Source organism: Suncus etruscus, chromosome 11 (assembly GCF_024139225.1).
Source record: "Suncus etruscus isolate mSunEtr1 chromosome 11, mSunEtr1.pri.cur, whole genome shotgun sequence".
Classification (NCBI taxonomy): domain Eukaryota; kingdom Metazoa; phylum Chordata; class Mammalia; order Eulipotyphla; family Soricidae; genus Suncus; species Suncus etruscus.
This window is the reverse complement of record NC_064858.1, coordinates 75,236,839-75,307,176: the sequence shown is the minus strand read 5'-3', so window position 1 is coordinate 75,307,176 and position 70,338 is coordinate 75,236,839. Positions and strand designations below refer to the sequence as shown.

Sequence of the window (70,338 nt, the reverse complement as noted above, 5' to 3'; positions counted from 1 at the left end):
TAGAGCCTGGAGCTGGAGAGAGAACATGGAGGTAAGGCGTTTGCCTTTCATGCAGAAGGAGGTGGTTCGAATCCCAGCATCCCATATGGTCCCACCAAGCCTGCCAGGAGCGATTTCTTTTTTTTTTTTTTTTTATTCGAACCGATGATTCTGAGCATAGAGCCAGGAGTAACACCTGAGCGCTGCCTGGTGTGACCAAAACAAAAGTAGAGCCTGAGCCAATACAATCCATTTTGTTTTGGGGCCACACCCAGTGGTGCTTAAGAGTTACTCCTGAGTCTGGAGTTCAAGAGTCCTGGAGTCCTGGGTTCAAGAGACTATATATGGTGCCAGGGATCAAAACGGGGTTGGTCACATACAAAGCAAGTGCCTTCCCCACTGTACTATCTCTCTGGCCCCTGCAGTCCAAGATATTTCATAATGATGATCTCACCTACCAAAAGTTATTAAGGAAACACCTTCATTATAGGGCCCCATTGTTACAAAACAAAATATCTTCTGAAGGAATATAAATCTCGGATATTTCATAGCTTGTTAAAAAAGTCATGATACTTCTTCAAAGTGTCCCTGTACTGATGGAAAAAGGTTTTGTGCCTGAATATTCCTCACAAAAACAAAAGAGGTAGATTAATAAGTCCATGAGAATGGAGAGATAGTAAAGAGTATGGCACTAATCTTGCATGTGGTAACCTAGATTCAATCCCCAGCACCACATATGGTCTCTAGAGCCTATCAGAAGTTATTGCTGATATAGAGCATAGAGTCAAGCTGTATGTTAAACAGCACTGCTGGGTCGAGAAAACAAAAGTACATCATAAATATAGACAGCCTTCAGAAATGACAGGGGAGTCTCATGTATATACACACACACACACACAAACAGACACACACACATATTGTCTTATACCTGGCAGCACTCGGGTTACTCCTGGCTGGGTTACTCCTGGCTCTACGTTCAGAAATTGCTCCTGGCAGATTTGGAGGACTATATGGGATGCTGGGATTCAAACCACCGTCTTTCTGCATACAATGCCTTACCTCCATGCTATCTCTCTACCCCAGTTTTGGGTTGGGTTTTTTTTTTGTTGTTGTTGGGTTTTTTTTTTTTGGGGGGGGGGTCATACCCAGCAGTGCTCAGGAGTTACTCCTGCTTCTATGCTCAGAAATTGCTTCTGGCAGGCTTGGGGGACCATATGGGATGCTGGGATTTGAACCACAGTCCTTCTGCATGCAAGGCAAACACCTTACCTCCATGCTATCTCTCCGGCCCCGGTTTTGGTGAGTTTTTTTTTTTTTGGTTTTTTGGGCCACACCCGTTTGATGCTCAGGGGTTACTCCTGGCAATGCGCTCAGAAATCACCCCTGGCTTGGGGGGACCATATGGGATACCAAGGAATAGAACCTCTGTCCATCCTAGGCTAGCTCTTTCGAGGTAGACACCTTATCTCTAGCGCCACCTCTCCAGCCCCCAGAGATCTATTTTGTTATGTATGTATATATATTGCTTAGTGGAGCAATTCATGTCCACTCAACTTTTGACTATTCAAGCAGTGATTAGTCTCTTTAAGAGGACATTGGGGTCCCCAGAGAGATAACATAGTGGTAGGGTGTTTGCCTTGCAAGTGTACAGCCCAGGACCAACGGTGGTTTGAATTCTGGCATCCCATATGGTCCACTGTGCCTGCCAGGAGCAATTTCTGAGTGCAGAGCCAGGAGTAACCCTCAGTTTTGCTGGTGTGGCCCAAAAACAAAAAAAGGACATTGAACAAATATTTCAAAATGTACTCTGTATGTATATGTGTTTGTGTACTGTTGTGCTGTGTCAGATAGAACTCAGAACTTCATGCATGCAAAGCATGTTCTACCACTGAGTTACATCCCCAGCCCTCAAAAAAGTATTTATGGGAACCAGACACATAGTGCAGTGGTTACAGTACTTGCCATGAATGTAGCTGACCATGGTTTAATCCCTGGGACTACATATGACCTTCCTAAGAAGTTCCATAGGTCACTCCTGAACACTGGTAGGTATGGCCCAATCCCTTCTATATATTTTTGGCATCTATTACAAATGCTTTCTCTATATTTCTTTTAAAGTCTTTTTTTTTTTTTTTTTTTTTTTTTTGTGGTTTTTGGGTCACACCCGGCAGCGCTCAGGGGTTATTCCTGGCTCCATGCTCAGAAATTCTCCTGGCAGGCACGGGGGACCATATGGGACACCGGGATTCGAACTGATGACCTCCTGCATGAAAGGCAAACACCTTACCTCCATGCTATCTCTCCGGGCCCAACTTTCTCTATATTTCATGTACATATTCCATATATAAATTTCAATAAAATGAGGTGATTAGAGGTCAGAGAGATAGCACAGTGGTAAGGCATTTGCCTTGTATGCAGCCAACCCAGGACAGACCTGGTTCGATTTCTGACATCTCATATAGTCCCTGAGCTTGCCAGGAGCGCTTTCTGAGTGCAGAGCCAGGAGTAACTCCTGAGTATTGCCAGGTGTGGCCCAAAAACCAATAAATAAATGAACTGCTTTAAAAAAAAAAAAAACTGTGATTATTGCCAACTTTGAAATAATAGCAATTTGGGGCAAAGGGCATACTCAGTAGTGCTCAGAGGTTACTCCTGGCTCTGTTCTCAGGAATTATTGGGGGAACCATATGGAATGTTAGGGATGGAACCTGGGTGGACTGTGTGCAAGGAAAATGCTTTATGCTGTACTCTCGCTGGCCCAATTTCAAATTTTTTAGAATTGGTCTATTGGTAGAAAAGAATTCTGTAGGCTGGAGCACTAGTACAGAGGGTAGGGTGTTGATTTAAATATAAATCATGGCTCACACATGGCTGTTGATTTAAATATAAAATATAGGGCTGGAGAGATAGCACAGTGGTAGGTCATTTGCCTTGCATGCAGCTGATCTAGGGCAGACAGTGGTTCGAATCCGGGCATAACACATGTTCCCAAATCTACCAGGAGTGATTTCTGAGCACAGAGCCAGGAGTAACCCCTGAGCGTTATCAGGTGTGACCCAAAAAACAAAAATAAAAAATATAAGGGGCCAGAGAGATAGCATGGAGGTGGTGCATTTGCCTTGCATGCAGAAGGATGATAGTATGAATCCTGGCATCCCATATGGTCCCTCGAGCCTACCAGGAGTAACCCCTGAGCACTGCTGGGTTTGACCCAAAAACCAAAAATAAATAAGTATAAAATATAAAGCATAAAGTCCAAATGTTGGGTGAGGCCGTCCCAGGGCACAGTGCCTGTAGCCCCTTCTGCCAGCTAGTCTGAAGACGCAGGATAATAACAGAGAAATAATTCACAAACAGTTAAAGTCTCATCAGAGTCAGCTTGCTTTTATTCCAAGGCCCTGTCCACCATATGCAGCCTCTGTGCATGTCTGCCTAACTCATGTCTTTCTCTCTGGAGCTCTGTCTGTCTCCCTTCCTGCTGCTTCTTCCCTATATTTCTCCCAGGCACTCTTTAATACTTTATTCAGAATAGCTTGCTCCATCCCAGGTGTGGGCAGGTCTGATTCTCCAGGTGGGATTAACATCTCGAAAGGAAGTTTAAGGTAAGTGCATTGGGGGAAGGAATACTCCACATATGGCCAACTCAGATTCAATCCTCTGCATCCATATAGTCCTCAGAATCTACCAGGAATGAACCTTGAATGCAGAGCCAGGATTAAGCCCTGTGGCACTGCCAGTTGTGAGCACACACACCCCTTTAAAAAAAAAAAAAAAGAGGGCCAGAGCAATAGCACACCAGTAGGGCATTTGCCTTGCATGTAGGCCCACCCAGTACAGACCCGGGTTCAATTCCCAACATTCTATATGGCCCCACAAGCCTGCCAGGAGTGACCTCTGAGTGGAGAGCCAGTAGTAACCCCTGAGCGCTGCAAGGTGTTGCCCAAAACCAAACAACAAAAAGGTAAGAAAATATTGTCGGATGGAGCCGGAGAGATAGCATGGACTTAAGGCATTTGCCTTTCATGCAGAAGGTCAGTTGTTCAAGACCCGGCACCCCATATGAGCCTGCCAGGAGCGATTTCTGAGCATAAAGCCAGGAGTAACCACTGAGCACTGCCAGGTGAGAACCAAAAACAAACAAAGAAAATATTGTCTTAAAAATATATACATATCGTCGTAAATAACAAATAATATGTCTTTTTTTTTTTTTAAGAAAACACACAAAAAATATTAGGGTTACTACTAAGAATTACAAAACAAGATCATATTTGGATCTTGCTTGGACTTACCGCTCCAGTGTTTTGCCTTGCAAGCGGCAGACCCGGATTCTATCTCAGGCATTCCATGTGGTCTCATGAGGCTGCCAGGAGTAATTTCTGAGCTCAGAACCAGGAGTAAGACCTGAGTGTTTCTTTTTTTTTTTTTTTTTTTTTTTGGTTTTTGGGCCACACCCGGTAATGCTCAGGGGTTACTCCTGGCTATGTGCTCAGAAGTTGCTCCTGGCTTGAGGGACCATATGGGACACTGGGGGATCGAACCGAGGTCCATCCAAGGCTAGCCCAGGCAAGGCAGGCACCTTACCTTTAGCGCCACCGCCCGGCCCCTGACCTGAGTGTTTCAAGGTGTAGCCCAAATCAAAACAAAAAAGATCACTTTGAAAAAAGGGGGGCCCCGGCAAGGTGGCACTAGAGATAAGGTGTCTGCCTTGCAAGCGCTAACCAAGGAAGGACCGCAGTTCAATCCTCCGGCATCCCATATGGTCCCCCCAAGCCAGGGGCAATTTCTGAGCGCTTAACCAGGAGTAACCCCAGAGTGTCACTGGGTGTGGCTGAAAAACAACAACAACAACAAAAAAAGATCACTTTGAAATAACAATAGATGTCTTAGGAGAGTTTTAAGACGGGGGGGGGGGGGTTTATAGGGGGGGTGGACCTGTGTGTCACATGTTGGGTCACATCTTGGCATTAGTTCTTAGTGTGGAGGATGCAGCACACCCTCACCATCACTGCAGGATTTTTACCCTCACTCAAAATGGCAAAATGCAGTATGTGTTTAATATATTATTGTTAAAATTAGATGCTTCTGTGTGAGTGTTTGTCTGTTTTGGCAGGTGACTGCGTGGTGTGGCTCTCTGACTCTCACAGTTTAAAATTTTGGCTCTTTGTGTCGAACTTGTTCACCACCCCTGCTTTAAGATAATTATTTTTTAAATCATGGTCCAGAGGCAAAACTAAAACTAAATAGAAAGCTTGGGGCCAGAGAGATAGCATGGAGGTAAGGCATTTGCCTTGCATGCAGAAGGTGGTTGGTTTGAATCCCAGCATCCCATATGGTTCCCCCCAGCCTGCTGGGGGCAATTTCTGAGTGTAGAGCCAGAAATAACCCCTGGGCACTGCCAGGTGTGACCCAAAAACAAACAAAAAATACTGATGAAGCAGGCAATAATTCTGTAGAATTCGAGAAAGATTTCTAGAGATGGATTTAATCACAAGACCTGATTTGGGACAAGCCTTATAGTGAATCTAAAATAAGTAAAGATCAGGAGCAAGAGAGATAATATAGCAGGTAAGTCATTTACCTTGCATGCAGCTGACCTGGGTTCAACCCCTGGTATCACATATAATTGATTCCCTGAGCTCACCAGGAATAATTCCTGAGCTCCAAAATCAAAACCAACTAAATAAAAGAAGTTTAAGATCTGTACTAGCTGGGAGAAAAAAAGATAAATAATAAAGAAGTGACATCAGTAAAGGCAAGAATAAAGAAATACACCGATGGAAAAGAATTAGTTTGATGGGGGGTGGTTCTAAATTTTTTGTTTGTGTTTTTGTTTTGTGTCTGTGTGTTTGTGTGTTAGTGGTGTAACATGTACTATCTCTCCAGACACTGGATCTGCATTTTTTGTTGTTGTTTTTGGGTCACATCTGGCGGTGCTCAGATGTTACTTCTGGCTCTGCGCTCAGAAATTGCTCCTGATGGGCCGGAGAGATAGCATGGAGGTAAGGCGTTTGCCTTTCATGCAGGAGGTCATCGGTTCGAATCCCGGCACCCCATATGGTCCCCGTGCCTGCCAGGAGCAATTTCTGAGCCTGGAGCCAGGAATAACCCCTGAGCACTGCCGGGTGTGACCCAAAAACCAAAAAAAAAAAAGAAAAAGAAATTGCTCCTGGCAGGCTGGAGAGGTGGGAACCATATGGGATGCTGGGATTCAAACCACTGTCTTTCTGCCTGCAAGGCAAGCACCCTACCTCCATGCTATCTCCCCAGCTCCATTTTTCAAAAAAAATTTTTTTTGGTGGGGGAGGAAAGGAGTCATTTTCACTGGTGCTGGGACCATGTAGTGTTGGATTGAGACAGGGACTTCTCTGTACAAAGCATGAACTCCAGCCTATTGAACAATCTCCTCAGTTCCAAAATGACCAATTGCTTAAGAAAAATGGATTGTTAAGGTGAAGTAATATTATAGCAGGTAGGGCGCTTGCCTTGAATGTGGCCAACCTGGATTTGATGCTAAACACCCCCCATAAGGTCCCCTGAACACTGACAAGAGTGATGATCCCTGAATGCAGAATCAGGAGTAAGCCCTGAGCATCCCCGGGTATGGCCCCTAAACAAAACCAAGAAAAGTCAACTGCTAAGAGACAATCAATTCCCAGTCACTGAATATAAAAATAATGTGGCATGCCTGGACCAGATTGAGCATTTATTTGCTTTCCAACCCAACCAACCACAGAAAACAGCAGTAGATTTATAATCTCTGCTGTGACCTCCATCCAGGATGACCAGAGAGGATAGGAAGAAAGACCATGTGTTTGGGACAAGGAAGATAATGCAAGGGTTAAGATGCATGCCTTGTATTCATCAACCCTGAATCAATTCTTGGCACCATATGGTCCCCATGCATGATCATGTGTTGCCTGGGGAGCCCTCAGCACTATAGGACCCTTGCAGCATTGTATCTTGGAGCCCTTATGTTGAGTCACACAACACAGTTGGCCTAGACTTTGCCTGATTCTCTCTCCCTCCCTCTCTCTCCCTCTCTTCCTCTCTCCCTCCCCTCTTCCTTCTCTCTTCCCTCCTTTCCTCTCTCCCTCTTTCTCCCCTCTTCCCTCTCTCTCTCCTCTCTTCCCTCCTTTCCTCTCTCCCTCTTTCTCCCCTCTTCCCTCTCTCTCTCCTCTCTTCTCTCCTCTCTCCCTCTCTTCTCTCTCCCCTCTCCTTTTCCCTCCCTCCCCTCTTACCTCTCTCTCCTCTCTCCCTCTCCCTCCTCCCTCTCCCTCTCTCTCCTCTCTACCCCATCTCTCTCCCCCCCTTCTCAGGGGGCTGGCATCCCACTTTGCCTCTCCCTTAATTAAACCCTGTTTCTAACCCTCTCTCATTGGGGTTTTGATTGGCCTAGACACCCTGTATCATTCACATTCTTTGCCGATAATTAATTCATCTGAACAGTGCCTAAAGAGAGATGTCCTTGTAAGAGGCTGCTACAGGCTAACTGCCTGCTCAAGAGAAGATGTTCCTATAAATTTTCTCCATCAGAAATGGGACTAAGGTTTATACAGACTGGGTTAAAAAAAAGTATACAGAACACTGACAGTTCTTTTGAAATTTATGAGTGATATTTACATCCCTAAAAGTTCACCATCTAGATTAAAATTCACTTACAAGCAAACTGACAATGGGTGTGTGAGAGGTAGGAAGAAAAAGAATTGTAAAAAAGGGGCCAAAGCAATAGCACAGTGGTAGGGCGTTTGCCTTGCATGCAGCAGACCTGGGTACTATTTCTGGCACCCCATATAGTACCGTGAGCCTGCCTATCAGGAGCAATTTCTGAGCACAGAGTCAGAAGTAACCCCTGTGCATCGCATCACCAAGTGTGCTCCTCCCCTCCAAAGAGGAAAAGAAATAGGGGAGCGGTACAATGGGTAGGGTACTTGCCTTGCACTCAGCCAACCTGGGTGTGATCAACATCTCATATGGTACCCCAAGTTCACTAGTGTAGACCAAGAACAACAAAGAAGAGAGAGAGAAAAGAAAGAGAGAGAGAAAGAAAGAAAGAAAGAAAGAAAGAAAGAAAGAAAGAAAGAAAGAAAGAAAGAAAGAAAGAAAGAAAGAAAGAAAGAAAGAAAGAAAGGAGAGAGAGAGAAAGAAAGAGAAAGAAAGAAAGAGAGAGAGAAAGAAAGAAAGAAAGAAAGAAAGAAAGAAAGAAAGAAAGAAAGAAAGAAAGAAAGAAAGAAAGAAAGAAAGAAAGAAAGAAAAGAAAGAAAGAAAGAAAGAAAGAAAGAAAGGAGAGAGAGAGAAAGAAAGAGAAAGAAAGAGAGAGAAAGAAAGAAAGAAAGAAAGAAAGAAAGAAAGAAGGAAGGAAGGAAGGAAGGAAGGAAGGAAGGAAGGAAGGAAGGAAGGAAGGAAGGAAGGGCCCGGAGAGATAGCACAGCGGCGTTTGCCTTGCAAGCAGCCGATCCAGGACCAAAGGTGGTTGGTTCGAATCCCGGTGTCCCATATGGTCCCCCGTGCCTGCCAGGAGCTATTTCTGAGCAGACAGCCAGGAGTAACCCCTGAGCACGCCGGGTGTGACCCAAAAACCAAAAAAAAAAAAAAAAAAAAAAAAAAAAAGAAATAAAGAAAGGAAGGAAGGAAGGAAGGAAGGAAGGAAGGAAGGAAGGAAGGAAGGAAAGAAAAAAGAAAGAAAAAAGAAAGAAAAAAGAAAGAAAGAAAGAAAGAAAGAAAGAAAGGAAGGAAGGAAGGAAGGAAGGAAGGAAGGAAGGAAGGAAGGAAGGAAGGAAGGAAGGAAGAAAGGGAAAGGAAAGGAAAGGAAAAGGAAAGGAAAGGAAAGGAAAGGAAAGGAAAGGAAAGGAAAGGAAAGAAAAGGAAAGAAGAAAGGGGGCCGGAGAGATAGCATGGAGGTAAGGCATTTGCCTTTCATGCAGGTCATCAGTTCGAATCCCGGCATCCCATAAGGTCTCCCTAGCCTGCCAGGAGCAATTTCTGAGCCTGGAGCCAGGAGTAACCCCTGAGCACTGCCGGGTGTGACCCAAAAACCACCAAAAAAAAGAAAGGAGCAGCCAGAACGATAGGATAGCTCAGCGGGTAGGATGTTTGTCTTGCACACAGCATTGTTCAACCTTTGGAATCCCATTTGGTCCCCCTATCCTGCCAGGAGTAAAATTTTGTTTGGTTCGGTTTTGGTTTTGGGCCACACCTGGAGGTGCTCAAGAAGATGCTAGGGGTTGAACCCAGGTTGGCCAGGTGCAACGTACCCTACCCATTGTTCTAACATTACAGCCCTTGTTTGTTTATATCCAGGAATAATTTCTGAGCACAGAGCCAGGAGTAACCCCCCCCCCGAGTGCCACTGGGTGTAACACAAAAATAAAAACAACCCCCCTAAAAAGAAAGTTACACTCCCTCGCAGACACTAAGAGATGAATAAAATTAAAAATCATCTGAGGGTAAAAATAGCTAAAATAAAAATAGCAACATGAAAAATGTCTAAACAAAGCTTAGTCCCTTAGAGATAACTGATTGAAAAGGTGTTTCTATTGGTATTTTCCTAGTTGATACCTAAATCCAGCCTCACAATTGCTCTTTCTGTTATTTGTTTTGTTTTGGAGCCACACCTGGTGATGCTCAGGGGTTACCCCTGGTTATGCACTCAGAAATCGCTCCTGGTTGGGGGACCATATGGGATGCCAGGGGATTGGGCCGCGGTCCGTCCTAGGTCAGCTGCTTGCAAGGCAAATGCCTTACAGCTACACCACCACTCCGACCCCTGCTCTTTCTTTTCAACTAAATGGAAGGAATGAACTCTAGGAAGGAGCTGGCTATGAAAATGCCACTTCCAGGGGTCGGAGAGATAGCACAGCGGTGTTTGCCTTGCAAGCAGCTAACCCAGGACCTAAGGTGGTTGGTTCGAATCCTGGCATCCCATATGGTCCCCCATGCCTGCCAGGAGCGATTTCTGAGCAGATAGCCAGGAGTAACCCCCGAGCGCCAACGGGTGTGGCCCAAAAAAAACAAACAAACAAACAAAAGAAAAAAAAAGAAAATGTCACTTCCAGATCCTAAAAGAAAGTCTTATTTTAGCCTGTGCCAGCCTTAAGGCGCCATCTGCAGTTCTTTGCTATGGCTGCACCAACTCCATCCCTCCCTCTCGTTTATTAGGACTACCCACTGTTAAGGTAAAAAAAAAAAACAGGGAATACTAAAATCAAATCTCAATTCAAAATCAATTCTCTAAAGCCTCCAGGCTCCTAGAGAAAAAGCAAACAGCTTTTAAGACACAGGACCTAGGACAAGATCTAAAGGCTGTGATTGGATAGAAGCTCAATGAGCAACTGGGAAAAAAAAAGGCAAATAAATTCTCAGGCTCTCAGGCTGCTTGACTTAAAGGATGATATATCGTCCAGACCTTGAGAATTTAATAGCCCCACAGCATCCCGTTCTATCTGAACACATCTGACAATTGCATTTAGTTCTGGACACCACAATTTAAGAGCAATATTGACAAGAGTCATAAAAAATGTTCATGCCCTTTGACCCCAGTAATCCTCCTATGAGAATTTATTCAGAAATAATTTAAGAGAAAATATGGATTACAAGCATGAAGATATAATGCAGCATTTTAATAACATAAATGTATATCCTAAATGTTTCTTAAAAAGATAGTATTAAAATATAATTAAGAACTTGAAATATGTATGATGATGGATTAATTACTATTAATATGGATTAATATTTGAAAAATATGCTAAATTTAAAAGTCAAACCAAAAAAGAGACATACTGTTTGATTACATTAATCAGGGGGCTAGACAGAGAGCACAGCTGTAGGGCATCTGCCTTGCTTGCAACTGACCCAGGATGGACCTGGGTTTGATTCCCGGCATCACATATAGTCCCCAGAACTTGCCAGCAGCCAGCAGCAATTTCTGAGCACAGAGCCAGGAATAACCCCTGAGTGCTGCTGGGTTTTGTACCCAAAAATAAATAAAAATTATATATATATATGTATGTATATGTATATATATATACATATATATATTTCATGGGGCTGGAGCTTTAACAGTGGGTTTGGGCCTTATACTTCACAGATAAAATGTTCTATTTTGATTACCCTTTTATGGTCCCCTTGGCCCTGCCAGGAGTGATCCCTGAGCACAAAGCTAGGGGTAAGCCCTGAGATAGCTGAGTGTGGCACGAAATCAAAGTTCAGGGCTGGAAATCTTAGTGATAGAGGTCCTGGATGTATAAGGCATGTGGCATCACTTGATCTCCCGAGTATTGCCCACCACCACAGTCCCCTCCCTGCCAAAAGAAAAAAGGTCTAACTGGAGAGATAGCACAGCAGAAGGGCGTTTGCCTTGGAAACGGCCAACCCAGGACCCATGTTACTTCAAATCCCATATGGTCCCCTGTGCCCGCCAGGAGTGAATTCTGAGCACAGAGCCAGGAGTAACCCCTGAGCACTGCCATGTGTGGCCTAAAAACTAACTAACTAACTAAATAAATAAATAAATAAATAAATAAATAAAAAGGTCCAGGATAGGGGCTGGAGAGATATCATGTGTTTGTCTTGCATGCAGAAGGACGTGGTTCGAATCCCGGTGTCCCATAGGGTCCCCCGAAACTGCCAGGAGCGATTTCTGAGCACAGAGCCAGAAGTAACCCCTGAGCGCTGCCAGGTGTGGTCCCCCCTCCCCCCAAAAAAAGGTCCAGGATAGTAGTTGCAGGAACTGCAGAAGACAGCATGCAGAGCAGTGATTGCTAGTGGATAAAGGTTTCTTTGCGGGGGGGGGGGGGTGAAGAAAATATTCTGGAATTGGTATTGATATTTGAACAGCCCTTTGAGTATACAAAAAGACATCAAATTGTATACTTTAAAATGGAAAATTGAATTATATGTAACCCTATCTCATTTACATATATAATATATAAATTTTTATAGATTTGCCGCACTGAGCAGTGCTGGGGGCTACTCGTCTATCTGTGCTTTGTTCCTGGAAGTGCTCATGCAGTGCCATGGATTCAACTGGATGCATGCAAGACAAGTGCCCCACAACACCTATACTATCTTCAGTCCTGTGTACAGTTCTCAAGGCAATATAAAATATATATAATTCAGTGAGAGGAAGGGAAAGCTATACAAAGGTGTTTCAGTGATTCAATGATGCAAAGTTAATTATTTATGTTTATATATGAAGACTTGTAGAAAACATGGATAGAGTTTGATACTGGTGATTTTTTTTAGTTTTGGAGATGGGCAGCCATTGTTTCACTCTTCCTACAATTAAACATTTTCTTCCCAAGAAAATGTCCATAAGAAAGTATCCACAAGAGGGCAGACAGACCATTTAGTGAAATCATTTAGCACAATCCCCAATTGAAAAGTTAGGTACCCAGAATTCAAAGTTGGAACCATCTTTTTTGTTTGCTTGTTTGTTTTATGTGGTTTTTTTTTCTTTCTTTTTTTGGTTGGTTGGTTGGTTTTTGGGCCACACTCAGTGACGCTCAGGGTTACTGATGGAACCGAGGTCCATCCTGTGTCAACTGCATGCAAGGCAAATGCCCTTACCGCTGAGCCACAGCTCCGGCCCCAACTTGGAACAATCTTAAAGGTCATTGAAGTCCAGCAGCCTCACAGGACAATAAAAAACCAACCAACCAACAAAAAACCTAAGCGCCCCACCCCACCCCTGGGCCAGAGTAGCAGAGCAGTAGGGCATTTGCCTTGCAAGCAGCCAGTCCAGTACGGACAGTGGTTTGAATCCCAGCATCCCATATGGTCCTCCGTGCCTGCCAGGAGCAATTTCTGAACGCAGAGCCAGGAGTAACCCCTGAGCGCTGCCAGGTGTGACACCCCCCCCCCAAAAAAAAAGGGCGAGGAAAAAATACTGAGACCCAGAATAATGTAATGGCTCTAAGTAAGCAGATTGGTCATGCAAGAGCTAGACTAATTAATTTTTGATAAAGAGGCAAGAAATGCAAAATAGAGGGGCCAGAGAAATAGCACAGTGTTAGGGCATTTGCCTTGCATGCAGCTGATTGAAACAGATGGTAGTTTGAATCCCAGCATCCTATATGTTCCCCTGAGCCTGCCAGGAGTGATTTTTGAGCACAGAACCAGGAGTAACCCCTGAGTTCTCCTGAATGTGACCCAAAAACAAAACAAAAAAAATGCAAAATGGATTAAGGAAAGCCTCTTCAATAAGTGGTGTTGTCACAATTGGTCAGTCACTTGCAAAAAAGTTAACACAGACCTCCATCTAACACCATGTACAAAGGTTCTATGCAAATGGATTAAAGACCTGGATATCAGACTCAAAACTATAAACATGTTGGTAAAACACTCCATGACACTAAGTCTAAAGGCATCTTTAAGAAGGAAACAACAATCTCCAAATAAGTGGAAACAGAGATAAACAGATGGGACTCTATTAAGCTGAGAAGCTTCTGCACCTCAAAGTAAATAGTGCCTAGGATACAAAAGCCACCCACAGGATGGGAGAAATTATTTGCTCAATACTCTTGAGGGGCTAATATCGAAAATATACAAGGTACTAACAGAATTTAACTGGGAAAAAATCTAACCACATCAAAAAATGGGGAGAAGAAATGAACAGACACTTTCTCAAAGAAATGGCCTCTCATACAAATGGCCAAAAGACACATGAAAAAATGCTCTACATCACTAATCATCAGGGAGATGCAGATCAAAACAACTATGAGGTACCATCTCATTCCACAGAGATTGGCTGGCATACATCACAAAGAACAAGAACAACTGGTGTGGCAGGGATGTGGAGAGAAAGGAACTCTCATTCACTGCTAGTGGGAATGCTGTCTAGTGCAGCCTTTATGGAAAACAATATGGAAATTCCTCAAAAAACTGGAAGTTGAGCTTCCATGTGATCCAGCTATACCACTCCTAGGAATATACCCTAGTAACACAGAAATACAATGCAAAAACCCGTCCCTCACACATATATTCATTGCAGTGCTATTTACAAAAGCCAGAATCTAGAAACAACCAAGATGCCCTTCAACATATGAATGGCTAAAGAAACTGTGGTACATATACACAATGGAATATTATGCAGCTGTAAGAAGAGATGAAGTCATGAAATTTTCCTATACATGGATGTACATGGAATCTATTATGTTGTGTGAAATAAGTCAGAGGGAGCGAGAGATACAGAATAGTCTCATCTATGGGGTTTTGTTTCTTTGGTTTGGTTTTTGGGCCACACCTGGTGATGCTCAAGGGTTATTTCTGCCTATGCACTCAGAAATCACTCCTGGCTTGGGGGCCATATGGGATGCTGGGGGATCAAACCACAGTCAGTCCTAGGTTAGCGCATGCAAGGCAAATGTCCTACTGCTTGTATTTTTAAGAATGGATTTTAAGAAAAATAAAAGACTTATTGTAATAATGCCCAGACAATAGAGATGAGGGCTGGAAGGACTGGCTCACGATATGAAGCTCACTACAAAGAGTGGTGAGTGCAGTTAGAGAAATAATTATACTGACAACTATGGTTGTCACAGTGTTAATGAGTGAGAGAAGTAGAATGCCTGTCTTGTATACAGACAGGGGTGGGGAGGAGGGAGTTTGGGGACATTGGTGATGGGAATATTGCACTGGTGAAGGGGAGGGTATTCTTTTTATGACTGAGATAGGAGATCAAGAAAAAAAATATTTTTGTTTGTTTTTGGCAGCATTCAGGAATCACTCCTGGCTCTGTGCTCAGAAGTTATTCCTGGCAGGCTTGGGAACCATATGGGATGCCAGGAATCTAACCCAGGTCCGCCATATACAAGGCAAATGCCTTACCTGCTGTATTATCTCTTCGGCCCTGAAGAAAAAAAATTTTTTGCTTATTTTCGGGACACACCTACTGATGTTTAGAGGTTACTATTGACTGCATGCAGGAGTTACTCCTGATGGGGATCAGGAAACCATATGGAATGCCAAGGATTGAACCCAGGTCGGTCACATGCAAAGTATGCCCTACCCACTATATTGTCACTCCAGTCCCAGGAAATGCTATTTTTTTTTGTTTGCTTTGTTTTATGGGTCACATCCCACAGTGCTCAGAGGTTACTCCTGACTCTATGCTTAGAATCACTCCTGGCAGTTCCTTGGAGGACCATATGGGATGCCAAGATTCGAACCACTGTCCTTCTGCATGCAAAACAAACGCCCTACCTCCATGCTATCTCTCCAGCCCAGGAAATGATTTTTTTTTTTTTTTGGCTTTTGGGCCACACCCGGTGGTGCTCAGGGGTTACTCCTGGCTGTCTGCTCAGAAATAGCTCCTGTCAAGCACGGGGGACCATATGGGACACCGGGATTCGAACCAACCACCTTTGGTCTTGGATCGGCTGCTTGCAAGGCAAACGCCCTGTGCTATCTCTCCGGGCCAGGAAATGCTTTTTTTTAAATACAAAATACATGCTCTTGGGCCAGGCGGTGGCGCTAGAGGTAAGGTGCCTGCCTTGCCTGCGCTAGCCTTGGATGGACCTCGGTTCGATCCCCCGGTGTCCCATATGGTCCCCCAAGCTAGGAGCAACTTCTGAGCGCATAGCCAGGAGTAACCCCTGAATGTTACCGGGTGTGGCCCAAAAAACAAACAAAAAAAAATACATGCTCTTGGGGCTAGAGTGATAGTATAGCAGGTATGACACTTGTCTTGCGCACAGCTAACCTGAGTTCAGTTTCTGGTACCCTATAGGTCCCCTGACTTCCACCAGAGTGACCCCTGAGTATAAAGTCAGGGGTAAGCCCTGAAAACAACCAAGTGTGGCCCAATAAAAAAACAGAAAAGAAAAAAATAGATGATGAACTTCATTAGGAGTTGGGAGAGTAAAATTAAGTTGATACAATTTTCCAAATTGATAAAATTATAAGAATGATACCAATAAGATGAGAATAGCTAAAGATCTTAAACAAAGATGTTCCCCTAACTTCCTCTTATCCTAAGCCTCTTCTTTCGGTATGTAAAAGTCCACCTGGATTACTCGACCTTCCCCCTCCTGGTATGGGGAATTGTTTTGATTATGAAAGCAGTTCTGGCTGTTTGCTGGGGCAGAGGGAGCACGAAGCAAAGAGGTCATGCGGCAAAAAGCAGAGTGACTCCAGTGACTCTTTTCTAACTGCTTGCTGTATTTTTCTTCACCACTACCCTGCTTCTTCAGACCCGTCTGCCTGAGTGGTTAGAAACACAATGTGTGGGATGATCACAACCCATGGATTTTTATTTTACAGATACCTGTCTAGAAAAGAAGATGAGAAAGGAGAGTAATTGGGAAACAGGGGTCAGGGCTACAGTTATACTGGTGATATGGGAGAACGGCTTATTTATATATTCAAAGTACAGATCCAATATTATAAAAAACATGAGATCTGATTTGCAACCACCAAATTTTGTAATGTTCTTTTCACAGTGGTAGGTGGTAGAGGGGTTTTGGGGGGAGATAGAGTTTGGAAACACTGTTGGAGGGAAGCTGACACTGGTGGTTGAATTGGTGATGAGATATTATATGCCTAAAACTTAACTATCAATAACTTTGTAGACCATGGCTCTTTGAAAAAAAAAAAAACCACCTGGGGGCCTGAGTTATATCACAGTGGGTAGGGCATTTGCCTTGCACACAAATGACCCAGGAAGGATTCAGGTTCAATCCCCAGCATCCCATATGGTCCCCTAAGCTTGCCATGAGTGATTTCTGAGCACAGAGTCAGGAGAAACTTTTGAGCGCTGCTGGGTGTGGCAAAATAATAATAATAATAATAATAATAATAATAATAATAATAAAGAAAACACTCCATGGATCTGGAAAGATAAGGCTATGATATTTAATTTGCATGTAACCAACCCCATTTTAATCTCATTCACTGCATATAATTCCCTGAGTATTGACAGACCTTGAGTACAGACCAGAAAACAAGAAATAACTTTTGAGGGGCCGGGCGGTGGCGCTAAAGGTAAGGTGCCTGCCTTGACTGCGCTAGCCTCGGATGGACCGCGGTTCGATCCCCCGGCATCCCATATGGTCCCCCAAGCCAGGAGCGACTTCTGAGCGCATAGCCAGGAGTAACCCCTGAGCGTCACCGGGTGTGGCCCAAAAACCAAAAAAAAAAAAAAAAAGAAATAACTTTTGAGCACCAAAGCATGTGGCTCTAATTCCCCACCTTCCCCCTCACCAAAAAAAATAAAAATAAAAATGCCAGTCCATCAACTCATGTAACAAAGAAAAAAAACACATTTTTTTTACACTGTGGTATAAGTAAAAACTGCTGTAATCTTAGAACACCAATTAAAGCCAGAGCGATAGCACAGTGGTAAGGCATTTGCCTTGCACGTGACTGGCCAACACAGGAGGGACCCCAGTTCGAGTCCCAGCATTTCGTATGTGACCCAAAAACAAAATAAAAATAATTAATTAAAATTTAAAATACAGTACAGGAAGTAAAGCACTTGCCTTGCATCCAGTTGTGGAGGCTGTAAATCAGATATGGTCCCCCGATCAGAACCTGAACTCACTCCTGAGCACAGAGCCAGAGATAGCTTCTGTGCATTGCAGTGTGTTCCAAAAACAAAGGAAAATTTAAATATATATACCAAGAAGCCAAGAGATACCCCAAAGGGCTAACTACATAATCTGCACACTGAAGCCCCCACGTTCAATCCCCAGCAGATTCCAAATCATTGAGTCAATAGTAGTCCTGAGTAACAAAGGTATGATCACCCAAACAAAGTGAAACAAACAAAAAAATATAATCTGTTTGACATATGTTTGATTGGAATCTAAACTCAATAAAACAAGAAGTATTGGAACACATAGTTAAAGACATTTATTGTAGTTATAAAATAGGCCAAACAATAGCACAGCAGGAGGTCATTTGCCTTGCACACATTCGACCAGGGAAGGACCCGCAGTCGATTCCCAGTATCCCATATGGTCCCCCGAGCCTGCCAGGAGCAATTTCTGAGTGCAGAGCTAGGAGTAACAGCTGAGCAACGCCAGGTGTGGCTCCAAATCCAACCAATAAACAAAAAAAGTAAAATAGGTATAGTTCAACTGTTCACCACTTGAACATATTAAAATGTATCTATATTTTTAGGGGCCGGGCGGTGGCGCTGGAGGTAAGGTGCCTGCCTTACCTGCGCTAGCCTAGGAGACGGACTGCGGTTCGATCCCCCGGTGTCCCATATGGTCCCCCAAGCCAGGAGCGACTTCTGAGCGCATAGCCAGGAGTAACCCCTGAGCGTCACCGGGTGTGGCCCAAAAACCAAAAAAAAAAAAAAAATGTATCTATATTTTTGAGGGGCTGGAGAGATAGCACAGTGGTAGGGCATTTGCCTTGCATGCTGCAGATCCAGAACACATGGTGGTTCGATTCCCAGCATCTCATATGATCTCTGAGCATGCCAGGAGCTATTTCTGAGTGCAGAGCCAGGAGTAACCCCTGAATGCCGCTGGGTGTGACCCAAAATCCAAAATAAATAAATAAAATATATCATTTCTTTTTGTTCTTTTTTTGTTTTTGTTTTTGGGCCACACCGGCAGTGCTCAGGGGCTACTCCTGGCTATCTGTTTTTTTTTTTTTGTTTGTTTGTTTTTTGTTTTTTGTTTTTGGGCCACACCCGTTTGACGCTCAAGGGTTACTCCTGGCTATGTGCTCAGAAATCGCCCCTGGCTTGGGGGAACCATATGGGACGCCGGGGGATCGAACCGCGGTCCTTCCTCGGCTAGCGCTTGCAAGGCAGACACCTTACCTCCAGCGCCACCTACCCGGCCCACTCCTGGCTATCTGCTCAGAAATAGCTCCTGGCAGGCATGGGGGCGGGGGGGGGGGACTATATGGGAAGCCGGGATTCGAACCAACCACCTTAGGTCCTGGGTTGGCTGCTTGCAAGGCAAATGCCACTGTGCTATCTCTCCAGCCCCACATATCATTTTTTTAAATAAGTTTCTAAAATTTGAGAATAATAAGGTAATTTTCCAAATCAAATTAAGCTCCTAAATGCTATTCTGTCTCTTTTTCCTTATGCTATTGTTAATAATTCACAAAATGAAGCTGGAGCTATAGCACAGCAGGTAGAGTGGTTGCCTTGAATGTGGCAGACCTAGGTTCAATCCCTGGCATCTCATATGGTTCACCAAGTCTGTGAGAAGTGATTCCTGAGTCTTACTGGATATGGTGCAAAAACAAAACAAAAATGCCTTAAAATGCATAAAATAGATGCATTTTATAGATGTAGTACATATTAATAAATTACTGATTAGTAATGAATTAGTAATTATTAAGTAAATGTTAGTTATTAACTACATAATTATTTTTGAGTAGTAATTATTATTAGTAATTGGTAATTAATAATAAATTATTAATGAAGCCTATGAAAATTCTTCCTTAAAATTTCATATAATCAGGGGCCGAAGTGATAGCACAGCAGTAAGGTGTTTACTTTATATGCAGCCAACCAGGACGGACCCGGGTTAGATCCCTGGCATCCCATATGATCCCCAAGCCTGCCAGGAGTGATTTCTGAGCACAGAGTCAACAGTAACCCCTGAACACCACCAGGTGTGGCCCTCTTCGCAATTTTTTTGATAAAATCATTAGAAAAATATTGTTTCTTGAAGGTCATATATATCAACTTTTGGCAGCCCTTTTTTGGTGGGGTCACACTTGGCAATGCTCAGGGATTACTTCTGGCTCTGAACTCAGGAATTCTGGCAGTGTTCAGAGGACCTTATGGGATGCAGGTCTAAACCCAGATTGGCCACATACAAGGCAAGCACCCTCCATACTGTACTATCTCCCCAGCCCCAACTTAAAAAAGATGTAAAGGTTGAAGCTAAAGTTTTCTTCAAGGGGGTTGGAGCAATAGCACAGTGGTAAGATGTTTGCTTTGCAAGCGACCAACACAGGACAGACGGTGGTTCGAATTCCATATGGTCCCCTGTGCCTGCCAGGGGCAATTTCTGAACATAGAGCCAGGAATAACCACTGAGCATCGCCGGATGTGACGCCCCCCCAAATAAAGTTGTCTTCAAGGATGAAACACCACTGACCCAAACAAGTAGAAGCAAAGATAAGCAAATGGGACTACATAAAACTAAGAAGGTTCTGCACCTCAAAGAAAACTGTAACTAGGATACAAAGACTTCCCATGGAATAGGAGAAGCTATTTACCTAATACCCATTAGATAAGATAAGAGGTTAATATCTATGCTATACAAGGCAATGGTAAAGCTTAATAAGAAAGAAATCATCTAACCTGGGGCCAGAGTAATAGCACAGTGGGTAGAGCGCTAGCATCTACCTAGTATCTATGGAGCACCACCAGGAGTGATTCCTGGGTGCAGAGCCAGGACTAATCCCTGAGCTCTCCCAGGCATGACCCAAATAACAAACAAATCATCTAACCCTATCTAAAAATGAGAAGAAGTGAACAGACATTTCCTCAAAAAAGAAATACAGGGGTCTGAGCAATAGCACAGCAGCAGGGTGCTTGCCTTACACACAGCTGACTCAGGACGAATCTAGGTTTGATTCCTGGCATCTCATATTGTTCCCCAAGCCTACCAGGAGCAATTTCTGAGTGCAGAGCCAGGAGTAACCCCTGAGTGCAGTCAGGTGTGGCCCAAAACAAACAAAAAATACAGATGGCCAAGACACATGGAAAAATGTTCCATATTTTTAATCATCAGGGAGATGCAAATCAAAACAATGATATGTCATCTCACACCACTGAGACAAGCACACATCACAAAAAACAAGAACAACTAGTGTGGGTGTGCTGTGGGGAGAAAAGGACTCTCTTTCACTGCTGGTGGGAATGTCAATTGGCACAGACTTTTTAGAAAAAAATTATGGATAATATTCAAAAAACTAGAAATTAAACTTTCATATGATCCAGCAATACTACTCTTAGGAATATACTTTAGAAGCCCAAAAACACAATGCAGGGACCAGAGTGATAGCCCAACAAGTAGGGTGTTTTGCCTTGTACAATGCGGACCAGGATTTAATATCCAACATCCCTGTACCCCATATGATCTCATATCCTGCCAGAAGTGATTTCTAAGTGCAGAGCCAAGAGTAACTACTGAGCGCAGCAAGGTGCGGCCCAAAAACAAACAAAAAACCCAATATGCAGAAAACTCCTCTGCATTCTTACGTTCATTGAAGCACTCTTCACAATAACTAGAATCTGGAAACAACCCAAGTGCCTGAGAACAGATGAGTGGATAAAGAAATCGTGTTACATCTAAACAATCAAATACTACACAGCCATTAAGAAAATGAAGTAATGAAATTTGCTTATACATGGATAGATCTGATGAGTATTTTGCTGAATGAATGAAGTGAGTCAGAAGGAGAGGAATAGACATAGAATGATCACATAGCATGGTAAGAGTATCCAAAGACAATAGAAACCGTGAGAAGGAAGCCTTAGGCTTCAAAACCAGGACCTGGAGAAATGGGGATCTGGAAGCAAATGCCGAAGCAGGAAATAATCCACACAGTGAAAGGGGTTAAAAACAGATTCAGGAATTCCAACATGCAAGTCAGGAATTCCCACACACGTCTTCTGCTCCTTAGAGGCAGGTAGGTTAGTGAGTGGAAGACCAGAGAATGAATGCAAAGCCTTCTTGAGATCCGGGCTTTTTATTAGCAAGAACCAGACCCTAGGGTGGAGAACAAATGCTGAGTAGGGTAGGATACAGTTAATCCAACAAGACAGGGTTAGGAGGACCAGTTCATGGGAGGAAGCTTGGCACAAATAGCGGTGGAATGCAGTTAGGGCAGAGAAAGAACTACTCTGACAATCGTAGTTAGAAATTATCATTCTGGGGCCGGGAAGGTGGCGCTAGAGGTAAGGTGTCTACCTTGCAAGCGCTAGCATAGGAAGGACCACGGTTCGATCCCCCGACGTCCCATATGGTTCCCCCAAGCCAGGGGCGATTTCTGAGCGCATAGCCAGGAGTAACCCCTGAGCAATTAAACGGGTGTGGCCCAAAAACCAAAAAAAAAAAAAAGAAAAAAATAAAATAAAATAAAAAAAAAAAAGAAATTATCATTCTGGGGCCCGGAGAGATAGCACAGCGGTGTTTGCCTTGCAAGCAGCCGATCCAGAACCAAAGGTGGTTGGTTCAAATCCCAGTGTCCCATATGGTTCCCCGTGCCTGCCAGGAGCTATTTCTGAGCAGACAGCCAGGAGTAACCCCTGAGCACCGCCGGGTGTGGCCCAAAAACCAAAAAAAAAAAAAAAGAAATTATCATTCTGGGGATTATCATTCTGGGGACCGGCGAGGTGTCCCTAGAGGTAAGGTGTCTGCCTTGCAAGCGCTAGCCAAGGAAAGGACCACGGTTCGAAACCCCAGCGTCCCATATGGTCTCCCCAAGCCAGGGGCAATTTCTGAGCGCTTAGCCAGGAGTAACCCCTGAGCGTCAAATGGGTGTGGCCCGAAAAACCAAAAAAAAAAAAAAAAAAAAAAGAAATTATCATTCTGGATAAAATCTGAGAGGTAAAGTGATAGGCATGATATCCCTTCAGCAACAATATTGCAAAGCAGTGTCTAAAAGAAAAAGAAAGGGTGAGTGGAAGAGAGAAAATATTTGCCCCACAGGCAGGCAGGGGGAAGGATGGAAATGGGAGGGAGGGAAACTGGAGACATTGGTGCTGGGAATGTGCACTGGTGAAGAGTATTGATCATTGTATGATTGAAACTCAATCATGAGCAACTTTGCAATTGTAAAAAAATAAATTGGGGGCTAGAAAGGTGGTGCATCGGTAGGGCATTTGTCTTGCAAGCAGCTGATCTAGGACAGACTGTGGTTAGATCCCCCGGTGTCCCATTTAGTTGCCCAAGCCAGAAGCGATTTCTGAGCGAAGGAGTAACCTCTGAGTGTCACTGGCTGTGGTCCAAAAACTAACCAAACAAATAAACAAAACCACCCAATTGTGTTATGAACAATTTCTTAACCAGTGTTTAAATAAAGTAATTAATTAAATTTTTAAAAAGATGTAAAGATGCGGGGCCGGAGAGATAGCATGGAGGTAAGGCATTTGCCTTTCATGCAAAAGGTCATCAGTCCGAATCCCGGCGTCCCATATGATCCCCCGTACCTGCCAGGAGCAATTTCTGAGCATGGAGCCAGGAATAACCCCTGATCACTGCCGGGTGTGACCCAAAAACCACAAAAAAAAAAAAAAAAAAAAAAAAGAAAAGAAAAAGAAAAGATGTAAAGATGCTAGGGGTATTACTCAAAGGTATGGTTGTATGCATGCTTTGCAAGGTAGAATACCTGAATTTGATCCCCAGCACTACATAGCTCAGGGTGTACGCCCTGAGCACCAAGTGTGGCCCAAAAAACATAATGAAACCAAAAATAATTTCTTGCTTTCTATCACTGAGTTGGTCTTGAAATCCTGATATAAAAATTCATTGTGTGTGTGTGGGGAGAATGGAGTGGTGGCACTAGAGGTAAGGCATCTGCCTTACAAGCACTAGTCTAGGACGAACCGTGGTTTGACCCCCAGCATCCCATATGGTCCCCCAAGCCAGGAGCAATTTCTGAGTGAATTGCCAGGAGTAACCTCTGAGTGTCAAACAGGTGTAGCCAAAAACAAAAACAAAAACAAAAAAATTCATTGGGGGGGAAAAGTTAACAAAACACAAATTGTTTTTCCCTCACACCATTTTAATCTATGATCTAAATATAAGCCAAAATCTACCCTGGAGATAGAGATAATACAGCAGGTAAGGTGTATGTATACCTTACACGTGGCCAACCCAGGTTTGAACCCCCACATCCTATATGGTCACCAAAGCACAGGCAGGAGTGATTCCTGACTGCAGCGCTAGGAAAAACCCCTAAGCACTACTAGATGTGACCCTAAAACAAAACAAAAATAGTAATTCTATCCTTTAAAAATACATAGAAAAATTAGGGCCAGAGTCATAATCAGTGGGTAGGGCACTTGCCATGCATGTGGCTGACCCAGTTCCAATGTCTGGCAACCAATATGGTCCCCTGAGCCCTGAGTCCATGAGGAATCTCAGGAGTGATCCCTCAGCATGGCTGGGTGTGGCTCAGAAAAGATAATAAAATAAAAAAGAGATAATTTATAGGCAAAGCCAGAGAGATAGTACAGTGGTAGGGTGGTTGCCTCGAATGCGACTGATCTGGTGGTTCAAATCCTGGCATCCCATATGGTCCCCCATGCCTGCCAGGAGCAATTTGAGTGTAGAGCCAGGAGTAACCCCTGAGCACCACAGGTTGTGACCCGAAAGCAAAAGCAAACCAAAACAGAAAAGGGCCAGAAAGATAGCATGGAGGTAGGGAGTTTGCCTTTCATGCAGGATGGTGGTTTGAATCCCAGCATCCCATATGGTCCCCCGAGCCTGCCAGGAGCAATTTCTGACCATAGAACCAGGAGTAATCCCTGAGCACTGCCAAAAAAAAAAAAAATGCATAGGCTCCTCAGAGTTAATTTCTGGGGGAGGGTGGGAGTCGGAGTAAAGGATGTTATAGAAAACTGGAATTAACGGCACACCCCGTGATGCTCAGGAATCACTTCTGGTGGACTTAGGGGACTATATGGGCTACAGGGAATCAAACCCAGTTTAATATTATTCTGGGCCCATAATTTGTCTTTGTGTTTTTTGTTTTGTTTTGTTTTGGGCCACACCTGTTTGACACTTAGGGGTTACTCCAGGCTATGCGCTCAGAAATCGCCCCTGGCTTGGGGGACCATATGGGACGCCAGGGGATCCAATCGCAGTCTGTACTAGGCTAGCGCTTGCAAGGCAGACGCCTTACCTCTAGTCCACCTCTCCCACTCCCCCATAATTTGTTTTTATCTGAGACACATCTAGCGGTGCTTACAGGAGATGTAGATCACTTACCCTGAAATTCAAGGCCTCCAACACACTAGACATGCGCTCTAAGTAACTGAGCTATCTCCCTTTCCCTAATGTGCATTTTTTTTTCATATCATGTTCCATATATCCAATTGTTCTATGTAAACTGTGGTTTCTTTAACTGATTTTTCTTTTTTTTCTTTTTTCTTTTTTCTTTTTTTTTTTGGTTTTTGGTTTTTGGGTCACACCCGGCTGTGCTCAGGGGTTACTCCTGGTTGTCTGCTCAGAAATAGCTCCTGGCAGGCACGGGGGACCATATGGGACACCGGGATTCGAACCAAACACCTTTGGTCCTGGATCAGCTGCTTGCAAGGCAAATGCCGCTGTGCTATCTCTCTGGGCCCTTAACTGATTTTTCAACACTTGACTAGTTACAACTAGATAAAGCCTCCCTTGTGATTGGTTGCTGGTTCACTACAGTCTCCACCAAATCTTCAAAGGGACACCTGAGATATAAAACCATGACTTTTATTCACAAGTTCCTGGACTGGAGAAATAGCACAGCAGTATGGCGTTTGCTTTGCATGTGGCCAATCCAGGATGGGCAGTGGTTGGATTCCTGGAATCCTATGTGGTCCCCCGAACCTGCCAGGAGTGATTTCTGAGAACAGAGCCAGGAGTAACCCCTGAGCACTGCTGGGTGTGACCCCAAAAAAACCAAAAACAAACCGAAAACCCCCCCACAGTTCCCATCTGACTCATCTCCAATATCCCAGTACAGCAATTTACACTTTTTATGAAGTTTTGAAGAAACATGTTATAAGACCAATACAGATATTCACATATCTGGGTATTATTGTCACCAGACTGTAAGCTCCAAGGAAATGGAATGCATAGCTTGGAATCAGAACCCAGCCATTTTAGAAGCCCTGAGAAATGCAGCCAGTCAACTATACATGTTAAGTTAGGTACTTGAAGTACTCCTCCAAGCAAGAGACTGCGATAGCAGGATGCCCCTGCCTCACAGGAGCTTATTCTTATCTTACAGAAGTTTAACTCCTAAAAAATAAAATCAAACCTATTTTCCAGAAATTTTTTGATGGATCCAGTCCTGATTCTTTACTCAGGGGTCATTCCTTGTGGTACTCAAGGGATCATACAGTGCCCAGGATTGAACTGGGATTGGCTGTGTGCAAAGCAATGTCTTATCCCCCCTGTACTCTCTTTAGCTCTAAATTCCTCTTGTTATATGATAGTGTGTGAAACACCTTCATATTTCTCCTTCAATATCAATATTTTGCATACTGAAATAAAAAAAATTAGTAGGGATCAGAGTGATAGTACAGTGGGTAGGATACTTGCTTTGCATGCAGCCAAACCAGGTTCAAATCCTAGCATTCCCTCTAGCCCCCTGAGCACTGCCTAGAGTAATTCCTGAGTGAAGAGCCCTTATTCCAGTGCTCAGGAATAATCCCTGAGAATTGTTAGGTGTTCCTACCCCCCGCAAAAAAAGTTAAGTGATATGACCCATCAATAGGATACAATAAGGTAGTACATTTATTAGGAATAGGATGAGGTGATACATTCTTGAAAAGTTTTTTATTGGTTTTATAATGTCTTTTACTTCACAATTTCATTTCTCTGGTATATGTACATGTAGTATATATACTGTACATAATGCTAGAGACAAATCTAGTGCCGCATACACATAAGAAATAGATTCTAGGGCTGGAGAGATAGAATGGAGGTAGTGCATGAAGGACAGTGGTTCAAATCCTGACATCCCATATGGTCCCCTGAGCCTGCCAGGAGAGATTTCTGAGCATAGAGTAGGAGTAATCCCTGAGCGCTCTGGGTGTGACCCAAAAACCAAAACCAAAACCAAACAAAACAAAAACCCAAAAAAAAGAAATAGATCCTAGTCCTGACAACCTCCTGGGCTGGTACTAAGGAAAAAGAGGCAGGAACATAGTATTCAAGAATTTAGAGAGGCAAGAACAATAGTACAGCAGATAGGGTGTTCGCCTGCATGTGGCCAACTCAGGTTCAATATGCACCATCCCATATGGTCACTCAAACACTGTCAGAAGTAACTTCTGAGTGTAGATCCAAGAATAACCCTTTAACATCACCTTAACATCACCTAAAATAAAGAAAAATTTAGAAGGCTAAAGATCATCAGGAGTGATCCCTTAGCAAAGAGTCAGGAGTAAACCCTGAGCAATGCTGGGTTGTGGCCCAATAAATACAAAACCCAAAAAAAAAAAAAAAAGAATTCAGGAATTCAAATCACAAATATTCTTTTTATCACTGTTGTTGTCACCCTCTTTTTTCTGACACTTTACTGCGGGACTTGCAGGAGATCAAACCCATTTTCTCTTCTGATGCTGCTTTCATGGCCCTTTAAATTTATCTCATCTTCACAGTAAGCAGTTTGTTTAATGCTGTTAAGAAGGCTTAATGTGGGAAGAACTGGTTTGGGGCAAGAAGCCCTCTGATAAGAAGAGTCCATCCTCCAACGAAAGTTTCTTCTCAGCTTCAGGTTCCCCTGGACTTTCTTGGTCGACTCAAAACTTCATATGCTGACTGGATCTCCAGAAAGTGCAACTGAGCTTCTTCTGCTTGGTGTCTATTGTGGTCAGGGTGCCAGATCTTCACTAACTGTCTGAATCTCTGATCTATTTCTTCTTTTGTGGCGCCCTCTGAAACTCCCAGGACCTTAAGGAAACAGAAGCTAGCAAATTAGAACCCCATATACTGCTGTGGTACCTGTTCCTCTTCATGCTCCCTTGCTCAAACCAGGCTGTTGGACCTCTGAACTGACTTCTTGCTTCTAGGAAAGGCCCAAAGTCTCAGAAAGGTTCTAAAACTTTCATTCTTTAGATAAGTTTCAAAGGCTGAGGCTTATCATTCTTTTATAGTTGTTGTTTTGGGGACATAAATAGTGGTGCTCACAGTTTTCTCCTGGTTCTGAGCTCAGGAATCACTCATGGCAAAGCATGGAAGTCAAGACACTACATATGGTGCCAAGGATAGAACCTGGGTCAGCTGTATGCAAAGCAAGCACCTTACCAGCTGTACTTTCTCTTCAACTCCAGGCCTCAGAATGTTGAAATGTAGACAATTTCTGAATCTCAAGACAAGAACTATAATTTTACATTAATCATATGGTCCATCTTCCACCATGGAACTTCACATGCCTGATTAAGATCTTTGTGCAATAGAAATTAGCATATGAGGGACCGGCAAGATAGCATGGAGGTAAGGCGTTTGCCTTCCATGCAGAAGGACGGTGGTTCAAATCCCGGCATCCCATATGGTCCCCCGTGCCTGCCAGGGGCGATTTCTGAGCATAGAGCCAGGAGTAACCCCTGAGTGCTGCCGGGTGTGACCCAAACCCCCCCCCAAAAAAAAAAGAAAGAAAGAAAGAAAGAAAGAAAGAAAGAAAGAAAGAAAGAAAGAAAGAAAGAAAGAAAGAAAGAAAGAAAGAAAGAAAGAGAAAGAAAAAGAAAGAGAAGAGAAAGAAAGAAAAAGAAAGAGGAGAGAAAGAAAGAAAGAGAGAAAGAAAGAAAAAGAAAGAGAAAGAAAGAAAGAAAGAAAGAAGAAAGAAAGAAAAGAAAGAAAGAAAGAAAGAAAGAAAGAAAGAAAGAAAGAAAGAAAGAAAGAAAGAAAGAAAGAAAGAAAGAAAGAAAGAAAGAAAGAAAGAAAGAAAGAAAGAAAGAAAGAAATAAGCATATGGGGGCTGGAGCTGGAGTGATGGCACAGTGGATAGGGCATTTGTCTTGCATCTGGCTGACCCAGATTCAATCACTAACATCTTATATGGCCTCCTGAGCCTGCCAGGAGTAATTTCTGAGTGCAGAGCCAGGAGCAATCCCTGAGTACCACTAGGTATGGCCCTTCCAAAAAAGAAGTATATGTCCACCAAAGAGATGTACAAAACTGTTCATAGCAGCAGTATTCAAAGTCACTCTCACCTAGACAAAAACTAGATATCAGGGGAATGCATATGTAGCCCAGTGTAGAGTGTATATGTAAGACCTGGGGTTTGATTCCCAGCATTACCAAACAAAACATCCAAGGGTGATTATGATATATAAATAGGATTATCCTATAATGAGATTTAGATTACGATGAAAATAATTTTAAACAACATGAAACATGGAGCCAGAGCAATAGCATAGTGTGTAGGGCTTTTTGCCTCCATGCAGTTGACCAGGGTTTGATCCCTAAAATCCCATATGGTCCCCCTAGCCTGCCATGAGTTAAGTGAAAAGTGCAGAGCCAGCCAGGAGTAACCCTTGAGTGCTGCTGGGTGTGGCCCTCCCCAAAAATCATGGAACAGTATAAATATATTTCACAAACATGCTGAATAAAATAAAAGACATAGTAAAAAGGAAGACAAAATAAATAAGAGTTATCAGAGAGCTAGTACTGCAGGTATGACTTTTGACTTGCACATGGTCAACCTGGACCTGATCCCCAGTACTGCCTATATAGTTCTCTGAGCACTGTGTGGAGTAATACCTAAGCACAGAGCCAGGAATAACCCCTGCACACAGCCAAGTATAACACAAAAACAAAGCAAAGCAAAACAAAAATAGAAGTTATATATAAAGGTGCACACTGGGGGTCGAAGCGATAGTATACCGCTAGGGCATTTGCCTTGCACACGTCCGAGTGAGGATGGACCCGGGTTCAATCCTCAGCATCCCATATGGTCTCCAGAGTGATTTCCTGGGTACAAGCTAAGAGTAACCCCTGTACACCACTGGGTGTGACCAAAAAAATAAATAAAACTTCATACTGAAGCAACACTCATGTGAAATTCTAAATGAGCAAAACTGGGACAGAAATACAGTAAAAGAGTGGATTATATATCTAGGTGGTTTTTCTTACTTGCACACAGCCAACTCTCAAGCTCCAGCATTACAAATGATCCTTGAGCACCACCAGGAGTGACCCCTGAGCCACAGCCAGGAATAAGCATAGTGCATTGTCAGATGTGGCAAAACAATAATAATGACTAATATTGGTAACTGAAGTCAAAATAAAGGTCACGTAGGAGGCAAAGAACATAGATTGAAAGATGGGCAGTAACCTTTTTAGTCTTTGAAATATGCCATACATAGATATGAATGGTGGATATTCTTTTTTTTTTTTTTTTGGTTTTTGTTTTTTGGTTCACACCTGGTGGCACTCAGGTTACTCCTGGCTCTCTGCTCAGAAATCGCTCCTGGCAGCTCAGGGGACGATATGGGATGCCAGGATTCGAACCACGATCCATCCTGGATCGGCTGTTTGCAAAGCAAATGCCCTACTGCTGTGCTATCTCTCTGGTCCCATACATAGATATTCTTTTAATACTAAGTGCCCTTTATAAGCTATTCTTCAATAACAAGTGAATTTCTTGTATTATATTTTTCTGGTTCATAATTAGATTTCCTGCTTCTTCACCCAATATAGACAGAAACACAGAGAAGCCAGAACATCCTTAAGACTAACTCACAGAGCCATCCCAGACTTGAACAAGAGGTGGAGAAAATCTTACCTGGTAAGCCAGCTGATGCTTCTCATCCTGGAAACTCTGAACAAACTCATAAAGCTTTTCCCACTCCCGTAAAGAGCTGTTGCTAAAGCCAGAATCCCCCACCAAGAGCCTCCAAACCCGGTAAGGCAGAAGAAAAATGGGTTCTAATAAGCGACCAAGGAAGGGAAAAAAGTTGAACCAACTCAAGAAAGAGCCAAGGGTCTCTGCCATATAGTTGAGGGTAGCAGTGGTGTGACACAGGACACTGTATGCCAAGGGGCCAGTGAAAGCAAGGTAAGCCAAGCCCAGGCGGTAGAAGCGCACACCAAGTGTCTCGAACCCCACAGAAGCTTTGTAACGGCGATGCTTCTGAGCTGTGATGCTGGCTGCCAAGCTGATGGGCAAGATAGCTATTGGGTGTCCATAGAAAATTGGGGAAGTAAGAAAAGCTGCCCCAAGTGTGTTCTTAACATCTGAAGTCTGGTTGCCAACAGCAGATACCAATAAGACCCCTAAGCCAACCGCCAGTGGGAGGCTCACAATATAAAAGTTGTCCATGAAAGAAAGACTAATGAGAGCCACAAGACCAAAATAGATGCCCACTACCACCTGTGCTGCAAAGCGAATGGCACTCAGAGGTGGTCTCTCTCGACCTGAGCTCTGCCTGTGTCCTTGGGCTCTGTTAGCCTGGGCTACAAAGCTTGGGAGCTTCCAGAACTCCCAGAGCCAGCCCAGCCCACCTCCGCCCAGGGTAAGCATCCAGAGCAATGCATGGCTGTCCCTCCTTAAGTATAGATGGTGGAGCCCAGCAGGGCCCCCCACAACCCAGAGGGCATAGGTCACCAAGAGACTCTTGGCCATTCTTTGAAGAAAAGATGTTGGCACAGATACATAAATGCCTGGCACCACTCCAAGTGAAGACTGGCTTCCTCTGTAAGATGTAGGCTGTTATGACTAGAGTTATGCTGGACCCTAAAAGGTAAACAAAACAAAATAAAAAAACAAACAATACTAAGACAATGTCCAGATCCAACACAATAATCATTTTTCTGATAACAATAATCATTTTATTTCCTATAAGAATCCAATCAGGGGGCTGGAGAAATAGCATGAAGGTAGGGCATTTGCCTTGCATGCAGAAGGATAGTGGTTCGAATCCCGGCATCTCATATATGGTCCCCCAAGCCTGCCAGGAGCGATTTCTGAGCGTAGAGCCAGAAGTATCCCCTGAGCACTGCCGGGTGTGAATCAAAACCCAAAAACCAAAATTCAAAAAAAAAAAAAAAAGAATCCAATCAGGCAGGGGGCTAGAGAGATAGTACAGCGGTAGGGCATCTGCCTTGCATGCAGTCAACCCGGGATGGACCTGAGTTCAATTCCTGACATCCCATATGGTTCCCTGAGCCTGCCAGGAGTGATTTCTCAACACAGAGCCAGAAATAACCCCTGAGCACTGCTGAGTGTGGCCCAAAAATCATTCCAAAATAAAGAAATCCAATCAGGGAACCAAAGATATCTGGTTCAGTGGATAAAGTTGGCTTGACTTAAGCTGGCCAAAGTGTTCAATGCCTAGTATTACCAGGAAAGACTCCCAAGCATAGAACTGGGAGTAGATTTGCCCAGTACCATTAGGTGTAGGCCCAAAACAACACCAACAAAAAGAATAGAAAAACTAATCTGGGTCAGATCTTCCTGAGTGTCCCTGAAATACTGGTTCTCTTACACCTTTCATTGACAGCTACAGTGAGGCCAAATTTAGTGGTGAAATTATCTCAGGTAAATAATTGAGAACTCGGGGCCGGGCGGTGGCGCTAAAGGTAAGGTGCCTGCCTTGCCTGCGCTAGCCTCGGACGGACCGCGGTTCGATCCCCCGGCATCCCATATGGTCCCCCAAGCCAGGAGTGACTTCTGAGCGCATAGCCAGGAGTAACCCCTGAGCGTCACCGGGTGTGGCCCAAAAACCAAAAAAAAAAAAAAAAAATTGAGAACTCAGCACACTTAGTGTGAAACTAACAACAACAACAACAACAACAACAAAAAGAAACTAAAAAAAAAAAAACACAAGAGGGTGGAAGCAATATTACAGAGAGTAGAGTGATCGCCTTGATGTGGCTGACCTGAACTCAATCTGCAGCATACCATCAGGAATAAATCTGGAATAAAGAACCAAGAGTAACCCCTGAGTGCTACTAGGTGTGGCACAAACACTAAGACAAACTAAAACCTATAAGAATACAAAATCTGGGGCCGGGCGGTGGCGCTCGAGGTAAGGTGCCTGCCTTACCTGCGCTAGCCTAGGAGACGGACCGCGGTTCGATCCCCCGGCGTCCCATATGGTCCCCCAAGCCAGGAGCGACTTCTGAGCGCATAGCCAGGAGTAACCCCTGAGCGTCACCGGGTGTGGCCCAAAAACCAAAAAAAAAAAAAAAAAAAAAAGAATACAAAATCTTAAATTTTGACCTCTCTCACACTACTGACTCCTGGAATGGGGACTGGGAATAAAATGAATAGAAAGCTTTTTTTTTTTTTTAGGCCAAACCCCGTGATGCTCAGGGATTATTCCTGGCTATGCCCTCAGAAATCGCTCCTGGCTTGGGGGAACATATGGGACTCTGGGGGATCGAACCATGGTCCGTGATAGGTTAGTGCATGCAAGGCAGATGCCCTATGGCTTGCGCCACCACTCCGGCCCCTGAATAGAAAGCTTTTTTAAGTTGCTACCTCTTTAAATATCTCTTGCCACCCTTCCCCAACATCCCCCCCCAATTCCTTCTGGGGGGCTTTCAGATTTTGGAGCAAACTTTAGGGCAAGTCATCTCCAGTTCTCACCAGATCAAGTAATTTCCTACTTAATCTTCTTTTTCTTCTTTTTTTTTTTTTAAATTTTTGGGCCATACCCTGTGGTGTTCAGGGATTACTTTTGGCTCTGCCCTCAGAAATCGCTTGTGGCAGGCTCAGGGGACCATATGGGATGTCAGGGATTAAATTTGGGTCAGCTGCATGCAAAACAAACACTCTACTCGCTGTGCTATTGCTCCTACTTAAATCTAAAAGAGAGGCCCGGAGAGATAGCACAGCGGCGGTTGCCTTGCAAGCAGCCGATCCAGGACCAAAGGTGGTTGGTTCGAATCCCGGTGTCCCATATGGTCCCCCGTGCCTGCCAGGAGCTATTTCTGAGCAGACAGCCAGGAGTAACCCCTGAGCACCGCCGGGTGTGACCTAAAAACCAAAAAAAAAAAAAAAATCTAAAAGAGATTTTTAATCCCTTCTACTTTAAACAGATCTAGAAAATTACTTTTTTGCTTTGTTTTCTGTTTGTTTGCCACACCTGGCAGTGCTCAAGGTTTATTCCTGGCTCTGTGCTTAGGGATCACTCTTGACCAATGCTGGGATACTATAGTCTGTTACTGGATAGATCTTGGGATAGCTGGGTGCAAGGCAAGTACCTTATCTTCTTCTTCTTCTTCTTCTTTTTTTTTTGATCATTGATGCACAAAAGGTTTAATAGTTCAAATAAAAACATATTAAGGTGAGGCGTACCTTATCTTCTATGCTCTCTCTGACCAAAGAAAATTACTTCCTTTTGGTGCGGGGACACTCTTGTGCTCAGACTACTCCCAACTACATACTCTGGAAGGCTCCTGTTAGGAGTGTTGCTGGGGCCTCCTGTATGCAAAGCCTAACTCTCTGGCCCTGAAAAATACATTTTGATCTAGACCCTGGCACCTCACAGCTCAACCACTTCCTTCCCAGGCAAGCTTGAAAAGTTTCTTTAAAAAAAAAAAAGAAGAAAGGAACAAAAACAAAAATAAAACACAAAACCTGCTTGGGACTAAAGCACAAAACATGCTTTGGGTAGTACAGCGGAAGGGCATTTGCCTTGCATGTGGCCAACACAGAAAGGACTCTGGTTCGATCCCCGGCATCCCATATGGTCCCCAGAGCCTGCTAAGGAGATTTCTGAGCATAGAGCCAGGAATCCCTGAGTGCCGCCGGGTATGGCCCCCAAAACACAACAAAACAAAAAAATCATGTTTATCAGGGGCACAAGATTTGGGCGTTTGCCTTACATGCGGCCGACCCGGGTTTGATCTCCGGCAGGCATCTCTGAGCCTGTCAGGAGTAATTTCTGAACATAGAGCCGGGTGTAAAGCCCGAGAGCCTACGAGTGTGGCCAAAACAAACAACAAACAACAACAAAATGCTAGCAAAGCAAACCAAATGCCTAAGCGTGCCTGCCACTAGAGTTCCCAGTACTCAGCACTGGCCACGATCCTCTAGTTCCCGAGACCATACCTGAGTGCCTGCTCCCGGTCACCACCACACCAGCCTTTTCCTTGGTCGCAGAGTCAAAATGTCCTCTCACAGCTCCCACTCTCATCCAAATGGACTTTGACTTAGTATCGGGGAAGTCCGCTGGCTGCCTTGTGACTCAGGCTCCACCCCGAGGCCTAGCCCGACATCTCCTCGCCTCACCCCAGTCACCTGTCAGCCTCGGGCTTCTCCCGAGTTGCTATCAAGTGAAAAGGTTCCCAAGCGCTGCAGTTTCCCCTCAAGTCCTCCGGAGCAGTGCTCGCCCACTCCCAGCCAATCGGCCTGCACCGCGGGCCCGCGTCCGCCAGGTAGCGCTGAGGTTGACGAAGGGAGAGTGGAGCGGGTCCCCGGACTCGCCTTACCTAGATGCTAGGGAAGATCCCTAGAAGTGCAAAAACAAGACACTGCTGGCCCTTTCCAACTGCCACAAATGTGAGACGACTTCGCCCTCACCTCAGCTTTGATTTTTCTCTGTCTCCACCCCACCCCTTCAAGCCTGCCTTGATGATTCCACGTCCCACGTCCACTAGTCGGTGTTGGTTCCACTTCTAGTTCCACATGTTCCGAAGCCGTCCTGCACGCACCCGAGTTTGCCTCCAGAGTAAGCACGGACGGAGTATCTAGAACTGAGCCATCTGCCCACACGTGGCAGTCTGCTGTGCGCCCCACAGACTAAGCCCGAGGGAAAGACAAACCAAGGGTTAGGAGTCGAGGAGCGAGCAAGGCCGTCGTCCCCGGCCTCGAAGCTGGGCTGGAGCTGGGAACAAAATGCCTCCTTTCAGTGACTCAGCCTCCCACCCTGGTTCTGCTAAGTGACCTTGGACCAGTCAAACCGATCCTTGGGCGGGTTTTCTCTTCTGCAAGTAGAGGCTCTGGGCCCGGTGGCTCAGTGGGCCTGGAATTGGGAACATCAGGAGGGCGTTGCCCGGCTCCCCGCCTCCACCCCGCAGAGCGCGCTTCAGCTCCCGCACACTTGCCGCCGCCCTAGGTCTTTTTCTTGGGGTCTGAGAGGGAGCGGGGCCCGCCGGATGGCCCCCAAGACTAGCGGGGGAGCCTCCGAGAGACGCGGGAGCAGCAAGCGAGGACAGGGGCGCTGAATAATGAATGAGAGTTAATTGGGCCCGCCACTGCGCGGCGGCGCGCTAAGCTCCGCAAACAGCTCGGGCGCCGGCGGCCGCCTCTGGACAAACAAACTGGCCGCGGGCTCGGGGAGAGACGCAGGTTGGGGCTGGGGTGGGAGCTGCGGCAGAGCCGGCGGGCCTCGACTTCCGAGGCGGGAGCAGGGCCGCTCGGTCCTCCCAGAGCGGGGTCCCGCGGGCTAGGCTGTGCGGTGCCCATAGCGACGGGCAGATGGAGAACCGCGTGGAAGACAGACCAGACAGTCCGGACGGGAGATGGCACCGCCCGGGAGGGGAGAAGGGCCGACGCCACCACCCCGGGGAAAGGGAAGCGCGGCGGGGGTGTCAGCGGGCGCTCTAGTGGGCCTGGAGACGAACTGGAGAAGAGTCGAGGAGAGAGACGGGGACGGGAGGTGACCGGAATGCCAAGGCAAGAAGGCGGGCGGGAAGCGCCCCCTGCTGCCGCCTCGCCCGGCTGCTCGCCCGCGGCCCTCACTCACTTTGTCACAATTACGGGGCCCGTCACTCGGCCCGGATTGTTTTCCCCAAAATTGTTCTGTAAACTGGCGCAGAAGGGGGAGGGCGGAGGATGTGACAAGCCGAGGCGTGAGTGACGGGAGCCCGACTCGCCCTCCGTGGACGCCAGGCGGACAGGCACACCCCAAGATTCCCCCTGCACCATCCCAGGACCCCAACCTGGCCGCAGGTCCTGAGTTCTCCTCCCCGCGCCTTCTCAGCCGGGGCTGCCTCGGTTTCTCCAACAGACAGTTGTCAGCTGTCAGAGCTGGAGCCGGGGCGCTGAAAGCCCAGGCCTTCTTTGCAGGTGGGGCCCAAACTTCCCCGCACTCCGGGTTTCTTGTATTTTTTTTACTGTCCTGATCATAGGACAAAGGATCGCCCCCAACACCGCTGCCCCAGAGCCCCTTTCCTCGGGTGCCCGCTCCCCCCACTCTTCTTCCAAGCAGGTTCGGCTTTGCTGGGTGCCCAACCACCTCGCCGGCCTTGGATTCCGCAAACATCTGTTGCACGCCGCCAGTGAGCCCAAGCCTGCAGCCGCCTCCCCCGCCTCGCCTCCCGCCCCAGTCCGGCCCGCCCGGCCTGTCGGCTTCGTGACAGCAGCCGCCGAGGCGCTGGCCCCGCGGGAGCGGCCGGAGAACAGCTAGCGCGGCTGCCTCCGACTCTGGCCTCCCCGGCGGCTTCGGAGGCAACGGAGGGTGTCGGCCGCTGAAGCGCGACCGGAGCAGGCCCGCAGAGCCCGCAGAGCCAGAGCCGGGCGGGAGGTGGGGACGGGTGCCGGCGGACTGGGCTCTAGGCTCTAAGATCGGTGGGTCTCTCCTTTGCCCAGAGGTTGGTCGGCCGGGTGAGCCGGGGTCCCTCCTGGCTCTGCGTGCTGGGAACGCAGTTGGCTCCCCGCGTCTCCCTCCCCCAGTCCGGATGATTTACACGCGGGCTCCGCGCAGAGGCCGCTTCCCAATCAGGAATATCGACCCCGGGCGGGGCCCCCGGGCCGCATCGATCCCTCTAAGGCTCGGGATTTAAAAATGTCAAATTTGCCTTTTCCAGGCAGGCAGAGGGGGCTGGGGCCTGGAGAAGGGCGGCTGGAGGGGGTGTCACGGGGGGGGGGCGACAGCAGGTTGATCAGGCACTTGTGCACAGAATAAGAAGTGACCCGACACTTAGGAGCTGGCACTAAGCAGCTCTTCATGGGTTGCCATGCCTCAGGATGGGGCAGGAAGGAACCTTTTCCCATCACCATGGGTCAGTCCCAATGTTGCAATAATCCCAGAAGGAGATGCTTCAGAGGAATAAAGAGACCCCAACTGTGTGAGACATTAGGTAGATATCCCTAAATGTAGAGATGTGCAGAGGAGGGTGTGGAGAAACAAGGAAAAGGAAAAGCCCAGTGAATGAAACAGGGTCAGAGATCCAGAATCGCCCAAAGTCTGTGGAGAGGCCAGGCTCAATCTGTGAGTTGTTGGTGTGCTGGAGTTGGGAAGGAGAGGGGAGAGAGCACAGAGAAGAAAGAGTTATTTAGGAGAGGAGTTAAATATACTTAGCATTATCCCGCAATGTCAACTGATGACTGGACTTGAAACCTCTAGGGTAAGGGTCCATAAGGAGAGAGAGGTGAATGCTCCTGGAGTCCTATGGGTCTGCCCTTCTGTCCCAGAGGTCCCAGAGATCTGGCCCCTCTCTGACACCCACCATCAGAGATCACATCCTATATGGGAGAGGGCTGTACTTGGAAACTCAGCAGTGACCATGCCCTTCTCTGGAACTTACCTATGGTGTCTCCAGACTTCGGAAACATCAATCATTCCTTTCAAGGAAGCTGGGTGAGGGATGACATCTGGGGCAAATTGGATGATGGGAGCACTTGTCTAGTCCAGCATTGTCACAGTTAACATCTCTCCCCTCTCCCAGCAGCACACCTCAGCTGTCACCATGTACACTGCTATTTCCTACAGGATTGAAGACAGAGAGCTGACAGTGAAGTGGTGTACTGGGGATGGGGGTGGGCGCAGACACCCACAGGAGAGGCTGCAGACACATAGAGCGCACACCTCGCTGACAAAATCAGGACCACACATCCCTACACCGAGACAGTTATACTCCCATGAGCATCCATCAATCCCTGTCACCTCACACACCAATGCCCAGTCCCTTGCCCAGTCTTAAGCCTGTCTATACCCTCTCGTGCATTTTTCACCTTAAATTGACTACCTGTTAGGAATGCTCCGGGTTTTGTGCCCCCTTACCCCCAAATTCTCAAATTGTACTGTGAGGCCCAGCACTGAGAGCTGTAAACTGAGCTCCAGGAGGTCAAGTACTTAGGTCAGAGAGTGGAAGCTGAAGGTGTGTGTGTGATGTGTGTGTGTGTGCGCGCGTTTGCGTGTGCGTGTGTGTGTGTGTGTGTGTGTGTGTGTGTGTGTGTGTGTGTGTGAACCGCCTCTGGTCCCCTCCCTTCTGCCATCGGCCTCTTTCCCAGCACGATCTTGTCCAGGAGCGGTGGGCCTCCGGCCTCCTGTCAGCAAAGTAATTAATGCGCGCTCCCGCCTGGCCCCACCCAGAGTCGTTCATCACTGCCAGCGCTGCCCCAGCTCAGCAGCCGATGGGGAAGGCTGAGACCCAGGCGGCGAGGACCCCTCTCCCACTCCTACCCCACTCACCGCTAATTGTCAGATTGAGATGTTGATTTGTCAGCTGGGAACTAGCGCCAAAGCAGCCGCATTGAAACCCGGCCTCCTTGAACTTCTTTTTGGCACCGTTCGGGCTCGCTCAACCCGTTGCTTTTCTGGATGCATTGGGTTGGATTTCACTCCAGAGACTAGGGGATAGAAGCGCAGTACTGTTCTAGTTCTATAGGAGGCGCCCCCGGGCCACAGCCCCTCAGTTTCCCCAAGGGGCTCAAGTGGGGCTCAGTGCCTCCCTTCTCTACAGGCCTCAGGCCCTAGGACTTTGACCCCCAGGCCACAGGAGAGGGCGCCTTTAGCTGGATTCGCGCTTTTCACTGAACGCCCCAGGCAGTTAGCCCCTTGTCCACCTCCAGGAGAAGCTAGGGGCCAGATGCAGTCACTCACCCCCCCCCATGCCAGGTGTCTCTGCCCCCCCCAGTGCTTCTCTCGGCCGGGGTTACAGGTTCGCCCTCCCCTCCCCTCGGGCCGAGGCTGCCTTCCCACCTCCATCCCACCTCCCAACCTCTCCAGCCCGAGCCCCGGAGCTCCCCGGGCGGCCGGCTGAGTGACGGGCGACCGGTGATTATGCGGCGGGGGGAGCGGGGTGCGCCGCGGGCGGCAGCGCTGACCCTTCACATTTCCGATCCGCCGGGACCCTCATCCATCCGAAGCTGCTCTTTGTCTGGCCGCCTAATTGCCGGCGGACAGGATGGATGGCGGGACCGACAGCCGCGGAATCCCTAATAAAGGCCGCGGCCGCCGGGGAGGGAGTCGGAAAGGAGGGGGAGCAGGAAGGAAGGATGGGAAGAGGTGGGAAGAAACACCCGGCTGCGGCAGCCCATTCCGAGGCCTTTGGTTCGGGGCTCACACGAGCCGGGCCAGCCCCTGCTGCGGGTCTATGTGTCACGGGCGACCCGGGTCCTCCTCGGGACGCTGGGTGTGCACCTTCAGTCTGCTTGGAAGAAGAAGGACTGCTTGGAAGTCTGCTTGGAAGAAGACATCCCAAGCACTGAGAACACCGAAGGCTGACTTCACTTAGCCAAGCCCTCGAGGCTCTCCCAGAGCTGGCACTGCCTCCTGGCCTCCAGCTCTCCCCAGCCGGCTCCCTCCCTCGGCGCCGCGCCACCCCTCCTTGGCTCGCCGGCCCTTCTCCCTGCGAGGGATCCAATATCCCAGAGGAGAAATGAGGGGTCTGACAGCTGTCTGCGGCCGCGTGCTACATTTTATTATCTGGAGACTGGAGCTGGCGAAGGTGGGGTTGTGGTGGGAGGCCGTGTCCAACGAGGCTAGGGTGAGAAGCTACACCTGGTCAGCAGTCAGAGACCAGGTCAGCCTTTCCTTGGCCTGAGAAGCAATCCCTACCCCTCTCCCAGAGGAGTCCCAAGGGCTCTACCTTTCACAAGGCTGCGGGGGGGGGGGGGCTCTGCAGGGGGCAGAATGCCCTTGCCCGGTTGCCCTAGAAGTAAGAGAAGGTCCTCTGACCTTAGACAGCTCACTTCCCTTTCTCTGAGAGACATTTCTTCCACATATTGTTTCCATCACCATCCTCTTCCCTGACCTCTTCTCTGTCACCTGAGGTCTCAGCAGCGGTGTCCTTTATGCTAACAATCTGTGTGGTGGCTGACTCCATCCTGTTCAGGAGAAGACCCCACAGAGCCAAGGGCCTCTGCTGCAGACTAGGTCCTCAAGTAATTCCACTCTGCTCTGTGCTCTGTTGTGCTGCTTTCCCTTCCACTGCCTCCATTCCAGCCTCCTCTGCCCATCATCAGAACTAGTGTGGACTGCCACTTCAGGCTGACACACCCCTCTTTGGTTGCTGGACCCAGTTTTCACCTCTGTAAAATAGAATTGATAGATATGCACATCAGGGTGCTGTCAGAAATTATAAGGAAGTGTATCTCCCTTTCCTCACAGTCTCTTCTTTTCAGGTGAACAAAGTGCCTTTCTCTTCATCAGGGGCCTGGCATAGTTAGATCTTGATGTGGAAGCTGAAAGATAAAGTAACATGTGGGGAGGGAGAATGGTAGGGAGATCCACACTAAATGGTCCTGAAAGCCTCAAAGGAAGAGAAGGAGGAAGAATGAACACTTCTTTGGATCTATTAGGAGGTCCACAGGATGCACAGTAAGGATTACATCACACACACACACACACACACATGCAATGGTGCTCAGGGCTTAGTTCTGGCTCTGTGCTCAGGTCATTCCTGGAAATTCTTGGGAAATATGTGTTAAAGGAAATTATAGAGGGCTTGCCTCATGCAAGGCATGTGCCTTAACCCCTGTATACGTGTGTGTGTGTGTGTGTGTGTGTTTGTGTGTGTGTATGTGTGTGATGTAATCCTTACTGTGCATCCTGCGGACCTCCTAATAGATCCAAAGAAGTGTTCATTCTACCTCCTTTTCTCTTTTTTTTTCTTTTGCCACAACTGGCGATACTCAGGAATTACTCCAGGCAGTACACAGGGACTATATGGATGCCAACGCAAGGCAGGCACCTTACCTGCCATCCTATCCCTCCAGCCCATACATCTTTAGATCTTAACACAACACCAGCCACCTGGTTCCTCCCCTCTCATGGCCGAGAAAACTGAGACTTGTGAACTTGACACTGAAAGCAATGGAGAAATTACACTGCCAGGATCTTCTCTGTCCTGAGTGTTCTAAATCTCATCTCTTCACCCACTTTCTTCCCTTGAGGGGGTCTGGGTCAAGGAGTATGAGAGGAGAAATAAAAAGAGAGAAACTTCAAGGAGCCAGGACCTTTCCACTAGACTTCATAAAATTTTAACATGAAAACTTCCACAGAGCAGAAGGCATGGATCACATGCAAATCAGATGCTAATCACACAATGTAAAATCTGACTGTAAACCTTGGAAATATTCTTGGGAAACCTCTGACTTCTAGAAAAAAAAACCCCAGGTGGGGTGAGTTTCATTTAGGGTGAGTTTGCAGAATTAAGATTCATTTTCATTTTTTTCCTTTTTGGTTTTTGGGTCATACATAGCTCTGCGCTCTATAGTCACTCCTGAAGAGACTTGGGTTGAACCTTGGTTGGCTGTGTTAAAGACAAATGCCCAGTTTACTGTACTATCTCTCCAGCCTGGATCTATTTTCAGATTGGAGAGTCAAGTGTATAACTTGGAATAGGGTCCTGGTTAATGCAGTTCAAGAGTAGAAGTTAAGGTACGGTGCAGGCTAGGCTGTGTTTTCATATAGGAAATTTGGTAAAGACTTCCTTTCCCACAGGCTCCTATAAGCTTGTCTCCATCTCTACTGATTCTTTATTGTTGTAGTACACATCCTCTCTACCTACTTCCCCTTCCCAAGTACCCGCTTTCCTGAGGCCTTCTAATTTCTGAGTTCTGGATAGATGTTTTAGAGCTCAAACTGACCCCCAGAATTTTCTTTTGAACCCAGATACTTGGCTTCTGTCCCCAGGAGCACTGGCTGGCCTTGACCCTTCCTAGGTCCCTTCTTAGCTGTATGTGACAGCTGCAGGAGAAGAAATAAGGACCCGGTGAGCTGGCAGCTTCATTCCAGAGTGTGGGGAAAGCGCAACAGAACATGAATAAATTCATGGAGCTGGCCCCTAGGCTCCCCGCAAGCCCAGCCTGCTCTCCCTACCACACCCTCCCTCCCCCTACAGTTGCCACAACACTGCTGGTCAAACAGCTCTCAGTCTAGGCTGGGGATGGGCAGGGGCGGGTGGGGTTAGGAGAGAGACTGGACTAGAGAGCAGTGCCGACAGGCTGAGGCAGGGCAAGAGGTTCAAAAAGAGGGCGTGGTAAGTGGGGAAGGTAAGGTAGGAGCAGGACAGAGCCTCTGGTGGGGTGGTGTGAGAGAGAGCAGAAGAGGAAGAGGAGGAAGGAGAGAGGTGGCATAACCTGGAATCTTATAGGGCCTGAGGATGATCAGACGGGCGGCCAATATAAGCCCGTATGCTCTCTCCTTTCTGATCCATTTGTCATCCAGCCTGGGGGAGTAGATTCAGAATTAGACATGCACGGGGTGACAGGGCCCTCAGCCCCCCGAGGAAGACAAATGGCGACAAAGACCTTGAATAAAATTTGTATTTATGGTTGGAGGAGGAGGCCCCGCCCTCACTGACTGCCAATCCTTTTCTCTCAACCCTTTCAAGCATGTAGGGAAAGGCTAGGCCTCAGCAACCTCTTTTTTCCTGCATCGTTATGAGGTTTGAAGTACAGGGACTGGGAACAGAAAACACAACATAAAGAAACCACCTTCCATCTAGGAACCATACCCAGGTATGCCCACTGCCCTTTGTCTCATAGGGCATCACACTACATTATACTGGCTTACCTGAGTCTCCAGGATAGCTTGCATGCTGCCCACCTCAGAATCTCAAATATCACTTTCATCAATCCTGGAACCCTTTCTCCATGTCTGAGAACCTGGAGTCCCTGTGAACGAGAAGTTTCCTCTAGAGGGTTTCAGGTCCTCAGGAAGGATGCAGTCTCCAGCAGTTCCCGGCTTTGCTCCCTCACAGACAGGGATTTCTCCAAATTCAGGTTTATTGGTCACCAGAAGGTTGACTGTCACCTCTCACAGGAGGGTGCTTAACACTTAATCTAAATCTCAGTTACATTAATTTGCATAGCCAACTTCAAACTCATCCAACCTTACCCCCAACATTTAAAACAAAAGACAAAAAACCTTGCAAGCCGCTGACCCTGCATAGATGCAGCTCAGTTCCTGGCATTCACTTGGGCCCTTCCCAGAAGGGATTTCTGAGCACAGAGCCAGGAGTAATCCCTGAGCATCACGGGATGTGGCCCCCAAACCAATCAATTAATAAATAAATAAAACTACTTGAAAAAATAAGACAAAAGATCCAAAGTTCTGGGGTTTCTATACAAACAGGGACCTTGGAGGAAGGGAGGTCAATGGTTCTTGAGACTAGACCAGATGTGATACTAGAATAGGATTCGGTGGGCAAGGGGAGTTAAGACTAGCCCTGTGTTCTCAAGGATAAAGGATATTCATAAGGTTCCAAATGCAAGAACTAAGGGGAGACAACTAAACCCCCCCTAGACACCACAATCCACTCCCCAGGGACACACCAGGTCAGGGTTCCAGGCTAAATCCACACTTGCTAGCACACTCTGACAATGCACAGGCCAGAGTGACCATCGTGCTCCAAGAACAGCCCCGCCCTCGGTTCCCCTACACTTGATATGTCACATTGGAGTCCAAACACGGACCTGGGTGTCTCTCTGCAGCGCCATTTACATTTCTCTCTCTATCTGTCAACCTGTCTCCCTTCCGTCTCTTTCTCTCTGTCTCTCCCCACCCCAACCCCCATTGAGGCTGTTAGCCTGTCTCTCTTTGAAGCTTTGTCTCTGCCTCTGTGTCTCTATATGGTTTTCCCTTCACTGATTTCTCTGTCGGTCTTTCTTTGCTTCCCTGTCTGTTTCTGCTGGCTCCCCAAATCAGTCTCTCTCGCTTTTTCATTGTCTTAGCTGCTCTGTGCACCTGGAGTAAAGAAAAGGAGCACTGAAAACTTGCATTTCCAGTGCAGGTCTGCGTGTATCTTTATCATCCATTCCTCTAGCACAGGCACCGCGGGGCTGTAGGGACTGATTTCACTTTGGGTGCAGATTTTGATCTTTTCTTGCCCTTCTTATTTGCTTATATATGGGTTTTATTTCCTTTTTTTTTTTTATTGCGGGGGTAGCCTCTGATTTCAGTCCTGGGTGTCTAACTTCTCTATGTGCATATATGGACCCCTCTCCCTTTTTGTTTTGTTTTGTGACCACACCGGGCGGTGCTCAGGTGTTCTTTCTGAGCTGAAAGAACCCTATGGGATGATGCCACGGATCAAACCCAGCTCGACCGCATGCAAGGCAAGCAAGCGCCTTACACATTGTACTATCTGGACCACGTTGTACTCTGGACCCCTTCTTATCCCTCTGTGTTCTTGTTTTCTCTGGGTTCCAGGGAGGAAAACCCTCACCAACTCCGCATTGTGAACGGATGCAAGATCAGGGTGGGTGCAGCGAGTCTCTGTTGAATCCTTTAGAGCAGGGCAGGTTCCCCTAGATTTTGGGGAGACTCGGGTGAGAGCCGCGGCCTGCCCCGCCCCCGCCTTCCCCAGTCTGGGCGCCAGAGGTCGCTTTGCCCATCGGCCGCTTATAGCGGTTCCAGCGGCGCGGCGGCTCGCTCCACCCGCACACCGCCAGGGAGAGAAGGGGAGGAAGGTTGGGGACGTGGAGGGAGACGCCGGCAGGGAAAAGACGCGGGGCCGGGGCTCGGCAGAGGCTGTGGCCGTGACGGCCATCGACCCGCGGGCCAGCGCTCGCCAAGAGCCGGCGCGCACACCTACCAGGGGGTCGACGAGTCCGCGGCCGCCCTCCGCTACGCAGAACTGGGACGTCCGGAGCTGGGAGCAGAGAGCGCCGTCCGGGCAGGTGGGCACCTCGGCGCCTCCTCCACCCCATCCCGGAGAGAGCAGCGGCCCGGAGAGCGAGCGCCCCGAATTCGTAAGAGCCCGGCCGTCTGAGAAGCCGCTGCTTTGTCGGGGGGGACCCCGGGATCTTGAGCCTGAACCGGAGGGTAAATCCTAGAGGACCGCGCGCGGGCTCTGCCCTGGGCCCAGCCCGCAGGGACCCTCCTCCTGGACGGAAGGTTTGGAGCCAGGCGCCGGCCGCCAAAGCGGTGTGCCCCGGGTGGGGGTGCTGGGGGCCGCCGTCGGGGAGGGTCCCCTCGCCCCCCGGGGCCAGGCCTGAGCCCCGGTGTCCAGCCAGGGCCCGCGGAGCGCCCCGGGCTTCCGCCGCCATTGCGCCCAAGAGCGAGGAGGACCTGCTGGCCCTGGCCGCGACGCGGCTGAGCCGCCGCAAGCGAGTGGCGGGCGCAGCCGTCGGGGTGGCCATGGTGCTGCTGCTGCTAGTGGCCATCCCGCTGCTGGTACACAGCTCCCGCGGGCCGGCGCACTACGAGATGCTGGGGCGCTGCCGCATGGTGTGCGACCCGCACGGGCCCCGAGGCCCAGGCCCGGGCCCCGACGGTGCGCTGGCCTCGGCGCCCCCCTTCCCGCCGGGCTCCAAAGGAGAGATGGGCCGGCGCGGGAAGGCCGGTCTGCGGGGGCCTCCGGGTCCGCCGGGTCCCAGGGGGCCTCCGGGTGAACCGGGCAGGCCAGGGCCCCCTGGTCCTCCTGGCCCCGGCCCCGGAGGACTGGCCCCCGCTGCAGGCTACGTGCCTCGAATCGCCTTCTACGCGGGCCTGCGGCGACCCCACGAAGGTTACGAGGTGCTGCGATTCGACGACGTGGTGACGAACGTGGGGAACGCTTACGAAGCGGCCAGCGGCAAGTTCACCTGTCCCATGCCAGGAGTCTACTTTTTCGCTTACCATGTGCTCATGCGCGGAGGCGACGGCACCAGCATGTGGGCCGACCTGATGAAGAACGGACAGGTGAGCTGCCCTACCCACCCAGATTCATGTCCCCTGGAGTGGCTTTCTAAACTCCTGCACCCACACGCCAAACCCTTCTTCCAGTCATTGAATCAGGGAACACCAGCTGCCAGGAACACACAGGTCACCTTACATTGTTGCCAGAGGAACTGGGGGCTGGAGGAAAGAAACCCCCAACCCAGGGTCCCATAGATCATGAAGAATGGTGAAAGAATTAGAACTCTCAACCCCAAGTTCTGACCCTGCAGATGCAACATCACACTCTAACTGTAGGCACTAATTCACCTGCCAGTTCACCTCTCTTCTTACCCTGTCTTGGGGCATGCCCTCTTTTTTGGGCATCTGTTTTTTTCTAATGTTAATAAATGAGTTACTGGGTTCAAATTCAAATGAAGTCTATATCTTAGCAGGAGGCAGTGGGCAGCTTTTCTCATGTAAAGGAGCCTTCTGCTTGGATTTTTTTTAAAAGAAAAAGTGAGAAAGGAAAAATACCCTCACTTAGCTTTTGGGCAGCTCTATTGCTTACTAGCTAGGTCCTTGTCCCCATCTAACACAGGTGAATAGGCAGAACAGATGTGGAATGATGTGGCAGCTCAGGGGTCAGCCAGTGACTTGAAGGAATAGATTTGTAAAAGGAATGAGGCAAGGGGCAAAGGGAAAAAAGGCTTTGGCCCCGGATAGTCTCATCAGTTCTTCATCTTCCCAGGTGATTCTGCCCCCTGTGAGGGTCTGAGTCACAATGATTTTGGTTTAGGTAAATAGCCTGGTGGAATCAGCTGCAGATCTGGGAGTGCACCGAAGGAGAAGCCAAGGTGTATCCTTGAAGGAGAGGGGAAGAGTCTGGGCCTCGTAGGTCATGAGGATAAGATTGGGGATGTGTAGTGATCTCCCCATGTCCTGTGCCTTGGATTAGTATTGACCATGGACCATTAGCTTGGTCATCCCAGTCCTGCTATGGCTCCTAAACCTCCAGTTTTGAGGCTCTGCCTCCTCCGAGCTGTAGCTCCCTAGGAACTCAGGGCAAGAGAGAATGTCTGCAGGTGCTTTGGGGTGAAGGTGTGAGAACTGAGCACTGAGAGTGCGTGTGTGGCCTTGAAGAGATGTGTCTGTGTGGTCTGTTATAGACAGGCCTGAGGGCTGTTTGGAGAGAAAGCTGGTAGCTTTCCGAGGGGGCGGGGCTCAGACTCCTCACTCTGTATTCTGAGGCACGGGTGGCGCTGAGCCCTAGGGATGGTAAATAGTGATTAGAATAACGATGAATAATTAATAAGTTAATATCCAGCCCCCTCCCCCGCGGTACTGGAAGAGAGGACTGGGGAGGGGGCTGGCAGCCCAAGGGGATCAGCCTCAAGGAGGCCAGAGGGGAGGAGGGGCTCCCCGTGGACCTGAAGTCCACCCCCCTCATGTCTAGCCTCCATCCCATCTCCATCCCATCAGACTGTGGAGACCTAGGAAGGAATACGCACCTTCCAAGGGCCGCAAGGAGCCTTGGGACACAGCTCACACCTGTCCTGTGCGTGAGGGAGAGAGGGTTGGGAGAGGAAGGCAAGGTTAGGAGCTCAGGTTGGGTTTAGAATCGATAGCATTTTTTATGCTAACCTTATTTTTAAGACAATCAGGGCAAGTTCTAGAGAGTGTTTCCTATATGCCAAACATTCACTTCCCATGCTGTCACTACCACCAGACAACCTATGAGGTCAGCGCTATGATCATTTCCTACTGGGTCTGCAGTTGAGTTGCCAAGGACAGATACTTGCCAGTGCTCCAGGAGTGAGGGGCAGCACCTAGGAGCACTCAGGCTTGTTGCCTTATCTGCCTGATCACATGCAGCGCCAGCTCTGCACAGGGTTGGTTCTGTTTTTTCTAGGTCCGTGCCAGTGCCATTGCTCAGGATGCAGACCAGAATTACGACTATGCTAGCAACAGCGTTATCCTGCACTTGGATGTGGGCGATGAGGTCTTCATCAAGCTGGATGGAGGAAAGGTGCATGGCGGCAACACCAACAAGTATAGCACCTTCTCCGGCTTCATCATTTATCCAGACTGAGCTGCCCTCTCCGCACCTTCCCCTGCCTGCCCCGCCCTTGCTCACCTGCTCTTCACTCCCCCAGAGCCTGCCCCTTCAGCCAGCCCCCTATGAGGCAATGTCCAGTCAGAGAACGTGGCCCTACTAGGGGTCTAGCTAGAGTGGAGGCCAGCAAGCAGGGCATTTTGTGTATTTGTGAGTTGGGACTGGGGCCCCTTTTCTGCTGGGAGGCTTCACTAGCTAGAGCTAGAAGCACCAAATGAAGAAGGGAAGCCCTGGAGAGGGAGAGGACAGAAGCATAATTCCATTTGGGTGAGGGCAGTAGGAAGAGGTAGGCTCCCCTGTCCTGATAAATTTCTCTTGCAGTCACTTCCCTTTCTCGTATTTTCAAGCTGCAGGCTGGGGCCTTGGCAGCCTTCATATTCCTAGAGGAACTAGTGAATTCTTTCTGAGCATTTAAACTTTATCCTGTAGAGTCCCCATTTCAGCCCCCATCTGAACTAGGACTTGGGGGTATAACTGCTGTGGCCCCTTCCAATAAAGTGAAGTTGGAGAATGGTGTGTCTCTTCACTAGTACAATGTAAGGGGAAGTGGTGTCTCTTTCCCTTCTCCCAGGCACTTTCTCAGAGAAAAAGTCTTAGGCTTGCCAGTGGGTAGAGAAGGCTCCTATTCTGATGTGTAAAGGCAGATGTGTATCAGCTCAGAGTCTTCCACGTCAGCGAAACACCCCCACTTCCCACAGTGCAGATTCCAAAGATCTGGGTCTACTGGGCTGCCTGACAGTTGCAGATGGTTCCCAGAAATGACACCTGATATCACAGTGCACAAAGTTTTCACTGGTCCACATAGGGTACCCCAATATTCATAGTTTGCTGAAGTTTTTGGGAAAGAGTGAGTGCCCCCCTCCCTATGGTAAGGTTTCTGGTGTAGGTGATGTTTCAGGGATCCCAGAATCAATGCTGGTCTCTAAGCAGGTGCATACTGCCCCCATGTGGACAATGGGAGATCTGCTGTCTGGCTCACTAAGTGGAAAAGACACTTCAGTAACTTTATTGAAGGATTAAAATGGGTCAGCTCCAGATCTTATGGGATGGATCTACAATAAATAACTAAAAGGAAGAAGTCAGGCAGGGCTGGAATAGTCTCATGATGGAGAGTCCTGAGAGGCAGCAGAACCGACAGGAATAAAACTCTGGAGAGAGAAGGAGAGAGATATGTGTGGTCACAGCTTTGTCCTCCTTGTGTGGTCCAGACTTTCCCCACTGACCTCTGTTAAGGGACCAAGGCTGCCTCCTGCCCCCTTCCTGTAAGTGTGGTCTGTGGTGTGAGCACAGCCTGGCTGTGATGTAGGCTCACCAGCGCATCCTGCCATTCTAGTAAGGTGGCCACAGGGTTGGCACAGATCCGGGTGGGGCCTGGCAGAGGGGCCCGGCTGGTGTAGAAGGCACACTCATCGTCTAGGCGGGCCTCGTGGAAGCCATGGATGGCACTTAGACAAGCTTGCAGGCGCTGCCTCAGGGCCAGGGCCCTAGGGGCCAGTCTTCGGGGACCTGAAGGCCAAGGGTCAAAGCTCTGGACTCTACTTTTCTCCCATACACTGCCCTTCACCACTCCTCACCCACTCAGGGGAGATGAGGAAAGAATGTAGGGTTCCTGGGCAGGGCAGCAAGAGATAAGAACTTTCATTCACACCCCCTGCAAGCAATTCCTTACCTGCCTGGCCCATGGGAGGCCTCAGAGACTGGCCTGTGTAGCTAGGGGAGCTGGCACCAAGTGGGCTTTGAAAGAGCAGACTGCTTGTCACTGGAGCCCCTTGATGGCAGCCAGGTTGTGGGTTGGATTCTGGAATTCTGGGTTCCAGGGTGTGAGTCTCTGATGCCCCACAAGCTACCTCGGAGGAGGGCTCAGTGAGACCAGCCTGTCTCTGGGTGCAGACCTGAAGGGGTGCTGGTTCGGCCTGTAAGGGCCCTGGCTCTGCTGCATCAGGCTGCTCTTGCGCAGAGGGCCCTATGAGCTCAAGCTCCCTCCAATCGGTAGACTCCCTGGGGCCTGGCTCTTCTGGAGGACAGGGCTGAGCAACCTCAGGTTCTGTTCGAAGGCCAGGCTGTGATTGCTCACAATCCTCTGGAGGGCAGGGCTTTAGTGACTCAGTGTGATCTAACAGTCTAGGAAGGTGCGAAGTTCCAGAATGATGCTCTGGGGTGTCCAGAATTCTAGCAATTTCAGCAAGTAGTGGCTGAAGTTCAAACACCTCCGGGGAAGTGGAACCTCCACTAGAGGGAGTACACTTGCTCTCTGCCAGCCCCTGGACCTCCTGTTGCAAAAGCTGTTGCAGGATAGCGATGCGCTGTAGATAGAAGAGGTATAGCATTAAGATGTTGGTTCAAGTTTCTGCTCAGTGTCCTATTCCTAGACACCCCTATTCACCCCTTTCCCAGGCTCTGTCATTAGTACCACCCCGAGAGACCCACCTGTATCTTTAGCTCCTTGAAGTTGAAAGCATTGCTGGGGGAGGCCCCACAGGGTTTCCCCGTCCCCTCCTGCAGCAGATTATGACTCTCCTGGTTAAATAACTGTACTGTGATCTTCTCCTGCCATATGGAAGAGAGGGGCTGCATGAGCAAGTCAGGCTGGGGCAGATCCACCCTCCTGAAGACGGGATGAAGTCCCTAATGGGGAGGCTCTGATGAGGGCAACAGAACTATGGGAAGCTGGAGAATTATTTGTTTAGGTGACTTTACTCATATTGATGGTTCACAGGCTCACAGTGAGTACTAGAAATCTCATCACAGAAAGATTTCTTCCAAAACTTACCCAGGGCAGAGCAGGCTCTTCCGGACAAGGTTGTGGGGAAAGGCTGCTCAGCAGCTTCTTAGTCTGGGACTTCTAGAAGCAAGATTTCAACAAGGCACCACAGATGGGTACTTTTCCCCTCCTCCCTGGCCTTATTGAACTTGCCCTGGACTCACCCCTTCCCTTCCTCTCCAAGCTACCTTACCCTACCCTTACCTGGACTCTGTAAGTTGATGGGAGAGGCGTGAACTGGGTTTTGGGATAAATGGCAAGACGCCGCAATACTGAATAGGAGGTCTGGGGAGAAATGGGGGTGGCTAAGGAGAGAGAAAACCAAGACATAAAAGCCGAGGAGATTGTTCAAAGGGCTGAGTGCTTGCTCTACATGCTGGAGCCCAAGGTTAGGCATTGAATGGTACCTGAGCATCTGCCAGGAGCAAAACATTCACATATAGACACACACAAAAATTCAAAGTCAGGAGTATTCTAAGGGTTTTTGGGAGTGACTCAAAAATCAAAACAAAACTATCTAATCTTGGCAGACTGTTCTGCTCTTGCCTAGCCCTTGAGGATACAAACCTGAACTGAGGGGCTAGGTGAAGGTATGCGCTGAGCCCGTCCAAAGGATGAAGGATGGGTGATAGAGGGTGGCATTACTCGTCTTGGGGTAAACATCAGATGGGGGTCACAACTGTCCTGTAGAAAGAAGGGGGAAGAGCGAACCCAGACCTTGCTTTTCTCTGCCTTGTTTTCACAAAAAAAAAATTCTATAAAATCACTACTTTCATGAACGAAACCTGTGAGAGCTCAAACCCTATTTCCTGTCCTCTTTCTCACTCTGCTTCAGCCTCACTTGTGTCTCCTATTTTGTTTGTTTTGGGCCACAACTGGTGGTGCTCAGGGGTTACTACTGGCTCTGTGCTTAGGAATTATTCCTATGCTTTTATGGGATGCTGGAGATCGAACCCTGCTCTGCCTCATGCAAAGCAAGACTCCTATCCATTGTACTATCGTTCCAGTCCTTAGTGCCTCTTTGCTGATCCTTAAATGCAAAAACCATAGTTTCTCCTCAGAGCCTCTGTAGCTATGATTTTCTTGGCCTGGAAGTTTCTTCCTCTCAATATCTTGTTGGTTCATTCTGAACTTTACTTACATATCATCTTCTCTCTCTCAAAGAGAGTCCCTTAACTAATATATTTGAAAAAGTAGTATAAAACAAATGTGTTTTTTATATATCAGCTTTTTTAAAATGTATGCCCTCTAGAATGTGAACTTAATTACTATCTTATCCAGAATGTAGGGCAGTGCTTAGCACACAGCAATGAGTCAATAAATACATAGGGAATGGAAAACTGAGCTTTGGCTGATAAGAGTTAATTCGCAGTGATGGCAACACAAAAGTTTATAGGACTGTGACCTCTCAACCCCAGGATCCAGACTCCTGGGAAGGGTCAGTCCCACTCTGGACAGGACTTGAATCCTAATTAACATCTCTCTCTCTTTCTCAAAATGCTTAGCACTCCCCATAATTCCCTATGCACCTCCCCTTCTCCCACCCTTCCTAGGAGGGCCCCATCTCACCCTCGTGTGGGTTCTCTCTTGGGTTTCTCTTAATGGGATTCGTTGGGCCTGAGTGAGGGGGTCCCCTCCTCCTTCATCTGAATGAGTGACAACTTCATGTTCTCTTCTAGGGAGAGATGGAGCTAGGAAGAGACAAGAAATTTACTAAGGTTCCTAAGACACCCTCCAAAGTCTGCTATAGGGTGTTACCCCCTCTAAGAGGATATGCCAGTTTGACAGGATTTGCCATCCTGTCCTGCTTGGAGTCAGCACTGTCTCCACTTCTTAATCTGAGCACTCTTAAGTGATGGCTCTTAGATAAGGACTGAACAGAGGTGGAAGATCAATCTGGGCAGGAAGAGGGTAGAAATGAGGACCATTTCCTTCGATATGTGTAACTAATTGGCTACCAAGATTGGGGGGGAGGGAAAAAATCCTGATGAGGGGTAGGAGCGGTTGCACAGGCAGTAGGGCATTTGCCTTGCACATGCTAACCTAGGATGGACTGCGATTCTATCCCTGGCTTCCCATATGGTCTCCCAAGCCAGGGGTGATTTCTGAGCACATAGCCAGGAGTAACCCCGAGCGACACTGGGTATGGCTCAAAAACCAAAAAAAAAAAAAAAAAGAAAGATCCTGGTGAGCTTTCTCTCTACTACGGGCAGCCTACCAGTCTTGGTTCTTTCTCCTTGGCCAGACACACTCACCAGGCTGGACTGGGGAGTCCAGGAACAATCCTGATGCCTGGCTTGCTGCATTCCTGATGATGATAAAGAAACAACAAGCAGTCACTGGGTATAAGTTGAGTAATAACCTCTCACTGAATTCTCACACCGCTTTTAATGTCAATGCAAACGTTATCTTCATTTGACAGATTAAAGAAAATGAAGCTTGCAGTTTAAGGCAAGCTTGCACAAGTAAGAGGAATCAAGTCCAAATGATACTTCTTGTCACAATCTATGCATTAGCCATTATACAAAAGAGAAAACCTCTTCCATTTGCATCCCTCATTCTTTTTCCACCACCCCCACCCACACCGTGACCACCTGAAGAAACTTTTGTTAAACTAAGACAGAAGGCCTGAGACTGATTTTAAAGGCACATCCTGAATAGTCATAGATATTCTCTTCCCATCCACATTGGGATAAAATCCTAAAGATCCTTATTGGCCCCAACTCTGCAGAACCTATTTGCAAGACAGGCTCATTCTTTGACAGACTACCCTCTCCTCACCGGCTGATGCCACCTGTCTCTCTTCTTAGCTCCTGGAAACTGGGGCGGGTTGAGGGGTGTAAGGAAGCTCCTGAAGATGGAATCTTGTTCTTAAGAGAGGAAAAAATGAGTCAAAGATGGACCCAGAACTTTTAGGTTTCACTTCCAGCTACATCCATTTTATAAAATAAGATTCTTTTTTTGGGGGGGTTTTGGGCCAAACCCGTTTCACGCTCAGGGGTTACTCCTGGCTATGCGCTCAGAAATCAAATCTGGCTTGGGGGGACCATATGGGACGCCGGGAATTGAACCGAGGTCTGCCCTATGCTAGCGCTTGCAAGGCAGACACCTCTAGCGCCACCTTCCCGGACCCCCCCCCTTTTTTTTGTTTTTTGGGCCACACCCAGCTGTGCTCAAGGGTTACTCCTGGCTATCTGCTCAGAATTAGCTCCTGGCAGGTATGGGGGACCATATGGGACACCGGGATTCAAACCAACCACCTTTGGTCCTGAATCAGCTGCTTGCAAGGCAAACGCCGCTGTACTATCTCTCCAGGCCCTAATAAGATTAATTCTTTAATTGAATAACTGTGAGATACAATTACAAAGTTGTTGATGATTGAGTTTCCAGTCATACAATGTCCAATATCCTTCATCAGTGCACACTTCCCACCACCAATGTTCCCAGTTTCTCTTCCACCCTCCCTCTGGCCTGCCTCTATGGCAACAACCACATCCATCTTCAGAGTCCCTCTGGCAGAAAGAAGCTTCTCTGTCAAAGTCTCGTTTGTCCCTAAAAAGAGTTCCCAGGAGCACTGAGAATAAGCCCATGATAGATACTTACCAGTTCCTCTAGTCTCTGGGAGCACAAAGTCTGGCTTCGAAGTCCTGGTCCTTCCAGTCTTTGGGTGGGGGTTCTTGGGGCCAAATATGCAGAGGCCCGAATACCCTAGGACCCCAAAAAAAGCTATGAGCATAGGCACAGGATTCTCTTCAGACCCTGCCATCATGAGTCTTATTACCTGGCCTCTTCGGTTAGCATCTCTCTGTTTCCCTCGGACCAGGATTCTCTGAGCCAGGCTAGTGTGGCGCCCCAAGTGACAACTCTTCAGTCCCTCACCTGACAAAATGGTGGCTAGGGCTGCAGGGTCAGCTACAAACTCAATGGCCCCTGAAGCCTCTATAAGGGAAGAAGAGAAGGAAAAATGAGAGAAAAGGAAGTAGGAAGGCCGAGGGCCAGCGACTCATTCAGTTGACTCTAACTCATCAAAGGGGGACTGAAGAGAGAGCTCAATGTGCTAAGTACATTTTTTGCATGAGGGAGACCTGGATTTGGTCCTTGGTACTGCAAAATCCTGAGAATTTCTGAGTAATTCTCTAAGCACAGAGCTGGGAGTAGTCCCTGAGTCCCCTCAGATACCACAAAATAAACAAACAAAAAGCCCAAGAGCAAATAAATATAAAAATAGGGCCAGAGCAATAGCACAGTGATTGGGGCACTTGCCTTGCATGTGGTGACCAAGGTTCAATCCCAGGCACACCCTATGGTCCCCTAACTCTGCCAGCAGTGATTTTTATTTTTTGGACCACACCCAGTGATGCTCAGGGTTTACTCCTGAATCAGCGCTCAGAAATCACTCCTGCCAGGCTCCCCTAAGCCTGACCATATGGGATGGTGAGGATTAAACCCGGACTCATCCCAGGTTGGCATGTACAAGGCAAACCCCCTACCACTGTGCTACCATTCTGGCCCTACCAGAAGTAATTTTCTTTTCTTTTTTTTTTTTTTTTTTTCCCTGGTTATTTTGGGTCATACCCAGTGGTGCTCAGGGATTACTCCTGGCTCTGCACTCAGAAATTGCTCCTGGCAGCAGGCTTGGGGGAACCATATGAAATGATGGGAATTGAACTGGGATCCATCTTGGGTTGGCCTCGTGCAAAGGCAAATGCCCTACCAGTGTGCTATAGCTCGATCCCTGGAGTGATTTCTGAGTGCAGAGAAGGAGTAAACCTGAGCATTACTGGGTATGACCCCAAAACCTAAATAAATATATATTAAAAAACAAACAAACCAAACCAATTCATCAAAGGTGCATAGAACTTTACATAAACAACAAACCAGGCACTGGAACCATAGGAGACCAAAATAATTTCTCAGGAAGACATAGCTCAGTAATAATGAACATGTATTATTCTTATGAGATGCTGAGTTTAAACTCCAAAACTGCCTTGAAAAGAAGGGACTAAAGAAACGGTACATGGGGCAAGAGAGATAGCATGGAGGAAAGGCATTTGCCTTGCATGCAGAAGGTCAGTGGTTTGAATCGTGACTGCCAGGAGTAATTTCTTTTTTTTTTTTTTTTAGTTTGGATAGCATTAGTTTATTATAAAAGAGACACGGAAATTATTTACATGATGAAAGATTTCAGTACTTCAGTGGAATGGGCAGCTTCATGGGATGCCATTTCAAGTGTGGTATTTTCAGTCTACATACTTTCCAAGAATGTCCCATCTCTAAACAAAAAATAATCCTTGTCATCTATAACCACTTTGGTGCCTCCACATTCTGGTAGAAGAACTTTGTCTCCAACTTTTACACTAACAGGTTCAATCTCTCCACTCTTCCCTTTGGAGCCCGATCCAACAGCAGCCACCGTCGCTTGAGAATAGAGCCAGGAATAAGAAATAAGGGATAAGGAAGAGGAGGAGGAGGAGGAGGCAGCAGTGAGAATAGGAAGCAGAAACAGAAGCAGCAACAGCTGTCATCACCATAATACAGAGAAGTAAAAGACTCAAGCCTGGTCTGTCTGTCTGTCTGTCTGTCTGTCTGTCTCTCTCTGTCTCTCTCTGTCTCTGTCTCTCTCTGTCTCTGTCTCTCTCTCTCTGTCTCTCTCTCTCTCTCTCTCTCTCTCACACTCTCCTATTCTAACCTTCTCTTGAACCCTCTTCCTGTCCCTCCCCCTTCCCTCTAAAAGAGAAAATGGAAAAAAAAAGAAGACTCAAGCCAAAGTATGGTATCTAAGATAAGTACTGAAAAGTATCAGAGTGATTGAATGACAGGGGAGAAGGGAGGGCTTTAAAAAGGGTGATATTTTGGGCCCAGAGAGATAGCACAGCGGCATTTGCCTTGCAAGCAGCCAACCCAGGACCTAAGGTGGTTGGTTTGAATCCCGGTGTCCCATATGGTCCCCCGTGCCTGCCAGGAGCTATTTCTGAGCAGACAGCCAGGAGTAACCACTGAGCAAAGCCAGGTGTGGCCCAAAAACCAAAAAAAAAAAAAAAAAAAAAAGGGTGATATTTTGTGGAAGATAGGATCAAGTTTCTAAGAGTAAAGAGCTATCTTTGAACAGGGTTGGAGAGTAGGACTACAAGAAGGGTGTTTGCTATGCATGTGGTCAATCTGGATTCAATTCTCATCCCCCAAATTCTGAGCCTCATCGAGTCATCACAGAGCATTGGTAACAGGAGCAAGTCCTGAGCATAACCAGATGGTGTGGCACCAGACCAGAAACAAAACACCTAAAAAAACAACCCAATGGGGCCGGAGAGATAGCATGGAGGAAGGACATTTGTCTTGCATGCAGAAGGATGGTGGATCGAATCCCGGTGTCCCATATGGTCCCCCAGCCTGCCAGCAGTGATTTCTGAGCCTAGAGCCAGGAGTAACCTCTGAGCACTGCCAGGTATGACCCAAAAACCAGAAAAACAAAAAAAATACAAACCCAAACAAACAAAAAGAGCTCTTTTGGAGCTGGAATCAGGACACTTTTTTTTTTTGGGGGGGGGGGGGGGAGTCACACCTGGCGGTGCTCAGGGGTTACTCCTGGCTGTCTGCTCAGAAATAGCTCCTGGCAGGCACGGGGGACCATATGGGACACCGGGATTCGAGCCAACCACCTTTGGTCCTGGATCGGCTGCTTGCAGGGCAAACGCCACTGTGCTATCTCTCCGGGCTGGAATCAGGACTCTTAAAGTAAGAAGACTGGAGGAGTGCAATGCCTCCAACCCCACTGTAACCAACCCAATCTTCCATCAAATCAAGAGACTGTATCAAGGCAAGAGCGATGCAGTACAGTGGGTAGGTGTTTGCCTTGCACATGGCTGACCTGGGTTGGATCTCCAGCATCCCATATGGTCCCCTGAGCAACGCTGAGCACTCAGGAATAGTTCTGAGCCAGAAGTTATCACTGAGCATGACCAGGCTTACCTTTGCCCCCCAAAAAGAGAGAGACTGTTCTTAGTCCTCCAACTCGTACCTGATTGTAGAGGAGGCCCAGGGCCCACATCTTGTCGTGCAGGGCTGGGCTTAAGCTCTTCCAAGGGGTTCCGGAACTGAGGGCTCCCTACCAATCTCTCCGATTTCTTGGTTTGATGTGAGGCTTTGGGCTTGGGGTAAGCTGAGTCATGGAGAGTACGCTGAGTACTGAGTTTCTGCACCAATCTCTTTGGGGGTAAAAGGGAGGACAAAAAGGCGGGGGGATCAGCACTGGGGTGTATGGATAGTGGATGCAGTCTCCTCCTACCCTCGATCTGCACCCACGGGGTCACTCTTACCCTCGGATCTTGGTTTTCCTGGTCCTGGGCACAGTGTTTGTCGGTGGAGAAAGGTGGACGTCTCCGACAGCGTACGGGAATTTTGCTAGGGGTGGGAGAGACACCCTTACTCTGGAAGGCTGGATCCTTCTTGGTTTGAAGGGTAGTCATGAGGGCGACAACTGAGACGGGGAAGAAAACAGGATTAATAAATCAAACGTCGGCTTGTTCAGGAAAATCGATCCCTGAACCCTAGAACCCTCACCCCTGCCCAGGCCCCGGCCATCACTGCAAGGCCGCTCTTCCAAGAGGCACCTCCGGACAGCCTGAGTCTGTGGACACTTTGGCTCCAGGACCCCGAGTGGCCTCTCCCACCATCACCACGCGTCTCCACATCCCTAGAGCCCTTCCAGATGCCCGGCCGCACCTTCCCAGGTCCCCTCGAGGAGAATCCAGCCGGCTCTCCCTGTTCTCCAGCGCCTCCTCCAAGCTTCTGCTGCAGCCACTTCCCCAGTTTGTAAAATACGCCAGGCTTCTGATTGGCTGCGCGCACTCCGCGGAAGCACGGGGCCGCCTGACCCAGCTGTCCAATCAGAAAGTTCAGGGGGCGGGGCTAGGAGAAGGACTTCGTTTTCAAACCTCTGACTGGCCAGGAAAAATTAACTGACAGGCTCGTAAGCTAATCCGAAAGCGGAGCGCGGGGTGGAAGGCGGGGAAAAGAGAGGGAATCCGTTCTGAGGCGGGGCCAAGGGTTGGAGCCGGGCTTGCAACCGGCGCCGTCCTCTCGCGAGGTCTTGGGGCCGCAGGCAGGGCCGTGCTGGTGCATTGTGGGAAAACCTGGTACCTGGTTGCGGGATGTCTTGAGGTTTGGCCCCAGCCTGGACTAGAGTGTGGTTGGGCTGTGGCGTCAGGGTTTGTTGAACCCGTTAGAATGGGTGCGGGGGAGGGGGGGTCGTAGGGGCCGGAGAGAGAGCACGGCGGTAGGCAGGGGGTTTGCCTTGCACGCAGCCGACCCTGGACGGACGGTGGTTCGAATCCCGGCATCCCATATGGTCCCTCATGCCTGCCAGGAGCGATTTCTGAGCGCAGAGCCAGGAGGAACCCCTGAGAACCGCTGGGTGTGGGCCCCCAAACCAATCAATCAATACAGTTAATAAAAAAGAAAACGGGGGCTGGAGCGATGGCACAGCGGCAGGGCGTTTGCCTTGTACGCGGCTAACCGAGGACGGACCTCGATTCCATCCCTCGGCACCCCAAAGCCAGGAACAATTTCTGAGCGCATAGCATAGCCAGGACTAACCCCTGAGCGTAACCGGGTGTGCCCCACCCCCCCAAAAAGAAAGAAAAAGAAAAAAAGAAGGATGGAAGGATGGAAGGAAGGAAGGAAGGAAGGAAGAAGAGAAAAAAGTTAAGGAGAAGGAAGGAAGGAAGGAAGGAGGAAGGAAGGAAGGAAAAGAAAGGGAAGGAAGGAAAGAAAGAAAGAGAGAAGAAAGAAAGAAAGAAAGAAAGAAAGAAAGAAACAAAGAAAGAAAGAAACAAAGAAAGAAAGAAACAAAGAAAGAAAGAAACAAAGAAAGAAAGAAACAAAGAAAGAAAGAGAATAAGACAATAATATAGAAATCTTTAATGTTGGGCCCGGAGAGATAGCACAGCGGCGTTTGCCTTGCAAGCAGCCGATCCAGGACCAAAGGTGGTTGGTTCGAATCCCGGTGTCCCATATGGTCCCCCATATGGTCCCCCGTGCCTGCCAGGAGCTATTTCTGAGCTGACAGCCAGGAGTAACCCCTGAGCACCGCCGGGTGTGGCCCAAAAACCAAAAACAAAAAAAAACAAAAAAAAACTTAAATGTTACTGAGGGTAAGGAGTTGGTGTTGTATTTTGCTACTCCTACCTATAATAGGGGATAACTCCTGGCTGTGTTCTGGGGACTATGTTGTGGCGTCAAGAATTGAATTCAGGGCCCGGAGAGCTAGCACAGCGGCGTTTGCCTTGCAAGCAGCCAATCCTGGACCAAAGTGGTTGGTTCGAATCCCCGTGTCCCATATGGTCCCCCGTGCCTGCCAGGAGCTATTTCTGAGCAGACAGCCAGGAGTAACCCCTGAGCACTGCCGGGTGTGGCCCAAAAACCAAAAAAAGAATTGAATTCAGGGACCAGAGAGATAGCATAGAGGTAAGGCATTTACCTTTCATGCAGAAGGTCATTGGTTCGAATCCCAGCGTCCCATTTGGTCCCCAGAGCCTGCCAGGAGCAATTTCTGAGTGTGGAGCCAGGAGTAACCCCTGAGCCTGCTGGGTGTGACCCAAAAACAACAAAAACAAAAAAACAAACAAAAAGAATTGAATTCGGTGGGACCAGAAAGATAGCACAGCAGTAAGGCGTTTCCTTGCACATGGCCAACCCAGTCGGACCCGGGTTCAATTCCTAGTATCCTTTATGATATGAAGAGCAATTTCTGAGTGCAGAGCCAGGAGCAACTCACGCTGTGTGTGGCCCCCAAAAAAAGCAAACAAACAAAAGCAACAAGATAATTGAATTTTGAAATAAATTTCTGAAATAAGCTTGAAAGTCGGGCCAGAAAGATAGCACAGTGATAGGGCAATTGCCTTGCACGCAGACATTCCTGACAGACTGATGGTTTGAATCCTGGAAACCCATATGGTACCCCGACCCTGTCAGGAGCGACTTTTGAGCGCAGAGCCAGGAGTAACCCTTAAATGACCCTCCCCCCCAAAAAAAGGAGTACTATATGTTCCACATTTCCATTATAGTTCCCTTCCTGTCTTCCTTCCTTCCTTCCTTCCTTCCTTCCTTCCTTCCTTCCTTCCTTCCTTCCTTCCTTCCTTCCTTCCTTCCTTCCTTCCTTCATTTCTTCCTTCCTTCCTTCCTTCCTGTCTTCCTTCCTTCCTTCCTTCCTTCCTTCCTGTCTTCCTTCCTGTCTTCCTTCCTTCCTTCCTTCCTTCCTTCCTTCCTTCCTTCCTTCCTTCCTTCCTTCCTTCCTTCCTTCCTTCCTTCTTTTTTTGTTTTTGGGCCAGATTCGGTGACGCTCAGGGATTACTCCTGACTATGTGCTCAGAAATCATCCCTGGCAGGGGGGACCATATGGAACACTGGGGGATCGAGCTGCGTTCAGTCCTAGGTTAGCGCATACAAGGCAAGCGGCCTATAGCCTGTGCCACCGCTCTGGTCCTGCCCATAATAGTTCTTAAGTGATCAGGTGCATCATCAATGAACAATAATAGTTTAGAAGCTATCTTTTGATGGACAGCAGGTCTCAACAATGGATTTATGTGTTCTTTTTTGTTTGTTTTGTTTTGGGGCTACACCTGGTGACTCTCAGGGGTTACTCCTCACTCAGAAATTGCTCCTGGCTTGGGGGACCATATGGGACACTTGGCAATCGAACCTTGGTCCATCCTTAGGTTAGCACATGCAAGGCAAACGCCCTACTGTTTGTGCCACCGCTCTGGCCCCTTGGACTTATGTATTTTGTGTTAACTATGCTGCAAGCATGCTGTCAGTTATTTCATTTATAGAGTATAGAAAGAGGGCTTAGGGGCCGGGCGGTGGCGCTCAAGGTAAGGTGCCTGCCTTACCTGCGCTAGCCTAGGAGACGGACCGCGGTTCGATCCCCCGGCGTCCCATATGGTCCCCCAAGCCAGGAGCGACTTCTGAGCACATAGCCAGGAGTAACCCCTGAGCGTCACCGGGTGTGGCCCAAAAACCAAAAAAAAAAAAAAAAAAAAAAAAAAAAAAAAAAAAAAAAAAAAGAAAGAGGGCTTAGCCTAATTCTCAAGGGTGCTAGGATTTTGAATTACATTATACACTAACAAGAGGTTCAGTCTGTTGTTTAAAGCTTTGAGGCCAATTCTCAACTTCCCTCCTCTAACTATGACATTCCTAAATGGCATCTTCCGATGTAAAGCTGTTTTGTCTATATTGAAAATCTGTTTGTCGCCTCTGGAGAATTTATTGCAGCTTCTACATCAGCATATGCTGCTTTACCTTGCATTTTGAAGTTATGAAAATGACATTTTCTTTCAATACAAGAAATAGGGCCGGAGAGATAGCACAGCGATAGCGTTTGCCTTGCATGCAACTGATCCAGGACAGACAGTTGTTCGAATCCTGGCATCACATTTGGTCCCCCAAGCCAGGAATGATTTCTGAGCGCAGAGCCAGGAATAAACCCCGACAGTTGCCGGGTGTGACCCCAAAACTAACCAAACAAACAAAAAAATCAAAATACAAGATATAAAAATAACCACTTTTCTTTCCTTATTTTGTGTGGGGTGGAGGGTAGGACTTTGGGTCACATCCAGAAATTTTGGGGTTACTCCTACTTCTGTGTTTGAAGGCTACTCCCCAGGATTAAGTTGGTTTTGTTGCATGCAAGTCATGCATCTTAACCCCTGTACTATCTTTACTATCTCTCCATTTCACTCCTCTACCTTTTTGGAGGGCAAGGGCACACATGGCAGTGCGTAGGGCTTTCTCCTGGCTCTATACTCAAGGATTCTCTCCCGGTTGACTTGGGGGACCATATGAGGTGCCAGGGATTGAACCCAGGTTGATGGTGTGCAAGCCAAATGTTCTACCTGCTGTCTTATTTTTTGTTTGTTTGTATTTTGGGCCACACCTGGCTTACTCTTGGTTTACTCTTGGCTCTGCGCTCAGGAACCACTCCTGCCAGTCTCAGGGGATAATAAGGGATGCCAGGATTGGACCCGCATTGACTTCAAGCAAAGTAATTCCCTACCCATTGTGCTATCTCTCTGGCCCCTCTACCTGCTGTCTTATCTCTCCAGCCCCATTATTTTTTTTTTATCTTTATTGAGATCCATGTGAATTAAAAGTTTTTCACAGTTGTATTTCAGGTACATAGTGACAGTGAATTAGGGTCATTTCCACCACCAGTGTTGATTTCATTCCATAGTTCCCAGCATGCATCCCATGCATTCCATGCATCCCATACCTCCACCCTTAGCGCCCCGGACTGCTAGTGTAACAGGTCCATTTAGTGCAGGGGTCTCAAACTCATGGTCCGCAGGCCGTTTGTGGCCCTGCATACAACATTTTGTGGCCCACAGCCGGCCTTCAAATATCGCAGTATTCATGATTATTCGCTTACCAAATAATCGCAATAAAAATCGCATTAGTAAGAATAAAATTGCATTAAACATTCGCATACCCTGAGCAGTTTCGTTCGGGGTATGCAAATGTTTAATGTGATTTTTTTGCGATTTTTTTCTTACTAATGCGATTTTTTATTGCGAATATTCAGTAAGCGAAATCCCTTATGCAGCCCTGCCTCACCCTGACTTTGCCTCCTGCGGCCCCCAGGTAAATTGAGTTTGAGACTCCTATGTATAGCTTGTTATACTTTGGGTCTCTTGATTCTGTTGTCATTGACTTTGGTTTGGGCATTTAGGTCTGACCATTTTTATTTTCCCACTCAATGCTCCTCAGACCACCTGAAAACTGGGACCATTCCACTTTTTTTTTCTCTTAATTTATAGATTTGTAGGAAGACATAGAAATATAAAGCAGGGCCAGAGAGATGGCATGGAGGTAAGGTGTTTGCCTTGCATGCAGAAGGATGATGGTTTGAATCCCGGCATCCCATATGGTCCCCTGAGCCTGCCAGGAGTGATTTCTGAGCGCAGAGCCAGGAGTAACCCCTGAGCACTGTCAGTGTGACCCAAAAGCCAAAAGCCAAAAGCCAAAAAAAAAAAAAAAAAAAAAGAAATATGAAACAGAACAAGATGATTCATGTTCTGTGGTTCTGTAAAAAAGGCAGGAGCCCCTATCTAAAGGCTATAATATAAATAAAAGGAGAAAAAAAAAGGTGGGGCAGATGTGGCAAGTTGTTTTTTTGTTGTTGTTGGATTTTTTTTTTTTTTGCATAGGCGCAATAAACGTTGGGAAGATTAGAAAGAAAATTACCTTGGCCTAGGAGATACAGGTGTCTCTACCCTTGAAGCTTACTGTCATAAGACTGACTACAGGCATGTTAATTGTCAAACAACCCCCATTATTCTTTCTCCTCCTTTTTGACTCTAGTAACCTTAATTTTGTTGTCAATGTCCAGTCTTATTTGGGGTGGGGGGAATCATCTATGGTAATGTTTGGGGATTCTTCCCAGGCCTGTGTTCAAGGTGTTGGTTGCTCCCATAGTGCTAGGGCAGGTGTGGTGAACAGGATTTTTTTTTTTTTTTTTGGTTTTTGGGCCACACCTGGTGATGCTCAGGGGTTACTCCTGGCTTGGGGGACCATATGGGACACCGGGGGATCGAACCACGGTCCGTCCTAGGCTAGCGCAGGTAAGGCAGGCACCTTACCTTTAGCGCCACCGCCCGGCCCCCAGGATTTTTACTCTCACTCAAAATGGCAAAATGCAATATGTGTTTAATAGATTATTGTTAAAATTAGATGCTTCTGTGTGAGTGTTTGTCTGTTTTGGCAGGTCACTTCGTGGTGTGGCTCTCTGACTCTCACAGTTTAAAATTTTGGCTCTTTGTGTCGAACTTGTTCACCACCCCTGTGCTAGGGGGACTATATGCTGCTGAGGATCAAATCTAGCCTCCTACATACAAACTTGTACATGTATTCAGTCTGTTAAACCATCTTTCTTATTTTTTTCTTTTTGTTTTTTAGGCTACACCCAGCAGCTCTCAAGGGTTACTCCTGGCTCTTCACTCAGAAATCATTCCTGGCAGGCTCAGGGGACTATATGGGATGCCTGGAATCAAGGAAAATGCTTTATCACTGTGCAATCTCTCTGGCTTGGACTTTGATCTTTTAATTTATTTTATTTATTTTGGTTTTGGGCCATACCCAACAGACTCAGGGCTTACTCCTGACTCTGTGCTCAAGGATCACTCCTAGAAGTGCATAGGGAACCATATGAGGTGCCAGGGGTTGGGTTGATCTCCAGGTCAACTGTGTGCAAGGCAAGTTCTCTACTCACAACACCAGATCTATAACCTCTGGACTTGTTATTACTATTATTATCATTATTATTATTTTTGGGGGGGTCACACCCGGCAGTGCTCAGGGGTTACTCCTGGCTCTATGCTTAGAAATCGCTCCTGGCCGGCTAGGGGGACCATATGAGATGCTGGGATTCGAACCAGTGTCCTTCTGCATGCAAGGCAAACACCTTACCTCCATGCTATCTCTCCGGCCCCCTATCATCATTATTATTGTTATTGTTGATTTTAGGCCACACTTAGCAGTATTATCCTGGCCTATCCTCAGTGGTTATTCCTATCTGGCCTGGGAGTCATATAGGGTATCAGACGAATGCCCTACTTGCTACGATATTGCTTTAGCCCAAGACTTTGGTTTCTTTTTTGGAGGTGGGGGTTCTAGGGGGACACACCTATGATGTTCAAGGGTTACTCCTAGCTCTGTACTCAGGAATTACTCCTGGCAGTGATTGGAGTGTTATATAAGGTGCCAAGTATCAAACCCTGGTCAACTGAATGCAAGACAAATGCCCTATCTGCTGTGATCTCTCTCCAGTTCCCAATTTTGGTGATTTTTCTTGTTTGTTTTGATTTTTTGAGACCATACCCAGCAGTGCTCAGCAATTACTCCTGCAGGGCTTGTGGGATAATTGGGGATGCAGGGATTGAATCTAGGTCAATTACACCTGGCTGTGCTGGCAAACACCTTACCTACTGCACTATAGTTCCAGACCCAACTTTGTTGGGTTTTGGGGGGAGGGGATCACACCTCAGGGGTTACTCCTGGCTCTCCACTCAGATATTGCTCCTGGCAGGCTCAGGGGAACTATATGGGATGCTGGAAATTGAACCCAGGTCTGTCCAGGACTGGATGCTGCAAGGCAAATGCCCTACCACTATGCTATCCCTCCAGCCCTCCAACTTCATTATTTTTTATTTATTTATTTTTTTTTTTGTGGTTTTTGGGTCACACCCGGCAGTGCTCAGGGGTTATTCCTGGCTCCAGGCTCAGAAATTGCTCCTGGCAGGCACGGGAGGACCATATATGGGACGCCGGGATTCGAACCGATGACCTCCTGCATGAGAGGCAAACGCCTTACCTCCATGCTATCTCTCCGGCCCCCAACTTCATTATTTTTATATCATATTTCTTTGATTACTAAGGGGTATGAGTGTTACTTCATACTATTAGTTAGTAGTGCTTCCTGCTTTCTGAAATGCCTATTCATATTATTTGTGGATAAATTTTCCTTATTCTCATTAGCTTAAAAGATTTTACTGTGGGACTGGAGAGATAGCATGGAGGTAAGGTGTTTGCCTTTCATGCAGAAGGTCGTTGGTTCAAATCCCAGCATCCCATATGGTCCCCTGAGCCTGCCAGAACCATTTCTGAGCATAGAGCCAGGAGTAACCCCAGAGCGCTGCCAGGTGTGACCCAAAAACAAAACAAAACAAAACAAAAACAACAACAACAACAACAAAAGATTTTACTGTATATTTTACATATTAATTTCTTTTTGTTAAAAAATAATCAGTTTATGGGGCTGGAGAGATAGCATGGAGGTAAGGCGTTTTACCTTTCATGCAGAAGGTCATCAGTTTGAATCCCGGCGTCTCATATGGTCCCCCGTGCCTGCCAGGAGCAATTTCTGAGCATGGAGCCAGGAAAAACCCCTGAGCACTGCTGGGTGTGACCCAAAAACCACACACACAAAAAAATAGCAGTGTATTTATTTATTTATTATTGTTTGATTTTTGGGCCACACCCAGTGATGCTCAGTGGTTACTCCTGGCTCTGTGCTCAGAAATTGCCCGTTGCAAGCTCGGGACCATATGTGATGCCAAATATTGAACCGGATTCTTTCCGGGTCAGCCGCATGCAAGGCAAATGACCCACCGCTGTGCTATATCTCTCCAGCCCCATTTCTCTCTCTCTCTCTCTCTCTCTCTCTCTCTCTCTCTCTCTCTCTCTCTCTCTCTCTCTCTCTCTCTCTCTCTCTTTCTCTGTGTGTGTGTCTCTCTCTCTTTCTGTTTTTGGGCCACACCCAGTGATGCTCAGGGGTTACTCCTGGCTGTGCACTCAGAAATCGCTCCTGGCTTGGGGGACCATATGCAACGCCGGGGGATCGAACTCCTGTCTGTCCTAGGTTAGCGCGTGTAAGGTAAGCGCCTACCACTTGTGCCACTGCCCGGGCTCTCCAGACCCATTTTTTACACATTAATTCTATGTCCAATTTTTTTGTTTGTTTGGTTTTGGTTTTGGGCCACACATGGTGACGCTCAGGGGTTACTCCTTTCTTTGCACTCAGAAATCGTTCCTGGCTTGGGGGACCATATGAGACGCTGGAGGATCGAACCTCGGTCCTTCCTAGGTCAGACGAGTGCAAGGCAAACGCCCTACTGCTGTGTCACCGCTCCGGCCCCTCTATGTCCAATTTTTTAACTTTTTAAATTTTAGGCCTCATTGTTTATAATACCTCAAATGATAGATAGGGTTTTGTGCATACAATGTTCAAACACCATATACTCAATTGCATGTCTTCTCCCTCGGCTTACTCCTTCATGTCCACTTTAAATACTGCAAATATTTCCTTTAAGCCTGTAGAGAAATATAATTGATTTTCTATCTGGCAAATTTAATGAACTCTTTTCTTGTTTTCTCTTAGTTTGCTTATTGATTTTGCTGCTTTTATACACAGATGTTTTCTGAAAATAAACCAGTTTTACATACTCCCTTTCAGCCTTTTCTTTTCTTTTTCTTTCTTTTTTTTTTTTTTTTTTTTTTTGGCCATACCCGGCAGAGCTCAGGGGTTACTCCTGGCTGTCTGCTCAGAAATAGCTCCTGGCAGGCATGGGGGACCATATGGGACACCGGGATTCGAACCAACCACCTTTGGTCCTGGATCGGCTGCTTGCAAGGCAAACGCCACTGTGCTATCTCTCTGGGCCCCGAACCACTATCCTTCTGCATGCAAGGCAAATACCCTACCTACATGCCATCTCTCCGGCCCCTCTGTTATTTTTGTAGTAAGAATAACTGCCTTGGGGCTGAAGTGATAGTGTAGTGGGTAGGAAGCTTGCCTTGCATGTGGCTGTCCATGGTTCAACCCATAGCATCTTTTTTTTTTTTTTTGCTTTTTGGGCCACATCCGTTTGACGCTCAGGGGTTACTCCTGGTTATGCACTCAGAAATTGCCCCTGGCTTGGGGGGACCATATGGGACGCCGGGGGATAGAACCGCAGTCCTTCCTTGGCTAGCGCTTGCAAGGCAGACACCTTACCTCTAGCGCCACCTCACCTCGCCCATCATAGCATCTTTTATAGTCCCCTGAGTCTGACATGTGTGATTCGTGAATGCAGAGCCAGAGCATTGTGGGGTGTGCCCTCCAAAACAAACAAAAGTAAAACTGTCTCTTTCAAGACAATGAGTGCCACTGAGTGAAAGGGAGAGATGGAAGGGGTTCAGAGAATGTGTATATGTGTATATGTGGAGGTGTGTAGGGTAGGAACAGACTGAGAAATAAGTATCTGCAGCTAGTGGGTGTTCAGGGGACTGGTCATATGTGGTGCTGGAAATCAAACTGGGATCAGTTACATACCTTAATCCCTGTACTATCTCTCAGGCTCCACAGCTGATGATTTTTAATTTAGAGGTGGATTTTGACAAGGGTTGAAGGAAGTGAAGTTAAAAGACAGTTGGGAAATAGACATTTTTAAGCAAACAGAAGATTGGTTGTGTCAGAATGACTTTTAGGCTGTATGTTTGGATAGGTTTTGGTGGATGATAAATAGGGCCAGGGCAGGGAAAGATAAAACTCAGCAAGAGCTGATAGTTTTGATACTGGAGAGATAGTATGGGTCTTACCTTGCATTTGGCCAATCAGGGTTTGATACTCAACATCCCTTAAGTCCCTCAAGTACCACCAGGAGTGACTCCTGAGTGTAGAGCCAGGAGTAATCCTTGAGCATCACCAGATGTGTCAACCCCAAATAAATAAAAGCTGATGGTTTCCTGGATTAGGGTTGTGGAAATAAGGTTAGGAAGAATCCAACAGATATGAAGAGTTAAAAAGTAGAATAAAGGGGCCGGGCGGTGGCGCTGGAGGTAAGGTGCCTGCCTTGCCTGCGCTAGCCTAGGACGGACTGCGGTTCGATCCCCCGGCGTCCCATATGGTCCCCCAAGCCAGGAGCGACTTCTGAGCGCATAGCCAGGAGTAACCCCTGAGCGTCACCGGGTGTGGCCCAAAAACCAAAAAAAAAAAAAAAAAAAAAAAAAAAAGTAGAATAAGGGCTGAGAATGTGGTTCAGTTGCAGAGCACTTGCATTGCATGTGTGAGTTCATATTATATCTATGGAACCATTCCCAAAATAAAAAAGGATAAGAGACTCAAATGTTGACCATATGTTCCACATGTATGATCTTAGCACTAAAATAATGATGAACAATAAAAAAAATTTGGGGGGAGGGTCACACCTGGTGGTGCTCAGAGGTTACTCCTGTCTCTGCACTCAGAAATCACTCCTGGTAGGCTCGGGGGACCACATGGGGTGTCGGGATTTGAACCATCATCAGTCCTGAATTGGTTGTGCACAAAGCAAACACCCAATCACTGTGCTATCTCTCTGGCTCAACAATAAAAATTAAAAAAAAAAACAGAAGTTCAAATTTTAAAATAAACAGAATTTGGGGGATAGGTAAAGAAAGGGGAGAGCTGGACAAATAATACAAGGGTTAGGAGCACATAATTTACATGTATGTATCCATGGGGTTGGAGAGATAGCATGGAGGCAGGCCTTCCATGCAGAAGGACGATGGTTTGAA

The 70,338-nt window shown here is 47.4% G+C and overlaps 3 protein-coding genes across 3 annotated transcripts; 1 reads left to right on the top strand and 2 right to left on the bottom strand.

Annotated features, from left to right (window-relative positions):
* Positions 1-27,153: 27,153 nt before the first annotated feature.
* On the bottom strand, positions 27,154-34,749 carry DNAJC22 (DnaJ heat shock protein family (Hsp40) member C22). The gene is made up of 3 exons (XM_049783527.1): positions 34,678-34,749; positions 30,403-31,353; positions 27,154-27,569 (listed from the first exon to the last, which is right to left on the bottom strand). Exons 2-3 carry the CDS (start codon positions 31,240-31,242, stop codon positions 27,390-27,392), a joined length of 1,020 nt encoding a protein of 339 aa, XP_049639484.1. The 5' UTR covers positions 31,243-31,353; positions 34,678-34,749; the 3' UTR covers positions 27,154-27,389.
* Positions 34,750-45,880: 11,131 nt separating this feature from the next.
* On the top strand, positions 45,881-48,509 carry C1QL4 (complement C1q like 4). Its single transcript, XM_049783596.1, has 2 exons — positions 45,881-46,423; positions 48,291-48,509. The coding sequence occupies exons 1-2, from the start codon at positions 45,881-45,883 to the stop codon at positions 48,468-48,470; spliced, it is 723 nt and encodes a 240-aa protein (XP_049639553.1). The 3' UTR covers positions 48,471-48,509.
* Positions 48,510-49,214: 705 nt separating this feature from the next.
* TROAP (trophinin associated protein) lies at positions 49,215-58,725 on the bottom strand. Its single transcript, XM_049782961.1, has 14 exons — positions 58,569-58,725; positions 58,271-58,457; positions 55,037-55,194; positions 54,859-54,963; positions 54,037-54,125; positions 53,511-53,563; positions 52,825-52,946; positions 51,823-51,939; positions 51,460-51,540; positions 51,265-51,336; positions 50,922-51,119; positions 50,164-50,797; positions 49,807-50,000; positions 49,215-49,259 (listed from the first exon to the last, which is right to left on the bottom strand). Exons 1-14 carry the CDS (start codon positions 58,716-58,718, stop codon positions 49,215-49,217), a joined length of 2,205 nt encoding a protein of 734 aa, XP_049638918.1. The 5' UTR covers positions 58,719-58,725.
* Positions 58,726-70,338: the final 11,613 nt, after the last annotated feature.

Excerpts from the sequence above, each read along its gene's own strand:
- TROAP (XM_049782961.1), bottom strand. The coding sequence starts at position 58,718 with ATGACTACCCTTCAAACCAAGAAGGATCCAGCCTTCCAGAGTAAGGGT. Across the intron at positions 58,458-58,568 it reads AGGAAAACCAAGATCCGAGG|AGATTGGTGCAGAAACTCAG; the intron begins GTAAGAGTGACC and ends TTACCCCCAAAG. Across the intron at positions 53,564-54,036 it reads GAGACAGGTGGCATCAGCCG|GAATGCAGCAAGCCAGGCAT; the intron begins GTGAGGAGAGGG and ends TATCATCATCAG.
- DNAJC22 (XM_049783527.1), bottom strand. The coding sequence starts at position 31,242 with ATGGCCAAGAGTCTCTTGGTGACCTATGCCCTCTGGGTTGTGGGGGGC. Across the intron at positions 27,570-30,402 it reads AGCATCAGCTGGCTTACCAG|GTCCTGGGAGTTTCAGAGGG; the intron begins GTAAGATTTTCT and ends TGTTTCCTTAAG.
- C1QL4 (XM_049783596.1), top strand. The coding sequence starts at position 45,881 with ATGGTGCTGCTGCTGCTAGTGGCCATCCCGCTGCTGGTACACAGCTCC. Across the intron at positions 46,424-48,290 it reads ACCTGATGAAGAACGGACAG|GTCCGTGCCAGTGCCATTGC; the intron begins GTGAGCTGCCCT and ends TGTTTTTTCTAG.